Raw genomic sequence first — 72,089 nt, forward strand, 5'->3', positions numbered from 1 at the left:
ACCTCTAGCCAATGCTTGGCTAACCCTGGGCTAACTCTGCAAACTCTGAAGCAACACTCACTGCTGCTCTCTCTGGTTCCTCTGTTCTGTGCCTACACAGATGGACTCAAGTGAGGGACCAACATACTCTAACATACCTCTAAACATCTCCCCTTAAGACCCCTTAAAACACCTCAAAACATGCATGCAAAACAAGCAAAGGAAAGCTGGACAAGGCACCTTCGGCAGCACCTTCGGCGGCCGAATGTTTCCTCCAGAGACGAAAGTCAGGCATGTTCGGCGGCCTAACTTGGACTTTCGGGGGCCGAACCTGGGTTCATCCAGAACTCAGTTTCGTGCACAAGAACGCCTGCCATCCGAACTTCAACCCTCCAAACATGCATCCAACCTCTCCAAACATACTCTAAACACTTAATCATGCATATAGGAGTCGTAAACACATTAAAACTCCAACAAATAACACACAACAACCACAAACAAAGCATAGGATCCATACACCCTAATATGCACAACTCCCCTTTCCCCTCATCAAACTCATTTAAAACATAATTAAAACCAAGGATTCACACTTACCTATTGAAGAACAAAGGCTGGCGTGACTCCTAACTTGAAGAGATGGAGATTCAAGCTTCACAAGCTCCTAAACTCCACAACTTCTCAAAACTCCCTTTAACTCACTTAAAACCTACTTTTCTTTGAAAGATTTGATGTAAAACTATGGAAGATCATTGAGAGAAAGCATGAGCAAGTTCCTGAACCAAAGGAGAGCCTAAGCACCTCCTTAGTCGGCCAAAAGCACTTTTAAACGTGCACCACCGCTTCACGTTGGGTGGCCAAAGCTCCATGCAACACCTCACCACTTTAGGGGGCCGAACCTTAAGTTTAGGGGGCCGAACGTGGGGTACTTTCGGCAGCCGAACTTTAACTTTAGGGGGCCGAAAGTGGGAAAATCTTCCTTAGCCTTTTCTCTTAAAAACTCATTTCCTTTTCAAATCAAAAACTTAAAACATATCAAAACATTTTAGAAAACCTTCACTCTACCCTTCAGGGAAACTCTGCCATTCAAAATTCCACCGCACGGTAGGAACTCCGATGTCTGAACTAGCCGGGTATTACAATCTTCCCCCCTTACAAAACATTCGTCCTCGAATGTTAAAAACAAACAGATAAGCAAGTAAAGCCTATCACTTCTCTCTAAAGAGAGAATCTATACCTCTATTCTCCTGATCTGAGTTTATACTCATAACCTTTTTCTGAACTCCACAGCTTTCGCTGCGCTACTCTGATCCTTATTCTTCTTTTCTTTCTCTTAACTAAACTAATCTCTTTGTGAAAACTCTCACTTTTAATTCTTAACAGATACAAATCTGTAATGATACCAATCCGTAATCACACTGGAATCACAACCAGTTTCCACTAACAGTTCCAATAGATCATCAATCTTTTCTACCAATCTGTATTACCAATCTTCTTTGATTAGAACAGTTAGTAGATCAATCAATCCTATCTAGGAACACCTGTAATTGCTTAGTAGTGACCCTGTTAACTGTACACAGGTATAACAAAATCTCAAGAGTCTATCCTTCGTTTTCCACAACAACACTGGAATCTTCCAGGGTGAGGTACTAAGTCAGATACACCCTTTATCCACTAAGCTCTCTTATACTTTTCTGACTCTTCTGAACTCTCTCTTTCTCTGCAGGTGCCATCCTGTAGGGTAGAAGGAAAGAAATGATTCTGCGGCCAGATATCATTCTCATTCCAACCTCTAATTCTCTAACAGATGGTAAACCTGACAGATCATCTAGTAAAGGGTACTGAGGCTGATTCCCTGTCCTGACAAACTTGCTCACAAGAGGTAGAACCCTCTGACAACTTTTCCTGTATAACGATGAGCCTGCGGGACTGATATCAACTTCTAGGCATCTATACTGTACTCTATTCCTTTATACTCTGTCCTTTTTAAGGACTAACTATTGATCCATCCTGAGCTCTAAACTCTCCTACCTTGTCTCTGCGGACACAGGTAGTACTATGAGTAGCTAGCCAATCCGCCCTAGGTTGACATCATCAGTCACCCCTAGAACCATAAGGTCAGCTGGATCGCATCGCCTACTCTGTATAAACTCTGAACTAAACTGACTGACTCTGCATCAGATGGATCATATTCAGGTCTACTGACCCTGAGAAAAACACTCTAAGCCCAGAAGTCATCAAATCCACTCTATCAATGGCTCATAAACAATAAGGAAAGTGAAACACTGGGTCCAAAACAAACAGCATACACATCTGAACACTTCCAAGTGAACGCATCTGACGTCACCATGTATGATGTGTTTGCCTCCTACTGAGTCAGGGTGCAGATCCAAGCTAAAGCTAATGGAACTTCCCTCGGGAATTTACTGAAGAAAAGGCTCTCCCTTCTTCCTCAGCCTCACCACCAACTAATCCCAGACTAACTCTAGTCTCTTTATGAACTTACCTTCCTTTTCTTTTCCTCTTACTCTGACCCATCTTATCCTTCTACTTATTCATACTTACTGTTACTCTTTTTACTTCTTGTTCTATTTTCTGCCTTATTTACTCTTATTCTTCTTGAGAAATCAATTCTCACTATGCCTAGGTTTATGAAAACCTGAGATCCTAACATCTCATAATAACTCTCTCTTTAACTCTTCTTTGAAATTCTATCTATTTATCTTTTACTTCGATTACAACAAAAGACATCCTATCAGAATCCTCAAAACACATCAGAACATTCATAACAAAATGAACATACCTGGCACTACTGGGTCTGATGTGGCTGCCTCCTGTTGAACAACTCTACTTAAAAATGTCCGCTGAGACTGAGCTATCCAAGGTGCAGTACGACACTCACGAACTACATGTCCCTCCTGACCACACCTAAAACATGCTGTTGTCCCTGCAAGACAAACTCCCTTATGCAGCCTTCCACACCTCTCACATCTAAAGCTATCCCTATTAGAACTCGAACCCAACCCTGACTTTAACTTATTCCAAAACTCCCTCTTCTTTGACCCTTTAAGGCCTCTGACTTTCTTTTTCCCCCTTTTAGCAGCTGTACTCCAAATAGAGGGGTCAACTTCTCCTGAACTAGAGATCCTGGCATCCTTATTCTGGGTATCATCTACAGACTCTTCGTCCATATTCACTTGCACTCCTATATCCTTTCTTTGCACATCTAATTCTATCTCTCTCCTTACATCCATTCTTTCCCTGTTTTCCTCAAAAGATCCTTCAGATGGGTCTGATTCCACAGAATAACTAGCTCCACTCATCCTAGTTCTCCTGAATAACAACACATCAAGAAACAAACATTAGCACACATGTTCATATGAAAACACATGAATTTACAATATATACATGCATTACATAGCATAACATTAATAAGCATGAGTATTCCACATCAGCATGCAAAACAACTTCCTATCTTAGTGGACATGATTTTACTTATTGTGTTTTGCCTTACTATGACCTCTAGACCAACCTCTTTCCGATGTAAAACATCGTACTAATGAGGAACCACTGCTCTGATACCATCTGTAACAGCCCGGAAACCGGTACCCTCTTTGTAACGGCCCAAACTGCTCGGCACTAGGATCCAGATCGGCTTAAGGCCGCCGGGACCCGTAGTAAGCCTGCTATGAACTCTGTGTATCTGTTAAAATCCCATACATGATCCGACAGGACTATTACTTTTTAAAACTTGTCTTTAAAACTACCAGACTTAACCCTTAAAACACTGTACTATAGGTCCAATCATATGAACCAAATGCTCAGACATACTAATCTGAACTAGCCCTCAGGGCTATCTGTAATAAACCAGTGATGCTTTACCAAGTAACCTCCATACCCTATGCGCTCTGCAGCATAGAACCCACTCTGTAAGGGTCAGCATATCATAAGTTAACTTGGCTACCATAGAGTCACAGGAATCAAACCTGATCTTCTCTATTGGCCTCTCTATGGATCACAGGAATCAAACCTGGTCTTTCCTCCGCACTGGTCTTGGGTCAAGGGAATTAAACCCTGTCTTCCCTCACAGTTATAATTCACTGGGTTTTCGAAACATAACATGTTATTAAGCCTGGTTTGACTCATTGCTCATCATTAAACTGAAAACAGGATACATGCATAGACAAGGGATTAACATACACTAGACAATAGGCAAAAGCACATTCTAATACATTTATACCTTAACTGACTAACTATTACATCACTTTACATATATCCTTTTACATACATCATGTCCACACTATGCTATACACAAACATACTGAAGCCAACACTCTGATGCTTCTGACTTCCCAGCTAACCCTGTACCTGCAAAACTGGGATTAAGGGAAAGGGATGAGCTTCTAAAGCCCAGTGAGTAGAAACATCGAAAACAGTTCATTCATACGCACTATATATGAAAATGCATCACAACACAAACATCTCAATATATCTTGGATTAGACATGACCCCAAAACTCCCTCGACGGGCTATTGAAGTCGCCTTGGTCCAATCCCCACTAAGGTAGACATGACCCCAAAAATACCCTCTGTCAACACTGGCCCCCCAAAGGAGCTACACAGGGCATTCCAACAAGTAATTGCCCAACTGACCTGACACAATGACAGGAGCCGAAGCTTAGGCTATTGGAGTCGCCTGGGTCCACCTAATCTCTGATCACATAATATGCAATGCTTCACATTCGTGATTCTAATGCAATCATCCTAATACATATCATAACATTCATGATGCATGAACTATGCTAAAGCATTATGTTTCTTTAATAAAAGATTAAGTTTAGTTCTACTCACCTCTAGCCAATGCTTGGCTAACCCTGGGCTAACTCTGCAAACTCTGAAGCAACACTCACTGCTGCTCTCTCTGGTTCCTCTGTTCTGTGCCTACACAGATGGACTCAAGTGAGGGACCAACATACTCTAACATACCTCTAAACATCTCCCCTTAAGACCCCTTAAAACACCTCAAAACATGCATGCAAAACAAGCAAAGGAAAGCTGGACAAGGCACCTTCGGCAGCACCTTCGGCGGCCGAATGTTTCCTCCAGAGACGAAAGTCAGGCATGTTCGGCGGCCTAACTTGGACTTTCGGGGGCCGAACCTGGGTTCATCCAGAACTCAGTTTCGTGCACAAGAACGCCTGCCATCCGAACTTCAACCCTCCAAACATGCATCCAACCTCTCCAAACATACTCTAAACACTTAATCATGCATATAGGAGTCGTAAACACATTAAAACTCCAACAAATAACACACAACAACCACAAACAAAGCATAGGATCCATACACCCTAATATGCACAACTCCCCTTTCCCCTCATCAAACTCATTTAAAACATAATTAAAACCAAGGATTCACACTTACCTATTGAAGAACAAAGGCTGGCGTGACTCCTAACTTGAAGAGATGGAGATTCAAGCTTCACAAGCTCCTAAACTCCACAACTTCTCAAAACTCCCTTTAACTCACTTAAAACCTACTTTTCTTTGAAAGATTTGATGTAAAACTATGGAAGATCATTGAGAGAAAGCATGAGCAAGTTCCTGAACCAAAGGAGAGCCTAAGCACCTCCTTAGTCGGCCAAAAGCACTTTTAAACGTGCACCACCGCTTCACGTTGGGTGGCCAAAGCTCCATGCAACACCTCACCACTTTAGGGGGCCGAACCTTAAGTTTAGGGGGCCGAACGTGGGGTACTTTCGGCAGCCGAACTTTAACTTTAGGGGGCCGAAAGTGGGAAAATCTTCCTTAGCCTTTTCTCTTAAAAACTCATTTCCTTTTCAAATCAAAAACTTAAAACATATCAAAACATTTTAGAAAACCTTCACTCTACCCTTCAGGGAAACTCTGCCATTCAAAATTCCACCGCACGGTAGGAACTCCGATGTCTGAACTAGCCGGGTATTACATTGAGGTTCGGCGGCCGAACCTTGGTTCATTCAAACAAGGCTTTTGGAGGCCAAAAGCGCTCCCGAAGCCTTTCCATGTTCGGCGGCCGAACTTGACTTTCGGCGGCCGAACCTGGCAAAAGCCTCCTTGGTCTTTTCTTTTCAAAACTCAATTCCTTTTCATTTAAAACCATAAAATCATGTGAAAACATTTTAGAAACACATTTTACCCCTCTAGAAGACTCTGGCATCATCAAAATTCCAGATTCCAATGGAGATTTCCGCCGGAAGGTAGGGATTCCGATGCTGGAATCTAGCCGGGTATTACATTGAACGTTTTTTTGAAGTTATGAACATGGAAGAGGAGCGCAAGGTTCCAATTGTGGCCTATAAGTTAAAAGGGGGTGCAGCAGCCTGATGGAATTCGATTCAAAATGAACACTATCGGAGGAGGCTGGAGCCCATACGAAATTGGGTGTTGATGAAGCAGATGTTTGAACAACGGTTTTTGCCTAGCGATCACGCTCAGATTTTGTATAACCGGTATCATGACTGTGTACAGGGGAACCAAAGGGTAGATGAATATACCGAGGAGTTTTTGAGGTTGCAGGCGAGGTGCGAAAATTGTAAGAACGAAGCCCAACAGGTTGCTCATTATCAGAGGGGCCTGAATCACGAAATTCGTTGTATGATGGGAGTAGCTGCGATTTTCACCTTGGCAGACGCTATTGAGATGGCAAAAAGGGTAGAAGAGCGTGTTGATTGGCAGCCACGACAGCAGTACAACCAGAATTTCAATTACAAAAATTATGGTTCAACAGGGACGTAGTAGTATAGAGGCAATTATAGCGGGCAACCTTCTAAGGCTGTAAATACTGGCAATCCTCAGAATACCATGGAAGAAAGGAGAGACAATAAGGGAAAGGCAGTCACCACTACAATAGACAAAGGAGGTAGAATCAATCCTTATTAGAAGCCAACGGGAGACATATGTTACCGCTGCAGACAATCTGGTCATCGATCAAATAATTGTCCAGAGCGTAGAGGAGTTAATACTGACCGCCGACAGGTTAATATAGTTGAGCAAATGGCTGAAACTGACGAGGAAGTGAATGACGATGACGGATCTATTGCTAGATCTGAAGATGGAGAGGTCACCTATGTGGTGAAGAAAATCTTATGCTCAACAAAACAAGAGGATGAGACACAAAGGAGGAAGATTTTTCAGGCAAAGTGTCGAGTAGGAGAGGTAATTTGTAGGCTAATTATAGATAGCTGCAGTTGTGAAAATCTGATAGTTAAGCAATTGGTAGAGAAATTGCAGTTGCCTACACAGCCTCACCCTTCGCCATACAAAGTCGGGTGGATAAAGGAAGGTCTGACAATTGAGGTTAACAGAATCTGCAGCGTGCCTATCTCGATCGGTAAATCTTATACTGAACCTGTTAATTATGATGTTGTGGATATGGATTGCTGTGGCATTTTGCTAGGTCGCCCTTAGCAATTCGACGTTGATGCTTTGCATAAGGGGAAGGAGAATTCATACATGTTCACGTGGAATCAAAAGAAGATTACTATCTTGCCTTTCGGTTCTGTGAAACATTCTAAAGTGGAAGGGAAGACTGTTGTTGCTGTTTCCACGGGAGTGCAGAGACTATCAGGCACAGTTGAGAAATCTGAAGGCACACTGGCCTTATTGGTGAGAGCAAAAGGTACAATGGAGGATGCACCATCTTTAACACCACCCGTCAAAGAGCTGTTGAAGGAGTTTTCTAAGATAGTGGAGGAATCATCCAAGCTTCCACCTCTGCGGGATATCCAATATCAGATTGATCTCATTCCTGGATCAAAACTACTGAATCTGCCTCATTACAAGATGAGTCCAAAGGAGAGTGAAATCCTCCAAGGCCAGGTGGAATTTGCTAACAACAGTATTGTCCATAGCTCCGCAAAGATGTCACCGTTTGCAGTTGTGTACAGGAAAGTCCCAACGCATACAGTTGATTTTATTGCCCTTCCCACAGGTTCTCACAATAGTATTGCAGCAAGCAACTTGGCAAAGCAGCATGTGGATGTTTTCAAACAGATACAACAGTGCCTTACAGAAGTCAATGACAAATATAAAGCTACAGTTGATAAACATAGGCATTTCAAGTCCTTCGATGTCGGTATTCAAGTTATGGTATATTTACTCAAGGAGCGTGGCGGAGGACAGAAAAAGCTTGACGCCAAGAAGATTGGTCCATTCCGGATCATTCAGAAGATCAATGACAATGCCTATATTCTTGACCTCCCACATGAGATGAAAATTTCCAAGACGTTTAATGTGGCAGATCTATTTCAGTACTACCTTGCTGATGACAACTCGATGTCGAGTTCTTTACAAGTGGAAAGGGAATGACACGGAGCAACTAGTCTTGGATTTTAAGGCAAACTTGGATCGGGGCTAATTTTTGTATTTTAATTATTATTTTTGGATATTTTGGGTATTTTCATAATTTTGCATATTAGGATTTTGTTTCTATTATAAATAGTCTCCCTTAGCTATTAGAAACACACATTTTAATTTTTGAGGAATTTCAATAAGACTTTTAGTCTTTCAGCCTATCTTTTCTCCTATTTCGTTTTAGTCAAACGATATTGGTTAAAACTCCTTACGGAGTCTAAATAGTCCTTTATCACCAAACTTTTCAACTTTTATTTTATATTCCAATCGTATTATTTTATTTCTTCTTTAATTTTTCTTAAAATTAACCTTTCCAATAATAATTTTCTTCTTCTCGCTTTTTATTTTAAACAATTCTTCTTTTTAATTTTTCATAAAATCAACTTATCCAATAGTAATTTTCTTCTCGCTTTTTATTTTAAACCATTCTTTTTTTCTCACTTCTCATAAAAATTAAACAATTTTAAGGTTTTTTGGACTCTGACACTCATTCACCTTAAGTACAAAATCTATTAAATCAAAAAAATAAAAATCAATTTTAATTGACAAATTCGATATCCGTTAAATTTTGACGCCATTGCCGAAACTCTAACAATTTATTTTTGTTTTCATGACCAAATTTAAAAACAATAGAATTCAATTTGATCATAAACGAGGTTAAAAACTAAGCTCGATTTTGACTCATTTAAAAATCGAGTCAAGTCCAGTCCAATTGAGTTTGTATCGAGCTGAATCTCCTATAATTCTCAAACAATTTGATTCATTTACATTCCTAATCAACCGCATGATATTTGAAAGAGACTTTGGCTCCACTTTTTTTATTTATTTTAAAATTTAAAATTTAATTTTAATTTTTAGTGTGATATTCTTTCTCTTCCATAATTTTTATCTATTTTATTTTTCATATAAATAATAAGAAAAATAAAATTTTTTATTAACTTTTCAATTATACTCCTCTTAAAAACATTAAATTTTATTAAATATTAAAAAATATTTTAAAATTTTTTTAAATAATTAAATAGAATTATAATAATTAATTTATATATTATTATAATATAAAAAATAAATAATAATTTTAAAATAATATAAATAAATTAATAAAAATTATAAAACAGAAAAAGTATAAAATTTGATTCTCAAACTTGTCTCCTAAATCAGAGCATTCAAAGTTCAATAAATCAAATAATTAAAAATAAGACAAATTTAATTTATTTATATATTAAAATATTAATAAAACTTAATAAATGAATAAAAAAAATATAAATTATTGAAACATTTACTGTAGATCCATTTATAAATAATTTTCGTGATTAAAAAAAGTGATATATTCTATTTTGATATTTTATATATAGGAGATATAATATGTTTTAAAATTATTTTATAAAAATGATTAATTTCTGATGATCGCTGGATTTCTTCACCCCGGTATAAAGGCCAGGCCCATGAAAACAGTCCATGATCCGAAGGCTTCAATATTCCCCTCGAGAGCCAGGTCCAGCCTGCTCAGTCACAGGGCCGGACTCCGCCTAGACTCCTCAATCAAACCGGCCCAAACCTCTCGGCCCAGTAATCAGGCCCTCACCAGGCTCAACTTCAGCCCTACCATTCAACCCAGCCCGGAAAGGGGAAAATGACCAAGATGCCCCGCTGGTAGGTCCTTCCGCATGCGTATCAGAGGAGAATCATACGTATCATAGGAGAATTAATGGCTGTTACGCATGGAGCAGGCGCCTGACACATCCGTACATACGGAGCTAGGCAACAGGAGACAGCTAGCATTGTGGCAGAGAGACAGATATATATATATCACGGTAGAGGCCACGCAGAGGGGACTCTCTTCTTCTTCCTTTTCCTTCCTGGACACCATTTTTATTCTTTCTGTAACCCTTGCCTAAATATACTACTCTGAGCCATAAAATCTGACTTGAGCGTCGGAGGGCCTCTGCCGGGGCACACCCGGTAGGCCCCTGACCATTCTTTCTTATTTTACAGGTCCCTTCACCAGGAAGAACATGGAGAGATCCACCAGGGAGCCCAGCAAGAAGGGACCCAGAAGAAAACCAGATCTATCATGGACCAGGAAGAGGAAAATATTTATCAAATGGCGCCGTCTGTGGGAAACGAAGGAGATCTTTTCATCACCGGAGTTTTCACTTTCAAAACCCACTGAGATCCACAATGGCAAACCACCAAGAAAATAACCTTAACGTCATTCCAAATAATCTGAGCTCTGCCCAAGAGGGGCAGCGGTTCTTATTTTCCAGTCCTACAACTCCAAACAACCAACCACCCATTCCTTTTAACCCCTCGCCGAGCTTGGCCGGGAATGTGCCCTCCACGAAAGAGATTTTACTATCTCAAAAGTTTTCAGATCCACCCATTGAGATCCACATAAGATTTTATTACGGTTGATTTTTTCTTTGAAGTCTGGTGAATATTTTCTGTAAAAGAAAAAAAAAGGTGAGGAATATATGTATTGTTGAAATTCTGAGGTCCGCTGTATAAATAAAAAAATAAAAAAATAAAAAAAAAAAGAGAAGAAGAAGGTGAGAGAAAGAGAAGAGGAGTTCGTGAGAAAAAAGGAGGTCAGAGCCATGTTTAGCAAGACAGAAAGGAACTCAGCAAATCCGACGACCACAGCGATAGATTGCTCGTTGAGGTCGGATCCATGTTCGAAACTAGATTCGTGGTCGAGGTTGGAGTCGCATTTCAGGACAGATGGAAAGCATCGGGGCGACAGGGAGACAATACAAAAAAGAAAGCTTACACGAAAAAGAAAGCTGGAGAATTACAGTAACCCAGCTGAAAAGAAAGACCCAGCTGGTGTAAGAATATCTTGACAGCCTTTTAATCTTCATTTTCCTACCCTCATTGTTTATTTTAACATTTATTGAATTTTATTACTACTAACTTTTTCTTTGAGATCTGACGAGGTGAAACTTCAGATCGAAATGCTTGTCCCTGAGTGAGTGTAGATTTTAATCTTTTTTGTAAAAGGAAAAAAGAATGAGAAGTATATATATATTTGTTGAAGTTGTGAGGTCGGCTGTAAAATTCCAGGTTAGCAAGTTAGAGAGAGAATTAATAAATAAAAAATAGGCGAGGTCTGGCTAACATTTCAGGTCGGATAAGGCATTACGTCGGATGAGACACGATTCAGGGCCATCCAACTTGGTTGCAGAGCAGCGCCCCTCAAGCATCGGAGCAACATGGAGACAATGAGAAATGAGACAATGAGAAATGATCAAACATCCGGGCTGCTCGAGATGGATGAAATCAAAGGTCGGTTAGGTTACGAGGTCGGCAATCCTTCAACCTCTCATTGAACAGACCTGCGTTAGCACCAGGACGCTTGATCGAAGCATCGGGGAATCTGTATGGTCAAGCCCTTAGGTTGGACACCCAAGAGCTAGACAAGTTTCGGGAAAGTTTGAGCGGATAATCCAGCTGAAAAGAAAGGTTCATTATGCTAAAGAATGTTTTGATGGTCTTTCAGATAATTTATTTTAATATTTTTTAGATTTTACTATGGCTGGTTTTTCCTTTCAAGTCTGGTGAATATTTTCTGTTAAAAAGAAAAGAGGGTGAGTAGTATATGTATTTGTAGAAATCCTGAGGTCTGCTATAAAAACAAAAAAAAAAAAAAAAAAAAAAAAAGAAGAAGAAGGAGGCGAGAGAAAGAGAAGAGGAGTCCGTGAAAAAAAAAGCAGGTCGGATGGTGGGAATGACAATAGTAGAAGGAGCTCGAGCTGCCAAAGACGCGCCGACCTGAGGAGGAAGTTGCTAGTCTGGTCGAGCTCCAAGAAGTGAGGTCAGCGCGGCGCGGAAATGGGCTAATGGACAGAAGATGCATCGATCTGATGAGGAAGTCGCCGGTCTGGTTGAGCTCCAAGAAGTGAGGTCAGCATGACCAGGTAGCAATCCGACCTTGTAGGTCGGCGCGGCATGACCAGGTGGCAATCCGACCTTGTAGGTCGGCACGGAAAAGAACAATGTCGGGACTGCCGATTTCGCCGCCATCGATCTTGGGATGACCGGCGTCACCAGCGCTCCAGGGCACGAGTCCTTCGAATTTGATGTCCGGAGTACCACTCTCTCATCACCACCCATCTCTTCTCTGAGCAGCCCCCCAAGCAACACCCTCGTCTTGCTTGACATCACTGAGATCTCTCTCCTTCTGTCCTCCGCTGATAAGAACTCTCTTCCACCTCTCAACCCACCCTCGAGTCCTACGGCCAGGATTCTTAAGAGGGATTGGCTTCACAAGCACCGCACTGGGGTTACCGCTGTCGTCGCCTCTCTATTCATTTCCGACCATGTTTATAAATTTGCATCCCTGAGAAATCAGTGACTCCCGCGGCTGCAAGAGTTGGCGAAATCGCCAAGAGAGAATCGATTGCCGTGAACTAGGTAAGGATGGTCGACTTCCTGCGCAAGGCCCAATCGAAAGAAGTTATTTTGCTGCCATGAGCTAGGGGCAGGGTCCCAAACGACGTTGTGGCCATGGAAGAAGGGAAATTGTAGAAGATTCCCGGCTCTCGAGAGAGAGAGAAGGATAGAGAACAACTCCGGATCTCTGTCGATGAACAGAGAACCAAGACTCATGTGAGTTGACTGCGAAAATTGGGAGAAGAGCAATTTGGGTCCCGCAAGGGCTAAGGTTTGTTTTGTGGTCTGAAAGATTTGACCACCAAATTCAATGATGGTAATATCTGTCAAACAATCATGGGACCGCCCCAGCTAGGAAATCTCAACCGAGAACAATCCTCTACAGCCATGACCACTTCCGAAGAACGGATCAGACGTCAATCACGCTTTGACCCCACGATCATGGTTCCTCGAGGACACAGAGGTACGATCCCATAGAACGAAGAATTACTATTTTAGTTTTTAAAATTAATAATATTTAGATAAATATAAAACAAGATAAATGTAAAATAATTAATATAGATCAATAAAACAATAACAGCATAACTTTAATTATTATTTTAAATGCCCATGATATATATGCTCCAGGACCCAAATGGCATGCTTCGCATGTAAATAGTAAGACTAAGTTTAATATACCTCTATGACTCTATGAGTTCGGATATCCTGATAGTGGCTTATATTTTATAGATTGAAAAATCCTGGAAATTTACACATGCAAAAATATTGTTCATTGCATCCCTGAAATTGCATGAGTTAATACTTGCATGCATCTGAAAGATGAAACCGAGTGACATGTGTGACATATTATTTATTGACGGATATTATTGAATTAACAACAAGCATTCTCGTTATATACGCTCTGTGCAAGCTCTGATTTTGCAGAAAAATTCAGAAAAATGAACAAGACCTCAGTTAGGCACAAAACCAGCTGAGATGACGAAGCGATAGTAAGGCCAATGAGCCTGAATCTTGTGCAAAAACCTCAAGAAAGCACAAAAAACTGCCGGCGGGGCCCCGAGGTCACCCCGGAACGGCCGGCGAGGATCTTAAAGATGCCTCCCGGAGCATGAAGACCGGGATCCCCTAGAACTCCCGGGAAAACAAAACAAAAAACAGCCGGCGGGGCCCCGAGGTCACCCCGGAACGGCCGGCGAGGATCTTAAAGATGCCTCCCGGAGCATGAAGACCGAGATCCCCTAGAACTCCCGGGAAAACAAAGAAGACCGGGATCCCCTAGAACTCCCGGGAAAACAAAAATAAAAACAGCCGGCGGGGCCCCGAGGTCACCCCGGAAAGGCCGGCGAGGATCTTAAAGATGCCTCCCGGAGCATGAAGACCGGGATCCCCTAGAACTCCCGGGAAAACAAAAATAAAAACAGCCGGCGGGGCCTCGAGGTCACCCCAGAACGGCCGGTGAGGATCTTAAAAGACCTCCCGGAGCATGAAGACCTGGATCCCCTAGAACTCCCGGGAAAACAAAGAAGACCGGGATCCCCTAGAACTCCCGGGAAAACAAAATAAAAACGGCCGGTGAGGATCTTAAAAGACCTCCCGGAGCTTGAAGACCAGGGTCCCCAAGATCTCCTGGCAAAAGAAGACCTCAATAAGGTCTTGACAAAAGAAGACCTCACTGAGGTCCTAGCAAAAGAAGACCTCAATAAGGTCTTGACAAGGAAGACCTCAATGAGGTCTTGACAAGAGAAGACCTCAATAAGGTCTTGACAAAAGAAGACCTCACTGAGGTCCTAGCAAAAGAAGACCTCAATAAGGTCTTGACAAGGAAGACCTCAATAAGGTCTTGACAAAAGAAGACCTCACTGAGGTCCTAGCAAAGGAAGACCTCAATGAGGTCTTGACAAGAGAAGACCTCAATAAGGTCTTGACAAAAGAAGACCTCACTGAGGTCCTAGCAAAAGAAGACCTCAATAAGGTCTTGACAAGGAAGACCTCAATAAGGTCTTGACAAGAGAAGACCTCAATAAGGTCTTGACAAAAGAAGACCTCACTGAGGTCCTAGCAAAGGAAGACCTCAATAAGGTCTTGACAAGAGAAGACCTCAATAAGGTCTTGACAAAAGAAGACCTCACTGAGGTCCTAGCAAAAGAAGACCTCAATAAGGTCTTGACAAAAGAAGACCTCACTGAGGTCCTAGCAAAAGAAGACCTCAATAAGGTCTTGACAAGGAAGACCTCAATAAGGTCTTGACAAGAGAAGACCTCAATAAGGTCTTGACAAAAGAAGACCTCACTGAGGTCCTAGCAAAAGAAGACCTCAATAAGGTCTTGACAAGAGAAGACCTCAATAAGGTCTTGACAAAAGAAGACCTCACTGAGGTCCTAGCAAAGGAAGACCTCAATAAGGTCTTGACAAGAGAAGACCTCAATAAGGTCTTGACAAGAGAAGACCTCAATGAGGTCTTGACAAGAGAAGACCTCAATCAAGTCTTGACAAAGGAAGACCTCAATAAGGTCTTGACAAAAGAAGACCTCACTGAGGTCCTAGCAAAAGAAGACCTCAATAAGGTCTTGACAAGGAAGACCTCAATAAGGTCTTGACAAGGAAGACCTCAATGAGGTCTTGACAAGAGAAGACCTCAATCAAGTCTTGACAAAGGAAGACCTCAATAAGGTCTTGACAAAAGAAGACCTCACTGAGGTCCTAGCAAAAGAAGACCTCAATGAGGCAGAAGACCTCAAAAGAGGCAGAAGACCTCAATGAGGCAGAAGACCTCACCGAGGTAGAAGACCTCAAAGAGGCAGAAGACCTCAAAGAGACAGAAGACCTCAATGAGGCAGAAGACCTCAATGAGGCAGAAGACCTCAAAGAGGCAGAAGACCTCAAAAGAGGCAGAAGACCTCAAAAAGGCAGAAGACCTCAATGAGGCAAAAGACCTCAATGAGGCAGAAGACCTCAAAGAGGCAGAAGACCTCAAAGAGGCAGAAGACCTCAAAGAGGCAGAAGACCTCAATAAGGCAGAAGACCTCAAAGAGGCAGAAGACCTAAAAGAGGCAGAAGACCTCAAAGAGGCAGAAAACCTCACTGAGGCAGAAGACCTCAATGAGGCAGAAGACCTCACTGAGGTAGAAGACCGGCAAAGATCTCAAAGATCTCCCGGAGCAAAAATAGCCAGAATCCCCAAGATCATCCGGTGCAACAAGCAAAAACAACTCATAAAGAATATAGTTCTGATCTCACATAAAAGATTGGGGCACGGGACCATAAATGAAAAAGCTAAACTCCGACCTCCCAAAGGAGCTCAAGTCATCAGGTAGAAAGACTTTAATCTCACACAACAGCCAAAAGTACCAAAGCATCATGCCGATCTCAAGAAAACGAGCACCGTACTGGTAAACCCAATAGGCAGACCGAATTAAGACAAGACGATTTCTAAGCAAACTGCATACCAAAATACAAAGCCAAACAGAGAATCAGGGGCAATCATAAGAGGCACCGACCTCGAGAATTGACCGCTCACACTAAACCAACTCAGCTGTCCTAGAGAAAGGTCCAGGCAACAAAGAGCCCACAAAACGCCCGAGAGAAAACAGCCCATAAATACTCAGGGGCAAAAAACATACACAAGAGTCCAACGCTCAGGCAAAAATAATAAAAAGGCAAGAAAGTGATACTTTCGACAGGAGCAGTTCTCAGACCACACGATCATGAATAGAGTTTAAAGATTTATCCCCTCACCAGTCATGGAATAACTGCTGAGGAGATAAAGGGGCAATTGATGATCGCTGGATTTCTTCACCCCGGTATAAAGGCCAGGCCCATGAAAACAGTCCATGATCTGAAGGCTTCAATATTCCCCTCGAGAGCCAGGTCCAACCTGCTCAGTCACAGGGCCGGACTCCGCCTAGACTCCTCAATCAAACCGGCCCAAACCTCTCGGCCCAGTAATCAGGCCCTCACCAGGCTCAACTTCAGCCCTACCATTCAACCCAGCCCGGAAAGGGGAAAATGACCAAGATGCCCCGCTGGTAGGTCCTTCCGCATGCGTATCAGAGGAGAATCATACGTATCATAGGAGAATTAATGGCCGTTACGCATGGAGCAGGCGCCTGACACATCCGTACATACGGAGCTAGGCAACAGGAGACAGCTAGCATTGTGGCAGAGAGACAGATATATATATCACGGTAGAGGCCACGCAGAGGGGACTCTCTTCTTCTTCCTTTTCCTTCCTGGACACCATTTTTATTCTTTCTGTAACTCTTGCCTAAATATACTACTCTGAGCCATAAAATCTAACTTGAGCGTCGGAGGGCCTCTGCCGGGGCACACCCGGTAGGCCCCTGACCATTCTTTCTTATTTTACAGGTCCCTTCACCAGGAAGAACATGGAGAGATCCACCAGGGAGCCCAGCAAGAAGGGACCCAGAAGAAAACCAGATCTATCATGGACCAGGAAGAGGAAAATATTTATCAATTTCTTTTTATTACTATTTAGATTACATCCTTCCACTTTTCAACTCTAAAACCGTCCACCTCGAAATTTCTGTAAAAAGTCTTAAGACCTAATTAATTCATCTCAAAATTTCTGTAAAAAGTCTTAAGAGCTAATTAAAGACAAAATATGCCTACATGGGAAGACAAACTTTTGGAAAATGGGAATTGCCAACAAAAGTTTGAAGTGATATCAATTATTAGAAAGTGATTATTGCTGATATTAAAATATTTACACGTGTTTATATATTGAATTAATAATTAAAATATAATTAAAATAATATCAATTTTCATTTCAAATCGAATAGAAAACATTATTATAAAAGTTAAAATGTATAAATTAATTTATATGTATAAAAGTTTTCCTTAATGAAAATAATCTCATTTACCTTTTTTTTAATTATTTTTTAATATTTTCAGGACGAATAAAATAAATTATTATTGTAAGGAAAAGCATAATTTTGAGAAAATTTAATAAAATGAAAATGTGGATGCATGACATAAAAAATCTTCATATTACTATATATATATATATATATGACTGATTATATTTTGATAAAAATTTTAATAATATCATTTTATTAAAAGTCATGCATTTTAATTTTTTTTTAAAAAAATTATTATAAATATTTATTTAATGTCGACAGTAAAAATTAGATTTGATTTAAATTTACTGTAAAATTTAATATTAATTATTTCATATCATATATATGTAATACCCGGCTAAATTCCGGTATCGAAATTCCTACCGTCCGGTGGAATCTCGGATGTCGGAAACCTCTAGAAGGGTAAAAACTATGTTTTTATAAAATGTTTTAATGTATTTTATGATTTTAAGCAAAAAGGAAATTGAGTTTTAAATGAAAAAGACCAATGAGACATTTCCAGGTTCGGCCGCCGAACGTGGGATGGTTTAGGGGGGCAAGTTAGGCTTCCGAAAGTTTCAAAGGTTCGGCCGCCGAACCTCATGTTCGGCCGCCGAACTTGCATGAGTTTTGGAGGCACTTTAGGCTGCCAAAAGGTGGTCTGTCAGCCCCTATATAAGAGCTCCATGGCCGAAGCGGGCGAGTTTTCTCTCCATTTTCGGCCACGGTGAGTTCTTGCTCTCCCATGGTTCGTTTTTGATGTTTTTCCTTCGATCTTTCATGTTTTAACAAGCTTTATGTGGATATGAAGATTTTTGAACAAAAGAGCAAGTTTTGGAAGCTTGGAGACCAAAGAGTTGAGATCTCTCCCATCTCCAAGTTGGATCGTCTCTCCTCTCGTTTTTCAAGAGGTAAGGGTAGATCCATAGTTCCTTTAATGTTTTGAGCAAGTTTTATGAAGTTTCTGAGAGTAGAAATGCATGTGTAGGTTTATGTTGAGTTTTGGTTAAATGTGTGCTTATGAGCAATGTATGTTGGATATGCATATTTGATGTGTTGTAGATGGCGTTTAGGATAGTATGAAGCCCCTAGGAACTTGTATGCTTGAGTATGCATGTTGTAGAATAGGAAAATGCATGATTGTTTGAGTTGGGAGGCGTTTATGTATGTTGAGCTAAGTTTCTGCCCTTTGGGAAGAACTCAGGTTCGGCAGCCGAAGGCTCTTTCGGCCGCCGAACCTGCCTTTGGTAGCATGTATCGGCTGCCGAACCCTGCCCCTTAAAGTGGACTTTCGGCTCTGGAAGGGAGTTTCGGCCGCCGAAGGTGCCGCTGAACATGCATGAGTTTCGTCTCTGGAGGGAACCTTCGGCCACCGAAAGTGCCGCCGAAGGTGCATGACTTTCAGTTCTGGAGGGCCTTTCGATTGCCGAACCTGCCGCCGAAAGTGCCCTGTTCAGCCCTCCTTCGCATGATTTCTATGATTTTTTTAAGGTGTTTTAGGGAGTTTTTGGGGAGTATTTTTTTAGAGTCATGTTTATGTATGTTAGGTCCCTCGTTTGAGTCCATCTGTGTAGGTTCGGACCCGAGGAACCGAGGACCCCAGCAGTGAGTCAGCTGCTTCGGCGTCTTGTCAGAGCTAGCCAGAGGTGAGTGGAATAACTCTCTATGTTTTAAAGTAAATAAGTCAGTTTTAGCATGAATCACGCATCATGAATGCCATGTGATATTCTAGGTTGTTTGCATTAGAATTCACAAATATGTTGCATTGCATAATATGTTGATGATGTGGATGAATGTTGGATGATCCTTTAGTCCTAATATGATACGATATGATGATGATACGGTACGGAAGACCAGTGAGGCCCATTCTACGCCCCTGGCACCATGTAAGAGAAAGACCAGTGAGGCCCATTCTACGCCCCTAGCACAGTTAGACTGTTATGTTATGTTATGTTATGTTATGTTATGTAAGAGAAAGATCAGTGAGGCCCATTCTACACCCCTGGCACAGTTGGACCATGTAGAGGACTATTGGTGACAAATTCATCCTTGATGTGATTAGCTGTGATGTGTTGCATTTTATGTTATCATATGTTTTAAATATAATGTTTTATCATTCTACTCACTGGGCTCTAGTAGCTCACCCCACTCCCTTAATCCCCAGGTTTGCAGGTACGGGATAGACCAGGAGGTCAGCTAGAGTAAAGTTATGGTCATGTAATAGCTAGTAGTGGACATGATGGATATTGTAATGTAATGTTGAGTACAGTAATGTAATGAATAGTGTTAATTAGTTATGTAATGTAATGATGTTATTGAGGATAGAATGTGCTTGACCATAGTATGATGTAATCCCTTTTTAATACATGATCTTAAATGTTTGTTGATGATTATATTTAACCAAACTCAATACATGTTATGGTACCCCATTGGAGCATTGATGAGGACTCCAAGGTGGGGTTAATGTTTATGTCTATGTATAGTGCATGCACAGGTTGAGTTTGGTGTATGAATGAAAGAAAGGTTCAAAATTTTTTTTATGTAATTATTGATCATGTATGGGATTAAACAGGTGTACAGGAAGAATGTTGGCTTGCTACGGGTCCCGGCGGCCTTAAGCCGATCTGGATCCTAGCGCCGGTAGCAGTCCGGTTTCTGGGTCGTTACAAAATATATATATATAAGATAAATAAAGCTTTCTTAATAGTATGGAAAAACAAATATTATAATATGGTGAGAAATGAGAAGGAAAAAATTTAGATCAAATGTTGGAAAAATTTCAATTGAGAATCTTTTTTATGATAAGGACTCCTCCACTTTTGTATATATGCTCCTTAATCCTAATGTAGGTAGCAGTCTAGTTGAAATTGTGCAAAATTGTAGTAGTATGAAATATTTATACTTCATATTAATATTTTTTTTAATTTTATTTTAAACAATATCCAAAAAAGAATAAAAAATTTTAAATTATCAAATCATATTAGAATCTTAATGTTTGAATATAAAGATCTATAATTCTAATATATAATATATAGTATTTTTTATGTTCTTTTTATGATTTATATTACTTACCAAACCATATGAGAATATTAATGTTTAAATATTACACATATCTAAAATTTTTTTAAAGAAAAAAAATAATACACCTTCATATATATATATATATATATATATATATATATATATTTTCTGAAGTGTAGATTCATTTCATAAATGGATAAAAAAAACTGTGATTGGTTAAATATTTGATAAAAAATAATTAAGTTATTGAAGATATTTACTTGGATGGCTAAAAGAGATTGAAAATAAAATTTTAAAATTTAAATATTAAATTTTTATAAAGAATAAAACTGACATTAATATCTCAAAAATTATTAAACTACTCCATTTATGTAAGTATTACAGCTGTCAACAATTTCGTAGTTTAGTGAGTACATCATATTTAATTTTGATAATTCAAATTCGAGAATCTTCAATATGACGTAGGCTTCTTTACAGCATTTAAATGCTATGAATTGCATGGTGACCCTTTTTTTTTTTCTTTTAAGAAAGTGATAAATGGTGATGGTTTAGCCAGCGGAACTGCGAGGAGACTGCCAAATTAATAATTTTGAATGTCGAGGAGACCAGAACTTTGTGGAAGCAAGTGATGGTCACTCACTCTCATTTATCAATGTTGAGGGAAAGCTACTTTATTTTTATGTATTTAAAATTCCTTTATCAAATTATTGTAATATATGATAAAATTTGTAAATGAAATAAAGAATTGCATTGTATATGGACTAATTTGTTTTTTTTTTTTAATTATCATAAGAATGAAATAATTGTATTTCAAAAATACAAAGATTAATGTTTATATTATATTAAATTATGGGACTAAATCATAATATATTTAAAAATATTTTTAACATTTTAAAATTGAAACAAGAGTTAATTAAGCTAATAGATAGTTTACAGTTTTTAAAATATTATTTTACTATAATAGATATTAGAATTAGTAATCATAAATTTCATATCATTAATTTTATTATTATATTAATTATTATATAATAACAATAAAATAATTACTATTAATGATAAATAAAAGTAATTACTGTTTCCCTTTAATAAGCTCATACAATAAGATTTTAATAAATTATAATATATGATAGAAGTTATATTGAAAATTGAATATTATAGTAGTCGATATTTGAAATAACTAGGAAATTTTTCTATTTTGAATTGATCGAATTTTTTATAAGTATAAAATTATTATTATAAAAATAAAATATACATAGAATTTAAAATACATATTTTTACATACTCATTTTAAATTTAAATTTTTTCTTACCTTCGTCCCTTAGATAAATTACTAATTTAAATGTTAGAATTAGAATGATTGTTCATAAAGGCCAGCTACTTGTCTTTTGCATATTGATCACAGTGAACTGCGGTCTAATATCAGGACTATAAAAAAATTATAATTTTATTTTTAAATAATTTAAATAAATCATATAATATTTTTAAAATTTAGAATATCATAATTTTTTTTAAAAATATTAAGAGTTTGAAAATATAGTTTACCTTAATTATCTACAACCAATTTATAATAATAATTATTATTGATAAATTTACTATATTTTTTTATTCAGTTTTCATCAATTATAAATTTTAAAAAATAAATATCTTCAACTCACGATAAATCGATCGGTAAATATATTTAAATAAATTTGAGAAGTTTCAGGTTCTACTTTCTAAATCTCCAATTTTCATAAAAAAAAAATTCGTCTATAATAATTAATAAAAATTATTAAAAAATTTTAATTAATCATTTTAAATTAAATAAAAAATAAATTTAAAAATTATTTGAATCAAATTATTTTCATTGATATCAAAACTACCATTTATTAGAAAGACTCTAGGCACGTTACAATTTAATTTGAAAAGTTTATATAATAGCTAGCAAAACAATAATCCCTTCTTAGAACTCCATATCTTTGTCTTAGGAGCAAAAAAGTTTAAAACCTTTTTAATAAGTTTTAGCAAGATTAGAATCTTCCAACAGTTAGTCCTGGCTTACCTTTAGAATAACCATCTAAATTTTTATGCAAATAATTTATCGTTTTTTCATAATTTTTAGATTTTCTTAATAGTAAATTAAAGATATATCATCAGAGAATCTATTTATATATATCCAGAAATCTCCTAATATCGATCCCTATGATTTATTATTTTCGCAATAACGGAGGAAAATTCTTCATAATAATTACATCCATGACCCACCATATCAAACTTGTATCTTGCTATTTCTGGCTTAAATCATAAGCTTAAGGACTCTTCGTGATGGTCCTTGAATAAGATTGTTTTGTTTTTTTTTTTTTGAAAAATTTGACAAATTGAAGGAAAATTAGAAAAGGAAAAAAAGAATAAACAAAGTCAGCATGTAATTTTTTAATTTTTTATATATTTTTTATTTGTTAATATTGAATAAATTGTTTGTATAATTTATTAATCTAAAATTAATATATTTAATAATATTATTTATTGCATTATATATAAAAAAAAAACAGAAATTATACATATTGCTTGAAATTGTACAAAAATGAACTTAAAACTATTATATTAAAAATTACATTTTATATTTTAGTAACAAAAATTTTACTAGTAATTCTATTGTTTTTATTATACTACTATTATTTTCCCAATAATGGAGAAACAAGCTCCATGATAGTTACACCCATGGCCTACCATATCAAGCACGTATCTTGCTATTTCTAGCTTAAATCATAAGCTTAAGGATTCTTTTGGATACTTAATTAAATGTTTTTTTTTTTTTCAATTGAGAGGCAAAAGTAAAATGAGAAAAAAGAAAAAAGAAAAAGTAAGCATTTTCTAATTTTTTTTATTTTTTATTTGTTAATCTTAAATAAAGTTTGTTAAATTAGTTATATAATTTAATTAATTTAAATTTTAGATTTAATAATTTTCTGAACATTTTTGTTAAAAATTTATATAATATATTTATAAATACATAAATCATACATATAAATATTAATTTACTAATCTATCATTGTATCATATCGAATTAGGGACAGAAGTTAAGAGTTTAAACAAATCGAGTCGAGTAAAGGTTTTAGGGTTCAAATTTTGCTTATTAAAATTTTTTAAGTTCAAATCAAATATGAGTTTTACTCATTTTGAATTCGATGCGAATATTAATTAATAAGCTTAAATTTGGTTTGTTTAACAAATGAGTTTAGAAGAACCGAACTTTTATTGAGTTTAATTTCGAGTAATTTAAATTTTATTTAAAATTAATAAATATAAAACTAAATAATTTTAGTTAACTTGCAAGTCTGTAAAAAATGAGCTATTAAGTACAACTTTTAAAAATATAATCAAACTGTATAAAGTTAGATCTTAGAAAATTCATGTCTAGCTCATGAAAATTTATGCAGTTTTTGAGTTCAATTTTCTTATAATATTAAATTCAACCTGCTTAATGAGATAATTCAATCTGGGAAGCGAGCCAAACTCTCAATTCTCTTATAATATTAAATTCAACTTACTTAATGAGACAGTTCAAACTGGGAAGCGAGCCAAACTCACGAGCGGGTGAATATTAAAGAGGTCAAGATTAGTTCATTTACTAAACGAGTGTAAATTTTGAATTCGATCTTGACTCATTTAAAAGTCGACGGAGTTGAATTTCAAATAACTCACAATCAATTTGATTCATTTACATTATTTTTTATTTATTTTAAAATTTTGAATTTAATTTTAATTTTCAGTGTTATGCTCCTATAATTTTCGTCCACTTTATTTTTTCATATATATTAAGAAATATTTTTTTTATTAACTTTTCAATTATGCCTCTTAAAAATATTAAATTTTATTAAATATTAAAAAGTATTTTAAGAAACTTCTTGAAAATAAAATAAAATTAAATACAGTCATAATAGTTAATTTATATATCATTATAATATTAAAAAAATAAATAATAATTTTAAAATAATTAAAAAATAAAAAATAAATAAAAATTATGAGATGGAAAAAATATAAAATTTAATTTCTCAGACTTATCATTTAAATTGGAGCATTAAAACTTCAATAAATCAAATAATGTGTAATTAATAATTAAAAATAAGATAAATTTAATTTATTTATATATTAAAATATTAATAAAACCTAATAAGTGAATAAAAAATATAAATTATTGAAATATTTACTGCAAATCCATTTATAAATAATTTTCGTGACTTAAAAAAAAGCGACATGTTCTATTTTGATATCTTATATGCAGTGGATATAATATATTTTAAAATTATTTTATAAAAGTTATTAATTTGTATTTCAAATAAATAGTTTTTTTTTATTACTATTTATATTTCATCCTTCCACATTTCAATTCTGAATTCGTCCGTCTCGAAATCTCCAGAACTAATTTAGAGACAAAATATGGTTATCACGATCATTTCACTTCAACTTTTTGTTAGCAATTCCCACGATCATTTCACTTCATTTCTACGTGATTAAATTGAATGATTAGATTGAATGATATTAATTAGAAAGTGATTATTGCCGATATTAATATATTCACACGTGCCTCTACATTGAATTAATAATTAACATAATATTGAGATAATATCAGTTTTCATTTCAAAACGTGAAAATTGGTAGAAAACATTATGAAAGTCGAAGAAAAAGGACCCTGATACTGTGATTTTGTATATATGCTTTTTAATGGTTTGATAGTATTTCAAATATTACAGTGTGATAGTATTTTGAAAGATTCATTTTATTAATAAATAGCTATTGTTTTCGTAAAGCTATTAATTTTATATAATTTTTTAAGATTATAATAATCGTATTATAATAGTCTAATTCAAACTGATTAAATAATTTTTAAATTTATTTTTTTTAATTTAAAATTATTTAATTATAAACCCTTCAAATTCAGTTTTTGTTATTGATGTGGGATCCTTCAATTGTCATTAGAAATTAACTTTGTACACAACTCTATCCTCGATATTTCCAAATTGTTACCAGTTATCAGCTTTAATTATATTTCTTGAAAAACTAATTGGACGGCAAATGTTTTAATCAAACAAGGAATTTTCCTTATTTTAAAGAAAAAGAAATTTATCGTGGGATGTAATTTTATAATATTTGATTTTTTGTGATATTTGGATTCTTTTGTAATTGAGTTCTCCAAATTTTTTCATTTTGTATGCAACGTCTATGTTGAGTTTCTTCTTGTTTTTATGCGGACTTGTTGGTTTAGGTTGCATTGTTATGCTAAGTTTTTTTTAGATTTTAATAAAATTTTTCTTAGAAAAAAAAAAAACTCAATTTAACCCAAAATTGAGAAAATCAAGAAATTAAACATCTTTATTCTAGCTAAATCACGATATCAAATAATTTAACTTAAATTCATGAAATTGACTTTCTAATTTTTTATATCAATCAACAAACCAAGAAATTTGACAAAAAAGACCTTTAATTTTTGGACTAAATTAATAAACTTAATTTAAAACTTATGCGTTAATTTAGATAAGGTTGAAAATAGACTAAATTAAAATTTTCTAACAAGTATAATGGCAGTATTAAATTTTCAGCCTATCATGATACCATAAAAACTAAATTAAGAGCACAATTTTTAACCAAAATAATAATAATAATAATAATAATAATAATAATATAATTAGGAGAACTAAAATCAAGCATAAAGATAAAAAGTATATGGATTTAATATGTAAATGTTTTTATTTTTATGTAAAGCTGAGAAATCCTATCTAGCAAGTCTTTCCTTCATATGAATGCGTGCTCAAAGATCAGGCATACTTCCTGGCCATAAGGCAAAGAGCATTTTTCTTGTGCATAGTAATACCAGGTTGCACTTCCATGTCCAAGTCTTCCTTCTTCATTCCAACAGGCATCTCCCAATCAAATTTGTGAAGTAGATTAGCTAGAGACACCTCTACAGTTGCGAGACCCATAAAAATCCCAGGACAAATTCTTCTACCAGCACCAAATGGTGTCAGCTCAAAATGTTGGCCTTTCAAGTCAATAGAGCTATTGATGAATCTCTCAGGATTAAACTCTTCTGGGTTTTTCCAGATTTCAGGATCTCTTCCAATTGCCCATACATTCACATAAACTACAGTTTTAGCTGCTATGTCATATTCATCTAACACACAGTCTTCAGTTGATTCCCTTGGCGCTAATAAGGGAGCTGTGGGTTGCAGTCTCATTGTTTCTTTGATAACAGCTTTGAGATAAGGTAGTTGTTGACAATAAGCTTCTTCTACAAAATCTTTCCTCCCAACAAGTTTTCTTACTTCTTCTTGAGCTTTCTTCATTGCCATGGGATTCTTCATCAGTAAGGTCATGGCCCAAACCACAGTAGCTGCGCTGGTGTCTGTTCCTGCCAAGAATACGTTCTGTATAGATCAAAAGAAAAAAAAATATCATTATTAGTGCATGGCTCCATATAAAGAAACTAAAGAAAGAATTTGCCCTTGCATGATCAGGAAGTTACCATAAGCACAGCTTTGATGTGATCAAAGGTGAGATCAACTTTAAAAGAACGATCCTTCCACAATTGAAGTAAGATATCAAGAATATCTTCTTCTGCAGGCTTTGACCTACTTGGGTCAAGGTGTTCTTGGATGATCTGTTCATAGAAAACATCAAATTCCCTGAAGTTTTTCTCTAGGCGATGTAATAATCCTGTGAACTTATCAATAAAACCCAAGAAAGGAAAGTAATCTGCAACAAAAAAACACATAAACAAGGCCCGAGCTTCTTTCAGCAACTCTTGAAATCTACTCGTTCCAACCCCATCTTCCTCGTACCTCTTCCCGAAAGCAACCCTACAAATTATAGTACTTGTAAGCGACATCATGGCTTCAGACAAGTTTACAGGTTCCGAGGCAACGGCTGATTTGGAGATCTTTTCAAGCATATGGGAAACTTCAAATTCTCTAATGGGACGGAAACTTTGCACTCTATTAGAGTTGAAGAGATAAACCATACAAAATTTTCTCATCTCTCTCCAATAAGCATTATAAGGTGAACAACCCAAGTCTAAACCATTGTACGACAACTTTTGCTGGCCAACTAAAGCAGGCCTGCTACAGAATATAAGATCATGGGTTTTCATGACTGCTTCAGCCATTTTGGCAGAGGAAACTACGAGGATTGGGACAAAACCTAGACGCAAGGACATTACAGGACCATGTTTTTGAGAAAGCTGCCATAAGTAGGAATGACGGTTTAAGCTATCAAATTGATGCAAGTTGCCTATGACTGGAAGACCCTTTGGACCAGGTGGCAAATGAAGATTTCTTTTGGTTTTGATTTTTCGGAGAAGAAATGAAAGAAGAAATGGAAGAGCTAACAGGAGAAGTACAAGCAAAACCATTTTGTGTGTTTCAACTCTGAATATGAGATATTATAAAAAGGAGACCATTGGTTACATATATATACAGATCTTTTCCTTCGTTGGAACAGCTGACGAAAGTCCTTTAATGCAAAGATAAATGATTTCTTAGTTATTTTTACTTACACGGAGTGTAAACAGATCAAAACACGACAATGCGTACGAAAGTTTCAACAATTTGACGACTATGACCATTACAGCCCAACTACAACTAGTTGCCCATTGATAGTTCTTTTGGAGGAGAGAAGAACAAGAGATTGATTGACACTCCAATTGCTCTACTGATTTTATCAATACGTAGGTATTTATACATTAAAATATAATTAAAAAAATTAGATTATAACTAATTTTAAATTTTAAACTTAAAATCTTAATAAAATAATTTAAAACTAACTTATTGAATTTAGCCTAACAATTATAATCTTAAATTTGCAGGCTAAATCAATTCTTCTAACACTCCTCTTGACTTAGAAAATGTAGTGTGAATATCGTGAACTGTTGCATTTTAGAATTGGCCTTCACGACTCTTTAATGTGATTGTGAACTTGAATATAATCGTGAATATGATTGAATGAGAAATCTTGTTTTTGGGATTGAATGTGAGTGGAGAAACTCCTGACATTAAAATTTCTTATTCTAGCATTGCTCGTAAATAGAGAATTCTCTTCTATTGGCATTGCTTGTGAATTAAAAATTAGCTTGTTGATGTGTTCTAGAAATACAAGCTTGGTCTAATCTTGCTTTTGTTTGAGTTGAGCTATCAACTTAGATAAATTTTTCAAGAAGACCCCGAAGAAATGATTAGACCAATCTGAGAGAGGGATACCTTGCAACCTGAGCCATATAAGTCTATTAGTTGGGGTATGAACAGGCTTCCACGGCTTAATATCATAAAGCCATTGATTAAGTCAATTTATGCTTTCATTCAAAAAATCTTTCATGTAATCCTCTTATTCAAAAGTTAAGAGCACCTTATCTCCACCCATTAGAGTGATATTAATGTTGAGGAGACCCACAATGAATTAATCTAGAAGATTTGTGATAGTGACAATGGACTATTTAAATTTCGTCAGAAATTTTAATTAATATTGTTTGGTTAAAACGGAATGATATGATAGAAAATGAAAAATCTTATTGAAATTTTTTAAATATTGAAAAGTGTATTTCTAATAGTTAAGGGATGCTATTTATAATAAAAACAAAACTCTAATATGTAAAATTATGAAAATACCTAAAATATCTAAAAAAGTAATTAAAATGAAAAATTGATCCTCTAAACGATGGAATCTCAGAATTTTCTAATAGCATGCAGCTCTCATCACACTTTTAAAAGTTGTGCGTCTCAAAATTTTCTTTTCGAAAATCTATCGTGGATCTCTATCGAACGTCGACAGCAAAAGTTAGGTCCACTTCAAGTTTTCCGTAAAGTTCAAGACTAATTGTTCCGTGTCGGATAAAGTAAATGCACTGAAGTGAGGCAAGGGCTGATCGAGCTAGCCATTCTTTATTTTCTATGCAATGTCATCAGGCGTGCTGTAATTACCGATGACTAAGAAACGTGTGGGTTGTTTAGGTTGTTCAGGATATAAATTGAAAGCCTCCCCCAAGGTCTGGTGGTTCCTTTTGTAAATTCTTTATGTGAGACTTGTCCCAAATACAGAATTTATAAAAATTTAAAATTATATATAATAATGGGTTAAAAACTATTAAATAATTTAAGTTAATCATTTTGATTAACTTAAATCAAAGAAAAAATGACCGTCTATTGTGTCTCAAAACTAATTAACTCAAATTATTTAGTAGTTTTATGTTAATTATTATATAAAATTTTAACTTTTCCTAGACGCTTTCTCAAATTAAGCAAGGTGCTGACTATTATAAAAATATAATAAAAAAGTCAAAATTTTAGTAGATAGAATCCCATCAAATATTTTTTGAGGATTGGACCAGATATGTCCATTTCTCAAGAACAGTAGCCATTGAAATGAGGTTATAAATAATTTTGAATTTTAAATTTAAAATCTTAACAAAACAATTTAAACAACTAACTTATTGGACTTAACCTAATAATTATAACTAAGTTAATTCTTCTAATAATACAATATTTGATTTTAGGATATTATAGTTTACCATTATTTTAGACTGCTGACTTTATTTTATGGATAAATTTTTTTTTATAAATTTACTAGTTAGATATAATTTTTTAAGTTAGTGTGTCTTTAATTGATCAATTGTATCTATATAACTAAGATTATAATAAATAAGTTGTGAATCATTTTATATTTAACTTAAAATAGTTAATTCAAATGTATTCTCATATATCCTAATAAATTCCTGAAGTAGAAATTAGTCTCACTACCAGTAGGTGTGAACGACCACCAAAACATTGCCATTGTTCCTTTTTCTGTTTTGGATTCATGTCATATATGAGCTTTTATACACGTATGATCGTTGATAACTACAAAGACTAAGCCGTCGCCACTGTTTCGTCACCGTTTTGGATTCATGTCATATGTAAGCTTTTATACATGTAACCTTATTGACTACGTAGACCGAGCCCTTGCCACAGTTCCATTTCTGTTTTGGACTCATGATACCATATGGATTTAATATATAAATGTGTTCTAGAAATAATAATAATAATAATAATAATAATAATAATAATAATAGACTAAATTCAGCCTGTCATGATACTATAAAAACTAAATTAAGAGCACAATTTTTAACCAAAATAATAATAATAATAATAATAATAATAATAATAATAATAATAATATAATTAGGAGAACTAAAATCAAGCACAAAGATAACTTTTATATTAAGAAAAATTATTATCTAAATCAGATTCATATGGATTTAATATATAAATGTTTTATTTTTATGTAAAGCTGAGAAATCCTATCCAGTAATAGTCTTTCCTTCATATGAATGCGTGCCCAAAGATCAGGCATACTTCCTGGCCATAAGGCAAAGAGCATTTTTCTTGTGCATAGTAATACCAGGTTGCACATCCATGTCCAAGTCTTCCTTCTTCATTCCAACAGGCATCTCCCAATCGAATTTGTGAAGTAGATTAGCTAGAGACACCTCAACAGTTGCGAGACCCATAAAAATCCCAGGACAAATTCTTCTACCAGCTCCAAATGGTGTCAGCTCAAAATCTTGGCCTTTCAAGTCAATAGAGCTATTGATGAATCTCTCAGGATTAAACTCTTCTGGGTTTTCCCAGATTTCAGGATCTCTTCCAATTGCCCATGCATTCACATAAACTACAGTTTTAGCTGCTATGTCATACCCATCTAACACACAGTCTTCAGTTGATTCCCTTGGCACTAATAAGGGAGCTGTGGGTTGCAGTCTCATTGTTTCTTTGATCACAGCTTTGAGATAAGGTAGTTGTTGACAATCAGCTTCTTCTACAAAATCTTTCCTCCCAACAAGTTTTCTTACTTCTTCTTGAGCTTTCTTCATTGCCATGGGATTCTTCATCAGTAAGGTCATGGCCCAAACCACAGTAGCTGCCCTGGTGTCTGTTCCTCCCACGAATACGTTCTGTATAGAACAAAAGAAAAAAAATATATCATTATTACTGCATGGCTCCATATAAAGAAACTAAAGAAAGAATTTGCCCTTGCATGATCAGGAAGTTACCATAAGCACAGCTTTGATGTTATCAAAGGTGAGATCAACTTTAAAAGAACGATCCTTCCAAAGTTGAAGTAAGATATCAAGAATATCTTCTTCTGCAGGCTTTGACCTACTTGGGTCAAGGTGTTCTTGGATGATCTATTCATAGAAAACATCAAATTCCCTGAAGTTCTTCTCTAGGCGATGTAATAATCCTGTGAACTTATCAATAAAACCCAAGAAAGGAAAGTAATCTGCAACAAAAAAACACGTAGACAAGGCCTGAGCTTCTTTCAACAACTCTTGAAATCTACTCCTTCCAACCCCATCTTCCTCGTACCTCTTCCCGAAAGCAATCCTACAAATTATAGTACTTGTAAGCGACATCAGGGCTTCAGACAAGTTTACAGGTTTCGAGGCAACGGCTGATTTGGAGATCTTTTCAAGCATATTTGAAAGTTCAAATTCTCTAATGGGACGAAACTTTGCACTCTATTAGAGTTGAAGAGATAAACCATACAAATTTTTCTTATCTCTCTCCAATAAGCATTATAAGGTGAAAAAGCGAAGTCTGAACCATTTTACGACAACTTTTGCTGGCCAACTAAAGCAGGCCTGCTACAGAATATAAGATCATGGGTTTTCATGACTGCTTCAGCCATTTTGGCAGAGGAAACTACGAGGATTGGGACAAAACCTAGACGCAACGACATTACAGGACCATGTTTTTGAGAAAGCTGCCATAAGTAGGAATGAGGGTTTAAGCTATCAAATTGATGCAAGTTGCCTATGAATGGAAGACCCTTTGGACCAGGTGGCAAATGAAGATTTCTTTTGGTTTTGAGTTTTCGGAGAAGAAATGAAAGAAGGAATGGAAGAGCTAACAGGAGAAGTACAAGCAAAACCATTTTGTGTTTCAACTCTGAATATGAGATATTATAAAAAGGAGACCACTGGTTACATATATATACAGATCTTTTCCTTTGTTGGAGCAGCTGACGAAACTCCTTTAATCCAAAGATAAATGATTTCTTAGTTATTTTTACTTACACGGAGCATAAACAGATTAAGACACGACAATGAGTACGAAAGTTTCAACAATTTGACGACCATGACCATTACAGCCCAACTACAACTAGTTGCCCATTGATAGTTCTTTTGGAGGAAAGAACAAGATATTGATTGAGACTCCAGTTAACTGATTTTATTAATATGCTGATATTTATACATTAAAATATAATTAAAAAATAAAATTATAAATAATTTTAAATTTTAAACTTAAAATTTTAATGCATTTACGGGATTAGCCAGTTAGCCTGGTAAGTGCATACGAGAGATTTCAGGTTCTATTCTCCTAATTTCCGACCCCCATTTTTTAAAAGAAAAATTAAAATTTTAATAAAATAATTTAAAACTAATTTATTGAATTTAACCTAACAATCATAATTTTAAATTTGCAGATTAAGTCCATTCTTCTAACGCTTCTCTTTAACTTAGAAATGCAGTTTCAATATTGTGAACCGTTACATTTTAGAATTGATCTTCACTAACTCTTCAACGTGGTTGTGAACTTGAATATAATTGTGAACATGATTATGAATAAAAAAATCTTTTTTCTGGCATTGAATGTGAGTAGAAAAACTCCTGACATTGAATTTTCTTGTTCTGGCATTGCTAGTGAATAGAGAATTCTCTTCTCTTGGCATTGCTTGTGAATGAAAAATTAGCTTGTTGATGTGTTCTAGAAATACGAGCTTGGTCTAATCTTGCTTTTGTTTGAGGTGAACTATCAACTGAGATAAATTTTCCAAGAAGACCCCCTACCCATTCGAAGAAATGATTAGACCAAATTGAGAGAGGGATACCTTGCAACCTGATCTATATAAGTCTATCAGTTGGGTTATGAACTGGCTTCCACGGCGTAATATCATAAAGCCATTGATTGAGTCAATATATGCTTTCATTCAAAAAATCTTTCATGTAATCCTCTTATTCATAAGTTAAGAGCACCTTATCTCCACCCATTAGAGTGATATTAATGTTGAGGAGACCCTCAGCAATGAAGTAATCTTGAAGATTTGTGATAGAGTGAATGCTCTGAAGTGAGGCTGATCGAGAGAGCCATTCTTTATTTTCTATGCAATGTCATCAGGTGTGCTGTAATTACCAGTGACTAAGAAACGTGTGGGTTGTCTAGGTTGTTCAGGATATAAATTGACAGCCTCCCTCCCAAGGTCTGGTGGTTCCTTTTGAAAATGTGGGACTTGTCCCGCATAGAATTTACAAAAATTTAAAATTGTATATAATAATAGATTAAAAATTACTAAATAATTTAGGTTAATCCTTTTAAATAAAAAAAATGAATTCAAAAATTATTTGAGCTTGGCTGTTACAGAAAAATTGTTGATTTCCTGGTGTTGATCTTTCATTGTGTAGGTTGTGATTTTGGGTGAAGGTTGCCCACTGCTTTCTGCTGCTATGCTTCAGAAATTGACGGCGGGCAAAACGTGGGAAAGAGGCTCTGAGTTTGAAAGAACCAATCCACAAGTTATTGGAAACGCATATAAGGCTGTCTACTTGGTCTCTAGAAGAAATTTTGATGAACCCAAACCGTCAACCACTCCGGTTTAGTTTATCCGGAATATAAACTTTATAGATGTTTGAAAACTTTAAAAAAGTATCCCAAAAAGTTTTAGCATTCTAGTCCTGAGTCCTGGGGAAGTTCTCAAAATAGATAGAAGCTTAGGTATGATTTTGCATAGTCTTAGAAGGATTGCTGGTGAAGTTGCATAGTCTTGGAAGGATTGTTGGTAAAGTTGCTGGACTGCCTTCTAGCCAATGCTGCTTTTTCTCCTGATATTGTTCGTAAATGGAAAATTCTCTTCTCCTGTTATTTGGGCTTGTTATGGCGTGAGTTTATTGTGTTTTTGGATACCAATTGTTAACTTTTTGAGAGGAGAGGTGAAAAGAGATTGATTGAGACTCCAAGTCTATTGATTTTATTGATGTGATTATATTTATATATTAAAATTGATATTCTGATATTTAGAAAATAGAGTTTATGGTATGTGTATAAGTTTGGTTAAATAGGGAATATCACGTCTTTTTCCTTTTATTCTTTTTCTTTTTATTTGTTAGTGGCATCTAAACACCTCTATGTTACTGCGTCACCTATTTTTGTCACTCTCCATACGTATGGATGCGTTAGAGTACTTCTTAATATCAGATAGCCATTTAATTTCTCCCATCTCCCGGCGCGCGTACTAATAAGGCTATGAGGTGACTGACCTCGCTTCCCTTACTTTATGTCACATCATAGGACTGAACTTTCTGTAAGTAGGCCGGCGTGTATAGTCAGTCCGGTTCACTTCATGTCGCAGTTCCGGCTTCACCCAAGGATGGGAGAAGTCTGGCGATTATCAAAAATGTAGTTGAAAGGAGTTAAAATTTTAATAGATAGGAATCCCATCAAAATTTCTTTCAAGGAATGGGTTAGATCCTATCATTTCTTAAGAACAATAGCTATTGAAAGGAGATCCTAAATAATTTTAAATTTAAAATTTTAGCAAAACAATTTAAAAAATTAATTTATTAGATTTAGTCTAATAATGATAATTTTAAATTTATAGATTAAGTTAATTCTTTTAATAACAATATAATATTTAATCTTAGGGTATTCTAGTTTATTATTATTTTAGACGGCTCATTTTATTTTACGGATAAACTTTTCTTTATAAATTTATTAGTTAGATATAATTTTTTGAGTTAGTGTGTTTTTAATACCAATTGTATTTATATAACTAAGATTATAATAAATAAGCTGTGAATCATTTTATAAAAATTAGTCCCACTACCGGTAGGTGTGAAAGACGACCAAGACATTGCCATTGTTTCTTTCTCTGTTTAAGATTCGTGTCATATATGAGCTTTTATACACGTAAGATCGTTGATGACTACAAAGACTAAGCCCTTGCCACTGTTTCGTCTCTATTTTGGATTCATGTCAATGTAAGCTTTTATGCATGTAACGTTGATGACTACCTAGACCGAGCCCTTGCCATAGTTCCATTTCTGTTTTGGACTCATGTTGTAAATGAGCTTTTATACACAGTCATAAAAAATAAAATAAGAAAAAACCCCATTTAAAAACAAGAAAATTGACGCTGGATAATTTTTTTTTTTTTTTTTTAAATTGAAGTTTAGGCTCTCCTGCACCCATATTATTAGCATCATAACTGAAAACTTCATATAAAAAAGGATGGCATATCCCATTAAAAATCACTTACAAAAGCAGACGCCCTTACAATAATACAATGAGCAATTCAATTCGTTGATCTCTTAACAAAAATAAGATTAATGGATAAAAATTCAGTCATCATAATCTAACAATCATGAATAATAAACCAAAAAATTGAGAAATATTATTATTTACTTCTAAAAGACTGAATTAGAAGGAAACAATCAATTTGACCTACATATAATTTAATGATTTCAACCAGCTCAAAGATTGAACTAGGAACAAACGATCAATTTTCACTGTAACCTACATATGATTTAATGATTTCAACCAGTTCAGCGCCTCTCTAAAACACAAAGCTTCATCCAATTTTGGGTCCTCTACGGCTGGCGTAGAAGATGAGAAGCCTGCCATGCAGAGGCCATTACTATCTCGCAAAATCCCACCAAAACCAAACTTTCCATTTTGCAAGGAAACATCAAAGTTGCATTTAACTTCAAACCTGTTTGATGGCTTCCATGAAATTATAGCAACTGAACCAGCTTTATCATTACCTTCCAGTACCTGCGTCGCCTTCCATTCTACCAAAATTTGCCGAGACAAATGCATAACTGGCCCTGCCGATTTTCTAATCTAGTTCCATACTATTTGATTCCTTGACTACCAAATTGCCCAAAAAACCAGGAAACCATGAACACAGTCCTTCTTCTCTTTCTGTTTCAACCAGCCAATGCAATCAGCAACATCTCTCTAATACTGCCAACCCACATATGACTGTAACCATATTTCCTTTGCTGCCAGACAATATAATAGTGCTTGGGAAATTGTTTCTGCATTATATTCACAAATCTTGCATGCAATCATCACCTCAACATGCCTAGACCGCAGTATCTCATTACAAGGAAGAGTATTTATCAAAGCACGCCATAAGTGATGCTTTACTTTTAATGGCATATGTGCTTCCCATACAACTGACCAAAAATCAGAATTGTCTAACCTTGTCTGAACTTGTTCCATTACCACTCTATAACCACTTTTAACTATATATATTCTATGTGTTTCATGCACCAATCCCCATGTATCTCGACGAACACAATACGACACAGGAATTCTTTTGGCGAGTTCAATATCTTGTGGTTGTAAAAATTCTTCTAACTTCTCTTCATCGCATCTTCTTCCTTCCCCATCCAATAATGTTGCCACTCTCAGTAATGTATTCCCCTCTGCTGGAATTGCTTGTATAAAAGGATTTTCTTCATCAGGCAGCCACGGATGATGGTAAACAAAAGTCTCATCACCACTGCCAATACGTCGTCTACAACCCTTCTGTAACAATTCTTTGGCTATCCAAATACTTTTCCATATGAAAGAAGGATTATTACCTAATTCCGAATGAAAGAAATCAGAATTCGGAAAATATCGTTGTTTCAAAGTATTTGACACCAAAGAATCTGGCTCTGAAATCAACCTCCATCCCATATTAATTTTAATTTGAAAATGGGTAAAAAACATTATAAAAATTAAAGAAAAGAATTTTCGGTACTATAAATTTGTATATATACTCTTTAATTTTACTTTAAATAGACGATATTATGGTTTAATAGTGTTTTGGTGGTTCTATTTATTTACTGATAGTTCTTTTTCTTGTAAAATCATTAAATCCACATTTTTTTCAATTTTTAATTATTTTGATATCAAATCTAAACTGGTAAAATAATTTTTAGATTATTTTTTTCTTAATTCAAGATCATTTAATTATAAACCATTCAAATTCAGTTTTTGTTATTGATGTGGGATGCTCCAAGTGTCATTAGAAATTAATTTTCTTGAAAAACTAATTGGACGGCAAATGCTTTAACCAAACAAGGAATCTTAAAGGAAAAGGACTTTATTATAAAATGTAATTTTATATAATATTTGATTTTTTGTGATATTTGGATTCTTTTGTAATTGAGGTTCTCCAAATTTTTTCATTTAGTATGTAATGTCTATATATTAAGTTTCTTCTTGTTTTTATGGGGACTCGTTGGTTTAGGTTGCATCTTAATAAAATTTTTCTCAGTAAAAAACTCAATTTAACCTAAAATTGAGAAAATCAAGAAATTAAACATCTTTATTCTAACTAAATCACAATATCAAATAATTTAACTTAAATTCATGAAATTAAATTTTCTAATTTTTTATATCAATCAACAAACAAAGAAATTTAACAAAAAAAAAACCTTTAATTTTTTAACTAAATTAATAAATTTAATATAAAACTTATACTTTAATTTAGATAAAAATTAAAATTTTCTAACAAGTACTCATGAATTTAGTTTGATGGTAAATATATCTAAGTAAATCTGATAGATTTCAAGTTCTATTCCCCCAATTTTTATATTAAAAAAAATTTTAACGACTATAATGAAAAAATTAAATTTTCAACCTATCGTAATATCATAAAAACTAAATTACGAACATAATTTTTAATTAAAATAATAATAATAATAATAATAATAATAATAATAATATAATTAGGAGAACTAAAATCAAGCACAAAAATAAAAAGTATATATATATATTATTTAATAGAAAATGGCCGCAACAATGACTTTTATATTAAGAAAAATTATTATCTAAATCAGATTATATGGATTTAATATATAAATGTTTTATTTTTATGTAAAGCTGAGAAATCCTATCTATAAGTCTTTCCTTCATATGAATGCTTGCCCAAAGATCAGGCATACTTCCTGGCCATAAGGCAAAGAGCATTTTTCTTGTGCATAGCAAGACCAGGTTGCGCATCCATGTCCAAGTCTTCCTTCTTCATTCCAACAGGCATCTCCCAATCAAATTTGTGAAGTAGATTAGCTAGAGACACCTCTACAGTTGCGAGACCCATAAAAATCCCAGGACAAATTCTTCTACCAGCTCCAAATGGTGTCAGCTCAAAATCTTGGCCTTTCAAGTCAATAGTGCTATTGATGAATCTCTCAGGATTAAACTCTTCTGGGTTTTCCCAGATTTCAGGATCTCTTCCAATTGCCCATGCATTCACATAAACTACAGTTTTAGCTGCTATGTCATACCCATCTAACACACAGTCTTCAGTTGATTCCCTTGGCACTAATAAGGGAGCTGTGGGTTGCAGTCTCATTGTTTCTTTGATCACAGCTTTGAGATAGGGTAGTTGTTGACAATCAGCTTCTTCTACAAAATCTTTCCTCCCAACAAGTTTTCTTACTTCTTCTTGAGCTTTCTTCATTGCCATGGGATTCTTCATCAGTAAGGTCATGGCCCAAACCACAGTAGCTGCGCTGGTGTCTGTTCCTCCCACGAATACGTTCTGTATAGAGCAAAAGAAAAAAAATATCATTATTAGTGCATGGCTCCATATAAAGAAACTAAAGAAAGAATTTGCCCTTGCATGATCAGGAAGTTACCATAAGCACAGCTTTGATGTTATCAAAGGTGAGATCAACTTTAAAAGAAGGATCCTTCCACAGTTGAAGTAAGATATCAAGAATATCTTCTTCTGCAGGCTTTGACCTACTTGGGTCAAGGTGTTCTTGGATGATCTGTTCATAGAAAACATCAAATTCCCTGAAGTTTTTCTCTAGGCGATGTAATAATCCTGTGAACTTATCAATAAAACCCAAGAAAGGAAAGTAATCTGCAACAAAAAAACACGTAAACAAGGCCTGAGTTTCTTTCAACAACTCTTGAAATCTACTCCTTCCAACCCCATCTTCCTCGTACCTCTTCCCGAAAGCAATCCTACAAATTATAGTACTTGTAAGCGACATCATGGCTTCAGACAAGTTCACAGGTTTCGAGGCAACGGCTGATTTGGAGATCTTTTCAAGCATATGGGAAAGTTCAAATTCTCTAATGGGACGGAAACTTTGCACTCTATTAGAGTTGAAGAGATAAACCATACAAATTTTTCTTATCTCTCTCCAATAAGCATTATAAGGTGAAAAAGCCAAGTCTAAACCATTGTACGACAACCATTGCTGGCCAACTAAAGCAGGCCTGCTACAGAATATAAGATCATGGGTTTTCATGACTGCTTCAGCCATTTTGGCAGAGGAAACTACGAGGATTGGGACAAAACCTAGACGCAACGACATTACAGGACCATGTTTTTGAGAAAGCTGCCATAAGTAGGAATGAGGGTTTAAGCTATCAAATTGATGCAAGTTGCCTATGAATGGAAGACCCTCGGGACCAGGTGGCAAATGAAGATTTCTTTTGGTTTTGAGTTTTCGGAGAAGAAATGCAAGAAGGAAGGGAAGAGCTAACAGGAGAAGTGTAAGCATAACCATTTTGTGTGTTTCAATTGTGATTTTGAGATACAAAGTCTAAAAAAATGAGACCACTAGTTACATATATATAAAACCAGATCTTTTCCTTTGTTGCAACAGCTGACGAAACTCGTATTGGTCCAAAGATGAAGTATTTGTTAAGTTGTTTTTACTTGCACGGAGCACAAAAATCTTAAAACACGATAGTATGTATGAAAATGAACAATTTGACATTACAGCCCAGCCAAATATTATATATATTGGTAGAATTGATAATACAAGACTGGAATTCAGATGCTGCCACTCAATCTTATCTCACAGAAAGACTTTATCCATCTTACAGAAAGATTTTTCTCGCAAACCCACTTGTCAGGTATAATTTTCTAACTCCAACATCTAATAATTCAAAAGAATTGTTATTAAGTCTTTGAATGTTTAAAACTTTCGTAATTTTGTTTGAATGCCAAACAATTCAACTTATTTTTTTATCTTTAAATTTTGTATTGGCAGAAAATAATTTGTCTTTAAAATATTTTTAATGAAATAACATATTTTTTATTATTTAATTTTAATATAAAAATAAAATATATTAATAAATTTATATATAAACATTTAATAAAATTTTCATAAAATATAAAAAATAATTTCTTAATAAAAAATTATTTTTTAAAATATTTTTTTATAGATTAAATTTAAATAAAGAATGTAAAAAATTATTTTTTTAAAAAATATTTTTTATAAAACAACAGACGCTATAAAGAAAGAGAATCACAAAATTTAAAAATGAAAATCCTTGTATTTCATTTTCAGAAATGTGAAAATAAATCACAAAATTTGAGAATGAATTCTTGTGTTTCATTGTCAGGAATGTGAAAATATACACACCAGATTCACTCTTATTTAGGAAAATCCTAAAAATACAAAACTTCCTATACGATACAAACTAAACTTCTTATATTGTATAAACTAAACTTTTTATACTGCACAAGACAAAAAAGAAAAGAAAAGGTATTCACATAGAATAAGTCGATAGGACATCAAGTTAGCAGACAGGTCAGTAGGACGTCAAGATGGTAGACAAGTCAATATAGGTCGGTAGGTCGTCAAGACTTCTGGTCAACAGGTCGAATCATCAAGACGCCTAGTTGACATGTTCCAATAACCCCCTTAAGATGTAGCATGAAGGTTCCGAATGCCCAACTTGCTAAGGAGAAAATGAAATTGATCTTTGCCTAAGGCCTTGGTGAAGATATCAGCTAGCTGCACGGAACTGCGGACGTAGAGAGTGCGAATGTTGCACAATGGATTTCATTGCGAATAAAGTGGCAATCTACTTCGATGTGTTTAGTATATTCGTGATAGACAGGATTGGCCAAAATGCGCCAAGCAGCTTAACTATCACAATACAATTGTATAAGCATAGAATGAGACACACCAAGAGAGATTAGTAGGCCTTTCAACCATTTGAGTTCACAAGCGGCAGTGGTCATGGATCTGTATTCGGCTTCAGCGTAAGAACGAGATATAGTCGGTTGCTTCTTAGTCTTCTAAGAAATGGGAGAGCTACTTAAAAGAACAAAATAGCCAGTAAGAGACCTGCACGTCAAGAGGCAACTGGCCCAGTCAGAATCACAGTAAGCGATCAAGGTAAGGTTACAACTGACACGCATTAAGATACCCTATCCAGGATGACTTTTGATATAATGTACTACTCGCTGCCTCCGAATCAACTTGCAGCAGTCGTTGGATGAACTGCATAAGGATATGCACACCGTAGGATAATTCGGGCCGAATAATGATGAGATAAATAAGGCAACCCACCAAGCGCCTATAGGAAGTAGGAGTAGTGAATTCAGCACCCTTCGCAAGAGCCAGCTTATGATTTTGTTCAAGACGAGTGGCAGCCAGTTTGGAACCCAACTGTAACGACCCCAAAACAGACCGTCACCGGTGCTAGGATTCAGGTCGACTTAAGGCCGCCAGAGCCCGTAGCAAGCCTGCTATACTCTCTGTGTACCTGTAAATCTCATACATGATCATACATTTTTTTTCTGTGAAAATAAAAACTCTTTTCTCTGTACCAGGGCTTAACCTGTGTATGCACTATCTCTGTACCCTGTAGTCTGTACCTCTGACTAGAGCTTGCTCTAGATGGGTTATTTCATACCTGTTAAGCCTGGTTTTGCACAAACTCTGTAAAACATATACATAAACACAGATCATGTATATAACAAAAGATTTACAACACTAACTAAGTCAAGCACAATTCTAACTTTATACACAACTGTACATCTCTTTAATATTACATGTCCACCCTAAGTTATTACATAACTCTGCTCTCTTCTGCTACTCTTCTGGACTTCCCCTGAACACTGTACAATGAACCTGCAAGACTGGGGTTAAGGGAGTGGGATGAGCTCTATAGCCCAGTGAGTAGAATAGTAAAACAATTCATTAAAATATGATCTGATGGAATGCATCATAACACAGACAATCCACATTAAGAGTAAACCTGTCACCACATAGTCCCAGTAAACCGTGCCAGGCCGTAGACTGGGGTCCTGGTCTTCCTGTCCCATATTTGTATATGTGTATATAACACCTGTACTTACCATTCACCAAGCATAGATGACTCGCGGTTGTCGAAACCGGTCAAAAATAACCTTCCTGGTTATCAACAATTTTACAACTGCAGATAGTGGTGAAAGGATCGAATCCACAGAGAATTGATTACTTATTTATTTTTCTCAACAAGACCAATAAAATGAACTGAAAAAATAATAAATTAAAGATGAGATAAAAGACTGAAAGTGGGATTAAATGAGATAAACTAAAAATGAGATAAAAATAAATTGCAATAAAAGTAAAATGGGGGGTTTGAGATTGATTTAATTAATAAACTACTAAAAGCAATTAAAATAAACGAATAATAAAATAAAAGAGTAAATCAATATGAGAAAAGCCTAGTTGAAGATATGGATCCACTTTGGTTGTTTGGGTTGATCATTGAAACTTGAATTATCTTGATTGGTTCAATAGATTAGTTATGGGGTGGAAGACGCTTCTCACCACCATGTCTCTCCTTATGATTAAATTAATTAGGGAACGTCCTCTAATTAATTACTAATTAACAAATTGCCAAGGAACGTCCTTGGGCCCTAGGCATCAAACAATTGTCAATTGCATAAAGAAATAGAGAGATCCAATCCTAGCTATCCAAACGTATGGAGATAACGCTAGATCATGCAATTCCCTTGGGTTTTATCCCAAGTGTTTTAAGGTCAGAATATTTCCAGCAATTATGGACTAAAAATAATCCCAACTAACAATTAATTAACTTTGCAATTAAAATCAAGTGGCCAATTTAATCAAAACAACAAAGTAATCATGTAATTAAAGCATCAATTGCATAAATATTGAACAAAACTAAAACAATAATTTATGTTCAGATCTCACAACCCATTAAACAACCTTAGTTTCAACAAATCCTCAACTAGAATTAAGAAATTAGCCCTAAATTAAAAACAGAAAATTAAAAGGAAAAGAAAAGAAAAAAAAACCGATGGAGATTCTGCCTTTTGCGCCGAGCACCGAAACTGCCGAGTGAGAATTGTCTGGCTTAAGGATCCTTAAATAGAATGAGAGATGTGCGCCCTAGGGAACACCAATGCGGCGCGGTCCCACGTGTGTGTCCCATGTGCGCTGGAATTGTGAAGCACTTTGGCGGGGATGGGCCATCGTGAAGTGAATTGCTGAAACGCCTTGGTGGGACCCTTGTGCGCGTGAATTGACGAGAAGCTCTGGTCCACGCGGCGTGAATTGGGCTTGGGAGTCCATGGTCCACGTTGATGACGCGAGCGACCCATGTGCTGGAGTTGAAGCCCGTGAGTGCTGGCATGTGCGGTCCACGGGAGATGAGCGCTGGGCTTGATTGTGCGTGGACCGGTCCACTGGAGGGAATGGTGGACTTGCGGCCATGTGCTGGTGAATGGGTTGTCCACGATGCGAATGGGGGCGTTGAAGCGGCAGGGCCCATCCGTGGGCTGGAGCTGAGGAAATGCGCTGCCCATGTATTTGTGAATGGGCTTTGATTTGAGCTTGCGGAAATAGGCCGTCCAATTGCTTCAACATTCACACTTCAAAATATTTTCTTCTCATTTAGCTCGACTTGAATCGAACTTGGCAGGGTTGCTCTCTTTTGCTCCAAATAAGGCAGTTTTAGGGGATTTTCTCCAAATTGTCCTTTTACACCATTTTCTGCAAAATAATATTAAAAACAATAAATTAAGCAGAAATCATGTAAATATTTATTAATAATATTAATATAAAATGGACTAAATTATGTTCTATCAAATACCCCCACACTTAACCTTTTGCTTGTCCTCAAGCAAATAAACATAGTCAAATAAGCCTTCTCACTCTAGATCCTTATTTCCACTTAAACTCTTACTCTAGACACCTATTTTGAATCATTGCAGTGAAGAATATATGCATGAAGATTACTCACCTTTCTCCTTGTTTCCCTTTGCTTACCATGGCTAGGATTTGTTTTCCTCAAGAGGAACCATGCACATTATTTGTTAAGACTTTTTTCTAGCTTTTGGTGTGACTTGCCCTTACCTTGAAATATTTTATTCAGGCTTTTTTGCACTTTAGATCTTGCTTGGAAAGGTCACCAACCTATTTTTGATTTGAAAGTTTATATTTTTCAGTTGGTCACCTATCCAAGTGGCTAATCGCCTTGTTCATAGTCTTTTGATCATTGGAACAATTCTCAATTTGTGCTTTTGAGGTCTTTGCCTTTGCTGAATTTTCTTTCTCTCAATAATTTGGGCAGATCAACACCAATCGCTAAATCTAGTCACATTAAGTTCATTCACACAATTTTAATTCATTCTCAATCAATTGAGGGTCATCAATATATTTTTCACCATGGCAAACTCAAAGATTCAATTCAAAAGGCAATTCTCAAACATGAATATAACCCACTGCAATTGATTCAATATAAGTTTAAAGAGTTATCACATTAATGGGGTCATGGAAGGAAAGACTCATTCAACAAAGTTTATCAGTTTGAGTAGAGCAAAACAAAAAAGAAGAAGATGGTTGTGGTTGTGTGTGTATTATTGGAAGCAAAAATATACTAAAAGAAAACGGAAAGCATAAATCGCATAACTGAAAGATTTTTTTTTTTTTTTTTTTTTTGAATATGAAAGGAGAAATTGCAAAAGAGAGAAGAGGAAGATAGAAAGAAAGAGAGGAGAAGAAGAGATATGCACCCCCACACTTAAATCATGCATTGTCCTCAATGTAAAAGAAGAGAGAAAAGGAGAACAAAGGAAACTGAGTACTCCCCTGGGGTGTGGTGTGCATGGCATGACTATCTAGGCAGAGTGAGTGACGAACAGATGTTCGTCTGGGAACTCTTCTTTGACTGGGCATGGGGCAGAACTATATGGAAGTCTGCTGAGGTGGTCTGCCACAAGATTCTCTTTGCCCTTCTTGTCTCTTATCTCTAGATCAAATTCTTGTAGAAGTAGGATCCACCTAATGAGTCTTGGCTTGGCTTCCTTTTTTTTTATCAGATATCGCAGAGCTGCATGGTCAGAATAAACAATGACTTTGGTACCCAATAGGTAAGGTCTGAATTTTTCCAAAGCAAACACAACTGCCAAGAGTTCTTTTTCAGTTGTTGTGTAATTGCTTTGTGCAGCATCCAGTGTGCGAGAGGCATAGTGAATGACGTGGGGTGAGTTTCCCACACGTTGCCCTAAGACTGCTCCCACTGCATAATTGCTTGCATCACACATGATTTCAAAAGGCAAGTTTCAGTCAGGTCCTTGAATAATTGGGGCAGTCACAAGCAATTCTTTAATCAAGTCAAATGCCTTTTTGCAGTCTGCATCAAAATCAAAGGTTACATCCTGTTGGAGCAATCTACATAATGGCAAGGTGATTTTTGAGAAATCTTTGATGAATCTTCTATAGAATCCTGCATGGCCAAGGAATGATCAGATGTCTTTAACAGTTGTGGGATAGGGCATATTTTTTTATGGTATCCACCTTTGCTTTGTCAACTTCAATGCCTTTAGCTGAAACAACATGACCTAAGACCATACCTTGATTAACCATAAAATGACATTTTTCATAATTAAGCACAAGGTTAGTCTCAATGCATCTTTGCAAGATCTTTTCTAAATTGGTAAGGCATTCATCAAAAGAATTTCCATGAACTGTGAAGTCATCCATAAATACCTCAATTGTCTTACCCACACACTACAAAAAAACTGTGAAATTGCGACCAAAATTAGCGACCATATTTTTTTGTCGCTATATAGCTACCAATCAGCGACCATTCTGCGACTAAATGAATGAAATAATATATTTATTTAACAAAAAGCTTAGCGACCAATTTTTGGTCGTTAATTGGTCGCTATTTAGCGACCAAATATAAAATGGTTGCTAAATTTAGCGGGAATTAATGGCGCGAGTTATTTGCGACCATATTTAGCGACTAAAATAATTAGTCGCTAAATAACAACCAATCAGCGACCATTTTATTTTTAAAATTTTAATTTAATTTTTAATTAAATTTTATTTTATTTAAAATTTTAAATTAAGTGATTTCAAAACGACGTCGTTTTGACAATTTAAGGAACAATTTAACCTAATTCTTAATCCTAATCCCTAATATCTATTAGGGGTGAGCATTCGGTCGGTTCGGTTTAAAACCGAACTGAACCGAATAAGCCGAAAATCAAAATTTTAGTATTTATACAAATCGAACCGAACTGATTTTGATCAGAAACCAAATCAAACTGAACCGGTCTGATTCAGTTCGATTCGGTTCGGTTTGATCGATTTTGATTTTTAATAATTTTTTTATTTTTTACACTTTATTTTTAGTATTTTAAAATTTAATTAAAATATTTTAATCTTCATATGATTTAATTTCTCTATATTATTGAAAAAACATATTATTATCATTAATCGGTTCGGTTCGGTTTTTTTGTTTTTTTTTATCAAAACCGAACCGAACCGAAATAATTAAAATTTTTAAAATTAAAAACCGAACCGAACCAAAATATATAGAAAACCGAACTAAATTTTCAAATCAATTCGGTTCGATCGGTTTTTTCGGTTTGAACCGAATTCTGCTCACCCCTATCTAATACCTAATTAATCCCTAATCCCTAATAAAATTAACCCTAATTCCTAATAACTAATCTGTAATCTCTAACCCTAATTCCTAATTAATCCCTAATTCCTAACAAAATTAACCCTAATCTCTAATCTATAATCCCTAATCCCTAATTCTTAATCCCTAACTCTAATCCCTAATTTCTAATCCTTAATCCCTAATCCCTACGAAAACTAACCCTAATCCCTCATTCCTAATCCCTAATCACTAATTAGCTATACTAACAAAACTAACCCTAATCCCTCTTCTATTTTCCCATTTTGCTCCAGTCAAACTTCCCTCTCTCCGTCCGCGCCTCTCTCCCCCGATTCCCTTCCCAATCAACGCCTCTCTCCCCCACTTCACTAAAGAGTGCCGGCAGCCCAGTCGGCAGCGGCGACGTCTCCTATCTCCACCCAGTCGACGACGACGAAATCTCCTTTGACTGGAACTCTCTTCAGGTTTGCTCAGTTTTTGTCTCTGTCTTCTCTTTACTCAGTTTCTCCTCTATTATCTGTTTATGGCTTCTCCTCAATTTTCATTTGTTTATTTATTTCAAACTTTTTTAATTTTTCGCTTTCTTTTCTTATTTTCCCCCTCTTTGTTTGTTCGGTGGGGTTTTAGCTTAGGATGCAATTTTGGGAATTTTCGGGTGAAGGAGGTTTAAGTGACTAGTCCTATATAGATCTGTGAAACTTGTCTCCCGATCTCTTACAATTCTGGTCCGAGACCCTTCAAAGATATTCCCTTTCTCATTCTCTTTGCTCTCTGTGTTCTTTGCACTTTCGCTTTTGGAATCTTCTCTGTTTCCCATAGAAACCCAGATTACACCAATCTTTCTTCTTTTACATATGAATTCAACTCAACTTCTTGCGTCAAGGACTCCCTGTCGTCGTCTTCTGTTTGGTTCTTGGAAACCCATGTGTATTATTACTTACTTAGTTTGTGGAGTTCTGGTTTTTGGGAGGCTTTGATATGGAACCTTGTAGTTACTTTCATTTTGAGTGCACCCATTTGTTTTCTTTTTCTTTTGTTGCTCAAGCATTACACCAAACAGATTGTGTACATCTCGCTTCCTTTCTTTATTGTTCTTCCCATCTTCTTCAATATTTATTGGTTCGTTGCCTGCACAGTTAGCTCTACTTGCATCGATGCCTTCCCTTTGGTTTATAGGATTTTGGTGCTGGTTTTTGTGTTCTTAGTTATTGGGGTCATTATGTGGATTCTTGTAGCTAATTGGCATCGAATTGATTTGACTGTGATGATAATTGGGGTTGCCTCTGATGCACTGTCAAAGAATTTAGCTTTATTGGTGGCCTTACCGTTATTGACATTTGGTTTAGTGTTTTATTATGCTCCAATTGTAGTATTCTTGGTGTTTGCTAGGCTTAATGGGAAAATTGTGCCAAAGGAATCAAGTGGTGAATACACTTGTGTTTGGAAGCAGGACAGTTGGGTGCCTGCATACTATGCATTGGCAATTCTTGCAATGCTGTGGTCTTTGACTGCAATGGTCGAAACTCAGGTTTATGTGATCAGTGGGACTATTGCTCAGTGGTACTTCACGAAGGAGGATTCCTCTCCTAAGCGGGGCATTAGAAGTTCTTTGAGGTGATCTCCATCTATTGCTTGTTTGTTTACTTTAACATATGCATAATTACTAAGGTTTTTTATATCTGGTTAATGGCTTATTTTATTATGTTTAGATTTTTAGGAGTATACTTTGAGAGTATAGAACTTTGCGTCTATGCTTGTACTCCGATTTTTGTGCTATTGGCTGAGATAGGTAATTGTCAAAAACAGTTGCCTATGGCAACTGATGCATGCCTAACTATTCTCTGCTGAACGTCCTAGTGTTCATAAATTTTTTCGAGCACATGGTCTATGGATATCAGTTTAATTTCCTCAAAATGGTTTCAAGCATGTTTATGCACATTATGACTGATTGATGGTGTCATTTGCTAGGATCATAAGGTACTTGTAAATTTGCCTAAGCATCAAGATCCACCAGTGGGCAGTCTTTTACAAGTTGATATCCTTATGAAACTTGATTTTCGTAATTAACAAGGTGGTTGAACTTTGTCTCATGCTGCTTAGAATTCAATATGTAATAAATTCTTAATAAGCTAAGTGCTCATTTTGGTGGTTTTCGTTGACTTCAATGACTATCCAATAGAACTTTTGCATTCTAGTTGGAATCGAGATTGCACCCTTCATTGGATAACTATATCACATTGCAATTGCTCTCTTTTTATTCTGACCTCACTTCCCACTTTTTTTTTTTTACTATAGATGCACAGCAAATTTTCACTCCTTTATTCACTTGTCAACAAAGCTGTTGGTTGGGGCAAATCTAAATAACTGAAAACTGAAAATCGTATTCTTTTACAGACTGAACAGAAGTAAAAGCAAACTGATATGAAAAAATCAGTTCGTTTCGCTTTAGAACTGATCGGTTCCCCAACTCCCTAAAATTCTGGTCAAAACTTTCTCCAAATCTCAATTCCAACAAGCAATGCTGCAAGAACAATAGCCCAATCAATTATAAAAAGAAAAATTGATTAACACCAATTAAGTCAGCACAATATTAACCCAATCAATTATTAAAAAAAAATAATTAAATACAGCAGGCATTGCAAGAGCAGAATAACCAAGAAGGGGCACCCCAATCACTCCCCAAATTACAACAGCATAATAACCAAGAACAAGCCTGATCCTCTCAATCATCATCACCTGCAATAGCTCCAACTCCAAGTCATCATCTTAAAATTTCAATCCTAGATAGCAGAACCATGATTAGGGGTTTGAATGCCGACACCCCTTTTCCTTGAAAGGAATTTCTGATGTATCAAAGAAAAAAAGGCATTTGCTTTGGGTTTCATGAACTTGTCAATTAATATCTTTATTTTCTTTTATTGTGATAGTTAATTTTCTTTCATTTTATTATTTCAGAAGAGAAGCAAAAAAGTGTAGACATTGAGAGCATTTGTGAATTGTTGGATCTTGTACTTGGTTCCCAATTCCGAGCCGAGGTTGATTCATTAATTGAGTATCTAAAGGTAGTTTGTTGATGCCTCTACTATAATTTGTTAGCTTTAACCTATCTTGTTATCTGAATATCTATCCATGATATGTCTTATGACTTGTTAACTTGGTTGTCTGACAGATCCAGAGTGATTACAAGGTGATAAACTGGGACCAATGGATGAATTTTCTTCGATTTTTCAAGGAGGTACTTGATTATGTTTGCAGTCATATTTTCTGAATTTTTCTTGCATGTATCTTGCTCTTTGCTCTTTTTTAGATGATTCCACCGCCCACCCCAAAAAAAAAAAAAACAAACGAATTTTGCTTTTAGATAATATAGGGGTACTTGAGAATCTATTTGCCCATATTCCCATAACTGTGTTTAGTCAGAGGTCCTATGCAATGGTTTTACCTTGTCAAATTTCTTATTTTGAGGTATGCGTCTCCTGTTACTATCGGTCTTTGTATTCGTACTTCTCGAGTACGATTTATTAAGGATTGTGTGGATATCTTAGAAAATTGTCCACTGAAATTGTTTTGAGGTATGAAGTACTCTTGCTAATGTTGAACTCATAAATATGCACATATTAATAAATTCAAAAATTGTAAGAATTTTTTCCAGGGATTATGGCTTTATTTGTCCCTTCCTTTTCCTTTATGGAAGATACATTTGGCAATGATCTTTAATTATTTCTTCTTCTTTGCATGAATCAATGAATAGCAACTTCCATATGGCTTGGTGTTCTGCAATACCCAGTTATGCATTAACTGAGCTTCAATAAATATTTGGGGCTTTAAACTTGTTAACCTAGTTGGTCTATCTAAGAATGGCTTCATTATCTATGCGGGAAAGTCCTGTTTATTTAGTTCAATTGATGGCTCAAGTGTTTGTACATTGACAATGTGCATAAATATCAACTTTCAGTAGGGTTATTTTGTAAATACCAGACTGTATGCTAGAAGTCTATCGGGCTTCATCAATTCTAATATTATTATTTATTTGTCTTGGTTTCCTTGTATTTCTCTAATATTATTTTTGTTCTTTTAATGAAATTTTTTATGGTTGGAGCAACATAACTCTTTTTTTTTCTTTGTTTTTTGTTTTTGATTATGTCATGCTGCTGTTACTTTGCAAATGCGCTCTTGCTGTGCTTTTTCATGGATGGTTTAGGTAAACCTTGTTGAACTGGAAGAGTGAATGTTAGTGGAAAGAGGAAATTGTTTACACAAGCAAGTACTCCTGAACTCTTTTTGTTTACTTAGTCTGGAAGCAGAGAAGTGATATAGTTCCTCAAATAATGAAAATGAAAATCTGCAAGGAATTTACCGATTTTTGGCATATATATTGTATTTTACTTTTTAAGGCTTATTAGTTGCTTTGGGCTGTGATCAATGTTCCTGTAAGTTGTTTAGAAATTTCAAAAAAGCTGTGTGTGATTCCAAATATAGAGCTTGGTTGATTCTGTTTATATAAAATAATGAAAACCTCTTTGGGAGGATTTGCATTGGATTTTGCAGGGCTCATTTTGCTACAAGCATGTGATAATGTTTTTCATTTTGGATTTTCAAATGGAATGCTTGTAGAAGAACTCCTGGTAGTGGATTTTCTTAAAAAAAAATTTTGGGAACTTCTTTTGCTTGATTAATGTTTCAAATGTAGAATGTCATGTGGTAGTTCTTTCTATTTGAAGAGGCTTTGTTGTCCTAAATAAGGTCCAAGAGGGGGTTGAATTGGACTCTTTTTAAAAATTTTCAAATTCAAGCCCTTACTTGTGACTATGTGAATTTGGTGTATCTAGGTACTTAAACAAACATAATCAAAATTATAAAAACAGCAACCTACATAAAAGTGCACTGTACACAACAATAGCAACCCAAAATTCTCTAGCAACCCAAAGTGAAGGAAATATTAATACGTATAACTCTTTGTTTCTTCTGAAATTTATTTTTCTGCTTTGTGATATCATCTTCAGCTTGGTCCTAATTTGTAAGGTTAACCACACTGTCTTAGGTTTTGACTGTAGAAGGTCTTGAGCACCTTGGGTTTCTGATTCAATTTGGTGATAAGGGTTCTGAAGGAGTTTCATTAAGTCAAGCTGCTCCATTTTTTGCCAATTCAGATCCTGACATGCCTGCAGTTCCTGTTCCTGTAGTACAAGTCCATGATTGGGTTTTGCAGAATATAGCCTCTGCTTTGGAACATATCACTGAAAGAATTTCTGCAAAAGAAAATGGGCCATCGAGTTTCTTTGATAATGATGTTGCCATGGCTGATGCCTGCACAAGTTCAATCAAGGGCTCGCCAAGTGCAAGGGGATTAAGTTTTATTGAGGGGATCTCTAAATCTTCATATGTAAGACAAGCATCAGATCTTACCGACTTAAATATGGATTAGCATGATGTCATATCTCACTGACTTAAATAATATGTTTTATGATATGAATTTTATACTATTTGGATACATTATGTATTTTGATATATTTTAAGTTTCTTAGTGTTGAACTATAATAATGTTTTGGACTTTTAGATTGCAGAATTATGAAATGAAGTTGATGTGTATATATTGTCTTTGATGTTTTATGTATTGGAATGTGTGTGTACATATTGATATTATAGCAGGTTTATGAATTTATTGGAAAAATGATATGAATCAGATTTAAATGCATTTATTAGTGACTGATTAGCCACAAAAGCAAATTAAATAATAAATATTTTTTTTATTTTACTATTAATTTGCGATGAAATAGCGACTAAATGCTCTTTGAGGCGATCTAATAACAACGAAATAGCGATCAATTTAGCGACCAAAACAGCGACCATTTCGCGACAAAAAATTAACGACCAATTTACTCCCACACAGCGACTAAATGCTCTTTTCTGAGGCGATCAAATAACAACGAAATAGCGACCAATTTAGCGACCATTTCGCGACTAAAAATTAACGACCAATTTACTTCCTCACAGCGACTAAATGCTCTTATCTGAGCCGATCAAATAACATCGTAATAGCGACCAAAACAGCGACCATTTAGCGACCAAATTATAGCGACCAAATCAGCGACCATTTAGCGACCAAATTTTAACGACCATGTTTCAATACATTATCTGCCATGACACCAAATTAGCGACCAAAAAATGGTCGCTGATTGGTCGCTATTTTAGCGACCAATTTTCATATTGTCGCCAAAATTTTAGCGACTGGCCAAACACCGACCATTTCGTTTTGGTCGCTAAATGGTCGCTATTTCATAATAGCGACCAAAATCTGCCTTTTAGCGACCAAAATTTTGGTCGCTAAATCACTGTTTTTTTGTAGTGACATAGTCAGAAAATATGCTCATCATGCACCGTTGAAAAGTGGCAGGTGCATTGCATAGTCCAAATGGCATTCTTCTAAAGGCAAAAGTGCCAAAGGGACAAGTGAAGGTGGTTTTCTCTTGGTCCTCTGGGGCAACTGGAATTTGATAGAAACCTGAATAACCATCAAGACAACAATAGTGAGATTTACCTGCAAGCCTTTCTAGCATCTGATCAATGAAAGGCAGTGGGAAGTGGTCCTTCCTTGTTGCAGAATTGAGCTTCCTATAGTCCATGCATACTCTCCATCCATTTTGAACTCTGGTGGGGACAAGTTCCCCTTCAGCATTTGGAACAATGGTGATCCCAGTTTTCTTTGGGACTACATGCACAGGACTCACCCATTTGCTATCGGAGATTGGGTAGATGATACCTGCATCAAGGAGCTTGACTATTTCCTTTTTTACTACTTCCATCATGGGTGGATTCAGTCTTCTTTGAGCATCTCGAACTGGCTTGCATTCATCTTCCATGTGAATTCTATGCATGCATGTGGAAGGAGAAATACCTTTTATGTCATCAATGGTCCATCCTATGGCTCCTTTGTGTTTCTGCAGTACTTTCAGGAGGCTTGCTTCTTCATGTTGGTTCAATTCATTGGACACTATTACTGGTAGTGTCTTGTCAGCTCCTAAGTATATGTATTTCAGATGGCCTGGAAGAGGCTTCAGATCTGAAGAGTGTTGCAAGGGTGTCTGCGCAGAGGTGGTTTCAGAAATCTCCTTTTGCGCAAGACTCGACTGCGGAGGAGTTGGCGCAGAACTGGATCCAAGAGTTTCCTTTTGCGCAGGAAGGGTCTGCACACAATTCTGAAGTGGTGCAACTGAGTTTTCTCCAATCTGTGCTTGACTGCAAACTATCTGTTGGATGCTACAGACTGTTTCCTTAAGTTTTGGCTCTTTCTGGCTCTCAATCTGTACCTGATTAGTATCTCTGCAGAAATCACTGTTAAGAATATCATCTTGATTTTTGTCAAAAATTTCCTGGCTCAAGCAGTCAACAATATCAAGACCATAAACAGGGGACATATCATGTGGATATTTCATAGAATCATAGACATTATATTTAATGACTTCCCCTTCAAATTCCATAGTGAGAGTACCATCATGCACATCAATCTTGGTTCTAGCAGTACTCAAGAAAGGACGTCCAAGAAGAATGTCAGAACTAGTATTACAACTATCTTCCTTAGTATCAATCACATAAAAATCAGCAGGAAAGACTAGTTCATTTACTTGAACTAACACATCTTCTAGAACACCTATGGGATATACCACAGATCTATCAGCTAGTTGAATCACAACCCTTGTTTCTTTCAAAGCACATGCATTCAGAGATTTATAGATGGAGAGAGGCATGACATTAATGGATGCACCAAGATCACACATGGCTTTCCTTATACCAAAATTCCCTATCTTGCAAGAGATAGCAAACATACCTTTGTCTTTGCATTTAGTAGGGAGTTCTCTTTTAATAACAGCAGTCACAACCTCACCTACACTTACTTTTTCTCTCTCTGCAAGCTTTCTCCTATTAGTGCAAAGTTCTTTCAGAAATTTAGCGTACCTGAGAATCTGCTTAACAGCGTCTAGCAGAGGTATATTGATTTGTACTTTTCTGAAAGTGTCAAGGATCTCCTTTTCTTCTTTTTCTTTTTGTGTTCTTTCAAATCTCTTTGGAAAAGGAGGTGGGATGTGAAAACTTACCTTCGGATCAGCTCTTTGCGCATGAGGTGGTGCAGAATGTGATGAAGAGGCTTCAGATTGCCTTGGATGTTGTGCAGGGGGTGTCTCAGATGATGTATGCTTTGGTTCAACTTGCTTTTCCTCCTCAAATTTTGCATTTTGAAGCTCTTTCCCACTTCTCAAAGTAATGGCACTTACATTTTGTTTGGGATTTGCCTCAGTTTGGGATGGCAACTTTCCTTGAGTTTCCAATCTGTTTATGGAGGTGGCCATTTGTCCTATCTGTTGTTGTATCATTTGCAAGGTCTTCACTACTTCATTCATAGTGTTATTGTCCACTGGAGGTGCTGGTTGGACTTGGCTTCTTTGGTAACCTTGGTGATTCTGATCAGCGTTGCCCTTTCCATAGCTGAAATTGGGATGGTCTCTCCAACCTGGATTATAGGTGTTGGAGTATGGATCATATCTAGGCTGATTGTTGTATCTCCCGATGGCATTGGCTTGCTGATGGTCTTCTTGAATGGTAGGGCATTGATCAATTGGATGTCCTACAGAAGCACAGATCCCACATGGCCTAGGTGGCGGAATTGCTTGCATTTGTTGGGCTTGGTTAAGGACAATCTTTTCCATAAGAGAAGTTAGTTTTGAAAATTGAGATTCAACAAATGGTGTACTTACCTCATGGATACCTCTTTGCGTTTGCTCCTCTTCGTCATATTGCTTAGATGAAGCTGCAAGAGTGAATATTAGTCCCTTCATCTCACTAGGTGTCTTGTCTGCAATGGATCCTCCACAGGCTACGTTAATGAGTTTTCTTTCTGAAGGAATTAATCCTCCATAGAAGAATTGTATGAGTGCCCTATCTGACATGTCATGTTGTGGACAACCTGTACACAATCTTTCAAACCTTTCCCAATAATCATATAAGTCTTCAGTTGGTTTTTGTTTTATGCTAGTGATTTCTCTTATTATGCCAATTGATTTAGATGGGGGAAAGTATTTGTCCAAAAAGGTTTGGACCATATCAGTCCATGAAGTTATAGATCTAGGTGGCAAATAAAATAACCAATCCTTAGCATAATCATCTAATGAAAAAGGGAAAGCTCTTAACTTAACATGATCTTCAGAAACACCATGAGGTGTCATAGATGAACAGACAATGTTGAATTCTTTCAAGTGCTTGTGTGGATTTTCATTTTGCAAACCTCTAAATTTAGGGAGATGGTGAATCAAACCTGATTTTAGTTCAAAGGGAACTGTCAGAGGCGGATAGGCGATGCAAAGTGGTGCATAGTCACCTACAGGGGTTGCCAATTCTCTCATGGTTCTTTCTCTTTGTTCTTGGGGCCTAATTGCTGGATTTTCTTGAATTATTTGGTCATGGACAGCATGTTCATTATTGGCAACAAGTTGTGGATTAGGTTCAGCCATTGGTGCGGCTTGTTGGCAAAATTCTGTTGCTTCAGATGAATCTTCTGTGGCTCGCTTTCTAAGTCTTCTGAGAGTGCGTTCAATTTCTGGATCAAATGGCAGTGTGTCCCTGTGTTCAGATCTGGTTATGAAAGAAAATTAAACAAGTAAAATCAATTCTCCAGCAACGGCGCCAATTTTTGACTCGCGGTTGTCGAAGCCGGTCAAAAATAACCTTCCTGGTTATCAACAATTTTACAACTGCAGATAGTGGTGAAAGGATCGAATCCACAGAGAATTGATTACTTATTTATTTTTCTCAACAAGACCAATAAAATGAACTGAAAAAATAATAAATTAAAGATGAGATAAAAGACTGAAAGTGGGATTAAATGAGATAAACTAAAAATGAGATAAAAATAAATTGCAATAAAAGTAAAATGGGGGGTTTGAGATTGATTTAATTAATAAACTACTAAAAGCAATTAAAATAAACGAATAATAAAATAAAAGAGTAAATCAATATGAGAAAAGCCTAGTTGAAGATATGGATCCACTTTGGTTGTTTGGGTTGATCATTGAAACTTGAATTATCTTGATTGGTTCAATAGATTAGTTATGGGGGTGGAAGACGCTTCTCACCACCATGTCTCTCCTTATGATTAAATTAATTAGGGAACGTCCTCTAATTAATTACTAATTAACAAATTGCCAAGGAACGTCCTTGGGCCCTAGGCATCAAACAATTGTCAATTGCATAAAGAAATAGAGAGATCCAATCCTAGCTATCCAAACGTATGGAGATAACGCTAGATCATGCAATTCCCTTGGGTTTTATCCCAAGTGTTTTAAGGTCAGAATATTTCCAGCAATTACGGACTAAAAATAATCCCAACTAACAATTAATTAACTTTGCAATTAAAATCAAGTGGCCAATTTGATCAAAACAACAAAGTAATCATGTAATTAAAGCATCAATTGTATAAATATTGAACAAAATCAAAACAATAATTTATGTTCAGATCTCACAACCCATTAAACAACCTTAGTTTCAACTAATCCTCAACTAGAATTAAGGAATTAGCCATAAAAACAGAAAATTAAAAGGAAAAGAAAAGAAAAAAAACCGATGGAGATTCTGCCTTTTGCGCCGAGCACCGAAACTGCCGAGTGAGAATTGTCTGGCTTAAGGATCCTTAAATAGAATGAGAGATGTGCGCCCTAGGGAACACCAATGCGGCGCGGTCCCACGTGTGTGTCCCATGTGCGCTGGAATTGTGAAGCACTTTGGCGGGGATGGGCCATCGTGAAGTGAATTGCTGAAACGCCTTGGTGGGACCCTTGTGCGCGTGAATTGACGAGAAGCTCTGGTCCACGCGGCGTGAATTGGGCTTGGGAGTCCATGGTCCACGTTGATGACGCGAGCGACCCATGTGCTGGAGTTGAAGCCCGTGAGTGCTGGCATGTGCGGTCCACGGGAGATGAGCGCTGGGCTTGATTGTGCGTGGACCGGTCCACTGGAGGGAATGGTGGACTTGCGGCCATGTGCTGGTGAATGGGTTGTCCACGATGCGAATGGGGGCGTTGAAGCGGCAGGGCCCATCCGTGGGCTGGAGCTGAGGAAATGCGCTGCCCATGTATTTGTGAATGGGCTTTGATTTGAGCTTGCGGAAATAGGCCGTCCAATTGCTTCAACATTCACACTTCAAAATATTTTCTTCTCATTTAGCTCGACTTGAATCCAACTTGGCAAGGTTGCTCTCTTTTGCTCCAAATAAGGCAGTTTTAGGGGATTTTCTCCAAATTGTCCTTTTACACCATTTTCTGCAAAATAATATTAAAAACAATAAATTAAGCAGAAATCATGTAAATATTTATTAATAATATTAATATAAAATGGACTAAATTATGTTCTATCAATAGACTGTTTGCCTATACCCGCCAGGCCGTAGAATGGGGTCCTGGACTTCCTATACCTGCCAGGCTGTAAAATGGGGTCCTGGACTTCCTGTCTGGAACTATTGGATCATTCAGCATTTACCCACACCCACAATATAGCTATGCAATGCAACATCTTTGTGAGTTCTAATGCAATCAACCTATTGCATAAACATGATGCATGAAAGATGCCAAAAGCAGTTAATATCTTAATTAAAACGAGTAATAAGTTTAATTCCACTCACCTCTGGCTGTCTGGACTAACTCTGCAGGTTCTGTAAACTCTGGAGCAGTACTCACTGCTGCTCTCTCTGGTTCCTCTGGTCTGTGTAAGCACAGAAAGACTCTAATGAGGGACCAAACTAGTTTAAAACTAACTCTATTAAACTCCCCAAGAATCCCCTTAAACTCACTCTAAAACTCATGCAAAGCATGCAAAAGAAAAGCTGAACAGGACACTTTCGGCGGCAGGTTAGGCGGCCGAAAGTCCTCTCCAGAGACAAAACTCATGCACCTTCGGCGGCCGAATCTCAATCTTTGGCGGCCGAACCCTTTCGGGGGCAAGTTTCGGGGGCTAAAAGACACTCCAGAGATGAAAGTCTCTAACCTTCGGCAGCACTTTCGGCGGCCGAATCCCCCAAACAGAGCCGAACTTCAAAACTCTCGGGGGCGAGCTGTGGTAGCCAAAGCCACCATGCAAGAGGTTCGGCGGCCGAATGCACCTTCAGCTGCCGAATGCACCTTCGGCTGCCGAACCTGAGTTCATCCAGAACTCAGCCCCGATGGCAACCTAGCTCCTCCATCCTTGCAACCTAGCTCCTCCATCCTTTCAACCTCTCAAAACATGCATAATTCAACTCCTCAACACACATATACTCAAGTATATGTACAAAGGGGTCAAAAACTATCTAAAAACCCCAACAAACATATCAAACATAACACATAATCATGCTTGCATGCATAAATCATCAAAAACATCCTTTTTCACCTAAACATGCATCTTTAACCAAACCTCCATAAAACTTCTATAAAACAGTAAAACAAGTCCATGATCTTCACTTACCTCTTGTAAACAAGAAGATGAACGATCTGAACAAAGAAAAATGGATCAACTCTTCTTCAAACTTATTAAACCTCAAGACTTAACTTTTTAACTTCAAAACCTTCAAAACCTTAGAAAACCAACAAACCTCTGCATGAACAGCTAAAAAAACTTGCAGATGAGTCATGAGAGACGTGGCCTAACCTCTGGCAATGATCTGGAGGCAACACCTGTCCAAATCACTGACTAAGGAATGCACTAGCTAGCTGGCCAACTCAGCTTCGGCTGCCGAATCGCATGTAAAACCATGCAACATTCGGGGGCCGAACCTGAACTTCGGAAGCCGAACATTGGGCACTTTCAGCGGCTGAACTTACCTTCGGCGGCCGAACCTGGCAAAAGTCCCTATAGTCTTTTCTCTTCAAAAACTCAAATCATTCCAACTTAAAAACCTTAAAACATAACATAATATCTTAGAAAAACATAAATCCTACCCTTCTATAGAATTCCAACATCCCGGATTCCACCGTACAACAGGAATTCCGGTGTCGGACTCTAGCCGGGTATTACATTCTCCCCCCCTTAAGAACATTCATCCTCGGATGTTCCTAAACAAACAACAAACACAACAAAAGGAGGAAACTAACCTCAAAACAGATGTGGATACTGCTGGAGCATAGACTCCCGCGTCTCCCAGGTGCACTCTTTCAGATTATGGTGGTTCCATAAAACTTTCACCATCGGAATTTCCTTGTTCCTTAGCTGTCTGATCTGTGTGTCCAAAATCCGTACTGGCTGTTCTTCATAAGTGAGATCCCCTAGAATCTCCACATCAGGCTCACTAATAACCTGACCCAGATCTGACACAAATTTTCGTAGCATAGAAACATGAAATACCGGGTGAATCCTCTCCATAGAAGTAGGTAAATCCAGCTTATATGATACATTTCCGATCCTCTGCATAATCTCAAAGGGTCCAATGTATCGTGGAGCTAACTTACCCTTCTTCCCAAAACGAACCACTCCTTTCATTGGAGACACCTTCAGCAATACCCAATCTCCCTCCTGAAACTCTAACAGTTTCCTGCGAACGTCTGCATAACTTTTCTGTCTACTCTGTGCTGTTCTGATCCTCTCTCTTATCACTGACACTGTTCTACTGGTAATCTCTACCAACTCTGGCCCTGTAAGAGCTTTCTCTCCTACCTCTTCCCAGCAAACAGGTGATCTGCACTTCCTCCCATATAATGCTTCATAAGGAGCCATCTCAATGCTAGCATGATGACTGTTATTGTTGGCAAACTCCACCAAAGGTAGATGCTGCCTTCAAGAATCGCTAAAGTCTAACACACACATTCGGAGCATATCTTCTATGGTCTGGATGGTCCTCTCAGACTGTCCATCAGTTTGTGGGTGGAAAGCAGTACTAAAATCTAATCTCGTGCCCATTGCACTCTGCAGACTTCGCCAAAATCTGGAGGTAAACTGAGGTCCTCTGTCTGAAACTATAGACACTGGGACTCAATGTAATCTCACTATCTCATCCATATAAACCTGTGCCAACTTATCCACAGAATAGTTACTCCTAATTGGAATGAAATGAGCAGATTTCGTGAGTCTGTCCACAATCACCCATATAGAGTCTATCCTGTTGGACGCTGCTGGTAAGCCCACTATAAAATCCATAGCTATGCTCTCCCATTTCCATTCTGGAATCGGTAGTGGGTTAAGCATTCCAGCCGGCTTCTGATGTTCTAATTTCACCCGCTAACAAGTCTCACAGGCTGTCACAAACTGCGCCACTTCCTTCTTCATGGCTGGTCACCAATACACCTTTTTCAAATCCCGATACATCTTGGTGGCTCCTGGGTGAACACTATACCTCGCATTATGAGCTTCCCTCATAATGTCTTCTTTTAGACTGCTACTATCTAGTACACAAAGTCGACTCCCATAGCGAAGAATCCCTTGGCTGTCAAATCTGAACTCTGCACTGTTGCCTGACTGAACAGTCCTGGCAATTTTCATTAACTCATGGTCCTCATGCTGTCTCTGAGCTATATGCTCCAGAAACACTGGTGTTACTCTCATCTGTGCTATCAACGCACCTGTACCAGACAACTCTAGCTGTAACCCCTCCTCGATGAGCTTGTAAAGCTCCATCACTACTGGTCTCCGCTCTGTTGCTATATGAGATAAACTACCTAGTGACTTCCGGCTTAGGGCGTCTGCCACAACATTCGCCTTACCCGGATGATACTGGATCTTACAATCATAATCACTAAGCAATTCTACCCATCTTCTCTGCCTCAAATTCAGTTTCCTCTGGCTCAAGATGTACTGTAAACTCTTGTGATCAGTGAAGATCTCGCATTTAACCCCGTAAAGGTAATGTCTCCACATCTTGAGTGCAAAGATAACTGCTGCCATCTCAAGGTCATGGGTGGGGTAATTCAACTCGTGCTTCTTTAACTGTCTAGAAGCATAAGCAATCACCCTATCCTTCTGCATCAAAACACAACCCAATCCCACTCGAGATGCATCACAGAACACTGTGAAATCCTCATCACTAACAGGCAGAGCTAGCACTGGTGCTGTTGTCAATCTCCTCTTGAGCTCCTCAAAGCTCTCTTCACACTGGTCTGACCAGACAAACTTCTGATTCTTCTGAGTCAGTTTGGTCATAGGAGCTGCTATCTTCGAGAAGTCCTGTACGAATCTCCTGTAGTAACCCGTCAGTCCCAGAAAGCTTTTAATCTCAGTCACTGTAGTGGGTCTGGGCCAATTAGTTACAGCCTCTATCTTCTTGGGGTCTACCTCAATCCCATCTGCTGATACTACATGTCCCAAGAAGGAAATGCTCCTCAACCAAAATTCACTTTTTGAGAACTTGGCATACAAACCATGCTCTCTCAATGTCTGCAGAACTATCCTCAGATGCTGGGCATGCTCCTCTGCATCTCTGGAATACACTACGATGTCATCGATAAAGACAATCACAAAGTGATCCAGATACTCACTGAAAACTCTGTTCATGAGATCCATGAATGCTGCAGGGGCGTTAGTCAACCCGAACGGCATTACTAAGAACTCATAGTGCCCATATCTGGTCCTGAAAGTTGTCTTAGGCACATCTGCCTCTCTGACTCTCAATTGATAATATCCGAATCTCAGATCTATTTTAGAAAAATAACATGCTCCAGCTAGCTGGTCAAATAAATCATCAATCCTAGGCAAAGGATATCTATTCTTGGTAGTGACCTTGTTTAACTGTCTGTAGTCAATACAAAGTCTGAGGGATCCATCCTTTTTCTTGACAAAGAGTACTGGAGCACCCCAAGGTGAGGTACTAGGGCGGATGAAACCCTTATCTACCAAGTCCTGCAACTGCTCTTTCAACTCTTTTAACTGTGCTGGCGCCATCCTGTAGGGAGGAATAGAGATAGGTCTGGTACCAGGCAACAATTCAATTTCAAACTCTATCTCCCTACTAGGCGGTAATCCTGATAAGTCGTCTGGGAACACATCTGAAAACTCTCGAACAACTGGTATCGAAGCTGGTTCCCTAACCTGACTGTCTAGCTCCCTCACATGAGCTAGAAACCCCTGACAACCCCTCCTAAGCAAACGACGAGCCTGAAGGGCTGAAATCAGACCTCTGGGTGTACCTCTCCTATCTCCTCTGAAGACACACTCTGACCCATCCTGGTCTCTGAGACTAACTACCTTGTCTCTACAGTCCAAGGTAGCACCACACGTAGATAGCCAATCCATCCCTAGAATGACGTCAAAATCTGTCAAATCTAGAACCACAAGGTCAGTTGAAGGCATCTACCCTCTATAAACACTGGACTGAACGACAGACTGACACTGCCACTGATGGGTCGCACTTGGGTCCACTGACCCAGAGAGGATACTCTAACTCAGAACTGATCAAACCCAATCTCTCTATGGCTCTCGAAGCAATAAAGGAATGAGAAGCACCGGGGTCCATCAAAGCATACACATCTGAACACCCAATGATGAGATTACCTGACACCACAGTGTTCGATGTATTAGCCTCTTCCTAAGTCACAGTGAAAATCCGTGCTGAGGCTACAGGATTTCCACCTCGGGAACCTGCTGCTGAAGTAGAGGCTGCCCCTCTTCCTCTACCTCTGCCACTACTTTGCGGCAAAACTGAAGCTACTGGCTGTACTACTGGCTGTGCTACACTGCCTGAACTCATCTACTGGGATGGTGCAAAAGTCACCTGAGAACACTCTCGAGCAAAATGCCCTACCTGTCCACATCTAAAACAGGCTGAAGATCCCAACTGACAAGCTCCTCTGTGTGGTCTCCCACATCTTCTACATACTGGAATAACTGTGCCAGAGCTTGAGCCACTACCCATTCCCAGACCAGACTTGACTTTACTCCAGAACCTATTCTTTGTTCCTTTTGCCTTATCCCATCTTTTACTACCTGAGGTTCCTGCACTGGGGGCCTTAGAACCCGAAGCCTGTGCCTTTGACTGTTTCTGAATATTGGCACTAGCTTCCATCTTCCTGGCTGCATCCACGATAGAGTGGAAACTCTCCTTTTCTGCTGGAAGGATCAAGGAAGAATACCTGGGATGAAGTCTCATGATATATCTTCTTGCCTTCTTCTGATCAATATCATAGGCCTGACCCACGTACTGAAGCAAATCAAGGAAATTATCTGTAAACTCATCAACGCTCATTTCATCAGTTTGTCTCAGCTGTTCAAACTCTATTTGTAATATCCGGCTAGATTCCGGCATCGGGATCCCTACCTTCCGGCGGAATCTCCGTTGGAATCTGGAATTCTGAATATGCCAGAGGTTTCTAGAGGGGTAAAATGTGTTTCTAAAATATTTTCACTTGATTTCATGGTTTTAAATGAAAAAGAATTGAGTTTTGAAAAAGAAAGACCAAGGAGGCATTTGTCAGGTTCGGCCGCCGAAAGTGAAGTTCGGCCGCCGAACATGGAAAGGCTTCGGGAGCGCCTTTGGCCTCCGAAAGTCTTGTTTGAACGAGCCAAGGTTCGGCCGCCGAAAGTCAAGTTCGGCCGCCGAACATGCATGAGTTTAGGGGGCACGTTAGGCTGTCGAAGGTCTCTGACCAGGCCACCTATAAAGGGCCCTCAGATCGAAAATGGGCGAGTTTTCTCCCCTTTCTCGAGCTTAGGTGATTTTTGTCCTCCTTTGGCCATTTTCATGTTTTTCTTCATCTCCTTCATGTTTTCATGAGTTCCATGGTTATTTTGAAGAGTTTTAAAGCTTAGATCGAAGTTTTGGGAGCTTGGAGCTTTTGGAGCTTGGATTCTCCACACCTCCGAGTTAGAGATCACGCAACCCTCGATCTTCAAGAGGTAAGTGTAGATCTTTGCTTTCCTAGTGTCTTTTGAAGTTTTATGAAGGTTTTAATGGTAGAGTATGGGTAGATATGCATGTTAGGATTTATGTGGGTTTTATGCCCAATGTATGTTATGTGATGCTCATGTATGTTTATATGATGCTATGTTGAATGTTTAGGCTAGGTTATGCATGTGGGAGAGTGTATGCATGAGTGGGAAAGAGCAAGTGAGATTATGGGTTGTTTTGATAGTTTTTGCCTATGTGGGTCATAAGCTATCTATGTATGTTTTGATGTTGTTTTTGGAGTTTAATCAAGCTATTAAGCTCCTTTGTGCATGGCTAGAGGTTTATGCATGCTTTAGTGAGGTTGGGTGCTTGTTTTGGGGTGTTTGGAAGGTTTGGGAGGCTTGAATGCATGAGAAGCTGAGTTCTGCCCTTCTGGGAAGAACTCAGGTTCGGCCGCCGAACCTGCCTTTGGATGCATGGTTTGGCCGCCTAACCTTGCCCCCGAAAGCTGAGTTTTGGCTTGAAAGCAGACTTTTGGCCGCCGAAGGTGCCGCCGAAAGTGCCCTGTCCAGCCTTTTCAAGGTTGTTTTCTATGCATGTTTAAGTGATGTTTTAGAGGGTTTTTGGGTAGTTGTTTATGAGTTGTTTAGAGTGTGTTGGCACCTCATTCGAGTCCACCTGTGTAGGATCGGACCCGAGGGATCGAGGAGGCCATCAGTGTTAGCAGTTGCAGAGTCTGTTCAGCGTCTGCCAGAGGTGAGTAGAACTAACTTAATCTTTTATTTTACGAAATCAAATGCCTAAAGCATGTTCACGCATCATATTTATATGTAATAGGTTGATTGCACTAGTTACACGAATATGAAGCATTGCATTATTTACTGTTGATGGAGATTGGACCAAGGACGACCCCACTAGCCCTAGAGATGTTGTGAGACCTGACCGGGTCAGGCATACATATACAATTGTTGTAAGACCTGGCCGGGCCAGGCATACGAAGGTTGTGAGACCCGGCCGGGCCGGGCATACTGAGACTGGAAGGGATGTTTTGGGGTTGGGTCCAATCCGTGATATGATTTGTTTGTACTGTGACGCATTTCATGAAAGCATGTAATTAATGAACTGTTTTCTTTGTTTCTACTCATTGGGCTTTTTAGCTCACCCCTCTCCCCTAACCCCAGTGTTGCAGGTTTGAGGAAGATCGAGAAGTCTCAAGAGTCAAGGTTTTGCTTATGTAATAGTTTTAGATTAGTACTCTTAGTGTGGACATGTATTATAAATTGATAATGATTTGTAAGAGATTGTAATGTAAAGTTAAGTGGAGTTATGTTTATGGTTTAGTATTATGCTTGGCCCTAAGACTTGGTTAGTCCCTGTTTAATACATGATGTATGTTATGTTAGATGTTGAGTTGTGTTTGAACTACTCTTGTGGCATGTGTTGTTTACCACGCTATGGTAATGGATGAGGACCCTAGTGGAGGTCTTTTGTTGTGGTTTGATGCATGCACAGGTTAGGTTTGGTTCTTTGGATGTGACTCCGGCTTGATGTATGTTATGTTGACCCAGCTAGAGTTTTGATGAGGGCTCTAGTAGGGGGGTCCTTTTAGGTTTTCAGTTATGTCGCATACAGGTGATAGAGCATATTTTAGTCCATTTTATCATTATGTTCTTGATGTTTATTTACATCTTTTCTGCTTAATTTTGTGGTTTTAATTATGTTTTACAGATATTAGTTGTAAAGAGACAATCTGGAGAAAATGCTCTTAAAACTGCCAAAAAGTGCCAAATATGGAAAGTGCCAAAAAAGGAAAGTTTCCAGAAAAGGAAAGTTTCCAAATGAGGAAAGTGCAGAAGCAAAAGCAAACAAGGAAAGCTCAGTCAGAAGATTATTTGAAATTCAAATCGCAGATATTTGAAATTCAAATCGCAGATCCTTCCGCAGTGCATTTTCGCGCAGCCTTCCTTCTGAAGCCGAAAAGCGCGATTCTTTCCTTTTCAGACACATCTTGGGCAGAAAATACCTCTTGGGCAGTAAGTATGACCTAGGACAACACTTTTCAACTATAAAAAGCCACTTAAGGAGCCTCTACATGTCTTTTACGCTCCCCTTGGGAGACACCTACGAAATTCACATCTCTTCTTCTACCTTTCTTCTTTTCTTTTATTTTTAGTTTTGTTTCAGCCATGAGAGGCTGAAATCTTTTATTCTAGTTGAAGATGAAGTGAAGCTTTAGTTGTATTGTGGATTGAGAGACTTGATCAAACATTGTTTATCTTTTGGTTGTTCAATATTTATGCAATTTCATGCTTGATTTCAATATTGCTTTGTTGTTTAGTTCTACGTTGATTCTTGATTGCAAAGTAATAATATGTTAGTTTGAATGATTTAAGTCCGTAATTGCTTAGATTATTCTTAGATGAGAACACTTGGGATAAAACCAAAGGAAATTGTATGATTTAGCGTTATCTCCATACGTTTGGGTAGCTAGGATTGGATCTCTCTATTTTTTAATGCAATTGACAATTGTTTTGATGCCTAAGGCCCAAGGACGTTCCTTGGCAATTTGTTAATTAGTAATTAATTAGAGGACGTTCCCTAATTGGTTTAATCCTAAGGAGAGATAATGGTGGTGAGAAGCGTCTTCCATCTCCATAACTAATCTATTGAATCAACCCAAAGGAAACTAAGTGTCAATGATCAATCCCAACAACTAAAGTGGATCCAACTCTTCAACTAGATCTTTCTCATTATTTATTTCTCTTTTATTTTGTTATTTGCTTATTTTAATTGCTTTCAGTAGTTTGTTAATCAAACCAATCTCAAACCCCCCATTTTACTTTTACTGCAATTTATTTTTATTCCGCTTTCAGTTTTATCTCGTTTCAGTTTTATCTCGTTTCAATTTATCTCGTTTTCAGTTTTCTTCTTTTGCAATTTATTTTTATTTCAGTTTATTTTATTGGTCTTGATAAGGAAAATAGGTAAGTCTTCAATTCCCTGTGGATTCGATCCTTTCACCACTATCTGCAGTTGTAAATTGTTGATAACCAGAAAGGTTATTTTTGACCGGCTTCGACAACCGCGAGTCAAAAATTGGCGCCGTTGCCGGGGAATTGATTTAACTCATTTGTTTTTCTTTCAGGACCAAAAAAAAAAGAGAAAAAAAAAGAAAAGAAAAAAAAATATAGCACCACCGAATCAGCCTCTGAAGAAGTCACAATCGCAGATCTGAATCATGGATGAGGTGAGTACATCTATTCTCTATTCTCAACTCACATCTGTTATAAAAGATCTTGCTATAGACATAGTGCAACAGGTTCAAGCACCCCAGCCACCAAAGCCCTGTATGATCTGTGGATATGTGGGACACCTAACTTCCCGATGTCCTATACTTTATGAGGATGACCAACCAATGCATACATTTGGAGGATTCAATGACCAACAAGTACATACATATGGAAGATTCTATGAACAACCAAGACATGATCCCTACCATGACACATACAGTCCATATTGGGGAGACCAACCAAACTATGGCTATGCTGAGGCTAACAACTACCAGGATTATCAAGGATATCAAGTCCAACCAGAACCTCCAAATCCTTACCAACACCTTGAAAAGATGATGGAAACAATGGTGAACACCATGCAAGGCGTGCGACAAGACCTAGGCCAAATGACCACATCTATGCAAAGCGTATGACAGGACATAAGACAGCTGACTGCGTCAATGAATACAACCATGTTAAGAAGAGAGGAAGAGTTTCAAGATGTATGGGATGATGATGAAAGTTGGCAAGTACAAGAATAAGTTGCTGAAGAGACCCAACTAGAAAACTGTTTGTCCCAACAAACTGGTCAAACAGAACCCGCTGAAAGTTTAGATATCATTGATTGTATGAGCCAAGAAAATTTTTATGTAGATCAAGATGATATGCTAAACAATGATTTTTGTAGGGAAGAGAACCAGAAAGAGCCAGAATTGAAAGAAACTGATTGTTGCATCCAACAGGTGAACTGCAGCCAAGCACAGACTGAAGAGAGCTCTGTCGCACCTCTTCAGGAGAATTCGCAGATGAACCTTGCGCAATCTAAAACACCTTCAGGCGCACCCTTTCAGCTTCCAACACAGGCCAATCCTCTCTTTCAATCAGATCTAGCGCAAAAGGAGCAATCTGAAACTCCTTCCAGCCTTCCATTTCAGTCAGATCCTGCGTAGAAGGAGCAATCTGAAACCAATTCAGCCATAGATCCAATGCAAACAGTCCTTGCTCACAAGGAACAAATGGTGTTCCAAGCACCTAAACCAAAGGACCATGCGGATCAATGCCTTCCCAAACCTCCGGATAAGGTAGAGTTTATTTTGCCTGAACTTAATGCTAAATTGCAGCTAGCCATAGAGAAACACGAATTGGAGTTCAAAGTTCTTCCCAATCATCTAAAAAATGCAAATATAAGGGCTAGAGGCACACCTCATCTGAAAGAGGAGAAGCTAATCATGTTACTTCATGAGTACATAGAGAAAATAGGATGGGCTATGAAAAAATCAAAAGGAGTGTTACACTTTTTGCTCAATGCAGTTGGGACGCTTTTCCATTCCCCAATTACTTGAGCCTTGATCAAGTGGATCGCACCATGCACACCACACCCAGGGGAGTACTCAGTTTCCTTTGTTCTTTTATGTTTCTTATACATTGAGGACAATGCATGATTTAGGTGTGGGGTGCATATTTCTGAATTTTTACTTTTTGAGTTTATTTTTGCTCTGATTTTTAGTTTGCTTGCATTAGTTGAAATTTTTCATTTTTGCTTTCAATAACACACACATATAGCCACAGTTTTTTTATTATTATTTATTTTGTTTCCGTTTTTGAGATGCTTTACTCATCATATGAACTATGTTGGATGAGCTTTTCTTTCCATGACCCCATTGATGTGATGACTCTTTAAACTTATGTTGAATCAATTGCAGTGAGTTATATTCATGTTTGAGAATTGCCTTTTGAATTGAATCTTTGAGCTTGCCATGGTGAAAAATATATTGATGACCCTCAATTGATGAGAATAAATTGAAAGTTGTGTGAATGAACTTAATGTGACTTGATTTAGCAATTGGTGTTGATTTGCCCAAATTATTGAGAGAAAGAAAATTCAGCAAAGGCAAAGACCTCAAAAGCACAAATCAAAAACTGTTCCAATGGTCAAAAGACTAAGAACAGAGCTAGTAGCCACTTGGAAAGGTGACCAACTGAGTAACTGGGGGTGGGTATCACAAATATGTACCTTCACGTCAAAAGGTTGGTGATTTCTTCAAGCAAGATCTAAAGTGCAAAAAGCCTGAATAAAGTACTTCAAGGTAAGGGCAAGTCACTCTGAAAGCTAGAAAAAGTCTTAACAAATAATGTGCATGTATGGTCTCTCTTGAGGAAAATAAATCCTAGCCATGGCAAGCAAAAAGGAAACAAGGAAAGGAGGTAAGTAATCTTCATGCATATATTCTTCACTGCAATGCTTCAAAATAGGGGTCTAGAGTAAGAGCTTAAGTAGAAATAAGGATCAAGTAGCAAAGAAAGCTTATTTGACTATGTTTATTTGCTTGAGGACAAGGAAAATGCTAGGTGTGGGGGTATTTGATAGAGCATATTTTAGTCCATTTTATCATTATGTTCTTGATGTTTATTTACATCTTTTCTGCTTAATTTTGTGGTTTTAATTATGTTTTGCAGATATTAGTTGTAAAGAGACAATCTGGAGAAAATGCTCTTAAAACTGCCAAAAAGTGCCAAATATGGAAAGTGCCAAAAAAGGAAAGTTTCCAAATAAGGAAAGTTTCCAGAAAAGGAAAGTTTCCAAATGAGGAAAGTGCAGAAGCAAATGCAAACAAGGAAAGCTCAGTCAGAAGATTATTTGAAATTCAAATCGCAGATCTTTCTTTCCTTGCTCAAAGATGTGCACACACTGCAGCAGTCATATCTTCCTATTTAGGCAACAAGATCTCAAAGAGATGCTCTTCCTCTTCTGCGTTCAACATTCAAATTTCAAAAGAGGCTCCACCTAAAAAGGAATGTATGGACAGCATATCTTCCCCTTTGAAGATCAAAATTCGTGCATCCTTCCTATTCAGAAACAATCTGCGCGCTTTCCTCTTCTGAAAGCCATCTGCGCGCCACCTTCCTTTTCTGTAACAACTTGGGCAACAAGTTGAGCATGGGCAGCATCTTGCGCATCCTCTACACTAATTAGGAAGTAAGGTCAGCATCTAAACTTATTTAGGAAGCACAATCTGCGCCTCCTTCCCTTTCGGAGACCAAACCGCGCACACCAACTTCCTTCCGCAGTGCATTTTCGCGCAGCCTTCCTTCTGAAGCCGAAAAGCGCGATTCTTTCCTTTTCAGACACATCTTGGGCAGAAAATACCTCTTGGGCAGTAAGTATGACCTAGGACAACACTTTTCAACTATAAAAAGCCACTTAAGGAGCCTCTACATGTCTTTTACGCTCCCCTTGGGAGACACCTACGAAATTCACATCTCTTCTTCTACCTTTCTTCTTTTCTTTTATTTTTAGTTTTGTTTCAGCCATGAGAGGCTGAAATCTTTTATTCTAGTTGAAGATGAAGTGAAGCTTTAGTTGTATTGTGGATTGAGAGACTTGATCAAACATTGTTTATCTTTTGGTTGTTCAATATTTATGCAATTTCATGCTTGATTTCAATATTGCTTTGTTGTTTAGTTCTACGTTGATTCTTGATTGCAAAGTAATAATATGTTAGTTTGAATGATTTAAGTCCGTAATTGCTTAGATTATTCTTAGATGAGAACACTTGGGATAAAACCAAAGGAAATTGTATGATTTAGCGTTATCTCCATACGTTTGGGTAGCTAGGATTGGAT

The 72,089-nt window shown here is 37.0% G+C and overlaps 4 protein-coding genes and 1 pseudogene across 4 annotated transcripts; 1 reads left to right on the plus strand and 4 right to left on the minus strand.

Moving 5' to 3' along the window:
• Positions 1-33: 33 nt before the first annotated feature.
• On the minus strand, positions 34-4,877 carry LOC122723746. Its single transcript, XM_043957135.1, has 3 exons — positions 4,826-4,877; positions 2,780-3,309; positions 34-92 (listed from the first exon to the last, which is right to left on the minus strand). Exons 2-3 carry the CDS (start codon positions 3,297-3,299, stop codon positions 58-60), a joined length of 555 nt encoding a protein of 184 aa, XP_043813070.1. The 5' UTR covers positions 3,300-3,309; positions 4,826-4,877; the 3' UTR covers positions 34-57.
• Positions 4,878-26,341: 21,464 nt separating this feature from the next.
• LOC110615189 (cytochrome P450 83B1) lies at positions 26,342-28,015 on the minus strand. Its single transcript, XM_021756941.2, has 2 exons — positions 27,131-28,015; positions 26,342-27,032 (listed from the first exon to the last, which is right to left on the minus strand). Exons 1-2 carry the CDS (start codon positions 28,013-28,015, stop codon positions 26,424-26,426), a joined length of 1,494 nt encoding a protein of 497 aa, XP_021612633.1. The 3' UTR covers positions 26,342-26,423.
• A 2,936-nt stretch (positions 28,016-30,951) lies between these two features.
• Positions 30,952-32,568, minus strand: LOC110615190 (annotated as a pseudogene).
• Positions 32,569-38,498: 5,930 nt separating this feature from the next.
• Positions 38,499-40,227, minus strand: LOC110614680 (cytochrome P450 83B1). The gene is made up of 2 exons (XM_021756298.2): positions 39,326-40,227; positions 38,499-39,228 (listed from the first exon to the last, which is right to left on the minus strand). The coding sequence occupies exons 1-2, from the start codon at positions 40,208-40,210 to the stop codon at positions 38,620-38,622; spliced, it is 1,494 nt and encodes a 497-aa protein (XP_021611990.1). The 5' UTR covers positions 40,211-40,227; the 3' UTR covers positions 38,499-38,619.
• A 3,810-nt stretch (positions 40,228-44,037) lies between these two features.
• LOC110614681 lies at positions 44,038-52,808 on the plus strand. The gene is made up of 6 exons (XM_043956813.1): positions 44,038-44,259; positions 47,660-47,830; positions 48,055-48,980; positions 50,322-50,428; positions 50,536-50,601; positions 52,408-52,808. Exons 1-4 carry the CDS (start codon positions 44,038-44,040, stop codon positions 50,347-50,349), a joined length of 1,347 nt encoding a protein of 448 aa, XP_043812748.1. The 3' UTR covers positions 50,350-50,428; positions 50,536-50,601; positions 52,408-52,808.
• Positions 52,809-72,089: the final 19,281 nt, after the last annotated feature.

This window comes from Manihot esculenta, chromosome 5, assembly GCF_001659605.2.
Source record: "Manihot esculenta cultivar AM560-2 chromosome 5, M.esculenta_v8, whole genome shotgun sequence".
NCBI classification, from domain to species: domain Eukaryota; kingdom Viridiplantae; phylum Streptophyta; class Magnoliopsida; order Malpighiales; family Euphorbiaceae; genus Manihot; species Manihot esculenta.

What these genes read in the sequence shown, in the direction of transcription:
- LOC122723746 (XM_043957135.1), bottom strand. Translation starts at nt 3,299, where the DNA reads ATGAGTGGAGCTAGTTATTCTGTGGAATCAGACCCATCTGAAGGATCT. An exon ending in ATCAGACCCAGTAGTGCCAG is followed by an intron (nt 93 to 2,779) that starts GTATGTTCATTT and finishes CCATCTGTGTAG; the next exon opens with GCACAGAACAGAGGAACCAG.
- LOC110615189 (XM_021756941.2), bottom strand. Translation starts at nt 28,015, where the DNA reads ATGGTTTTGCTTGTACTTCTCCTGTTAGCTCTTCCATTTCTTCTTTCA. An exon ending in ACATCAAAGCTGTGCTTATG is followed by an intron (nt 27,033 to 27,130) that starts GTAACTTCCTGA and finishes TGATCTATACAG; the next exon opens with AACGTATTCTTGGCAGGAAC.
- LOC110614680 (XM_021756298.2), bottom strand. Translation starts at nt 40,210, where the DNA reads ATGGTTATGCTTACACTTCTCCTGTTAGCTCTTCCCTTCCTTCTTGCA. An exon ending in ACATCAAAGCTGTGCTTATG is followed by an intron (nt 39,229 to 39,325) that starts GTAACTTCCTGA and finishes TGCTCTATACAG; the next exon opens with AACGTATTCGTGGGAGGAAC.
- LOC110614681 (XM_043956813.1), top strand. Translation starts at nt 44,038, where the DNA reads ATGACGCGAGCGACCCATGTGCTGGAGTTGAAGCCCGTGAGTGCTGGC. An exon ending in TGAGGAAATGCGCTGCCCAT is followed by an intron (nt 44,260 to 47,659) that starts GTATTTGTGAAT and finishes ATTTTGCTCCAG; the next exon opens with TCAAACTTCCCTCTCTCCGT. An exon ending in GGCATTAGAAGTTCTTTGAG is followed by an intron (nt 48,981 to 50,321) that starts GTGATCTCCATC and finishes TTATTATTTCAG; the next exon opens with AAGAGAAGCAAAAAAGTGTA.